Source organism: Elephantulus edwardii, unplaced genomic scaffold (assembly GCF_000299155.1).
Source record: "Elephantulus edwardii isolate Elephantulus edwardi_28Jun2011 unplaced genomic scaffold, EleEdw1.0 scaffold00081, whole genome shotgun sequence".
Taxonomy (NCBI): domain Eukaryota; kingdom Metazoa; phylum Chordata; class Mammalia; order Macroscelidea; family Macroscelididae; genus Elephantulus; species Elephantulus edwardii.
The window spans coordinates 14,789,209-14,851,577 of NW_006399831.1; the positions used below are offsets into that span (position 1 = coordinate 14,789,209).

Here is a 62,369-nt window from a genome sequence, read left to right on the forward strand (position 1 = left end):
GTGCAATTGGCACAGGACAGAGCGGAGTTTAGGGCTGTTGTACATAGGGTCGCTATGAGTCGCAGGCGACTCGACGGCACATAACAACAACAACAACATATGATATGAATTCTGTCTCCTGTAAGATAAGATTGCTGATAATAGATGGATCCTTACTGAAATAAAGAATACTAGAAGAATTCCTATTTGTGCTTAATTGGCTATGCATAGGCATTTGACTGTGTGGTGCGTAATAAATTATGGCTATTACTGAGAAGAATGGGAATCCTATACTACTTCTATGTGCTCTTGTGAAACCAATACCTAGACCAATAGGCTGTTGTGTGAACATAGTAACTTTGCATGGTTTAAAATTTAGAAAATGTGTGTCAGCCTGATTGTATCCTTTCTTCACACCTACTCAGTCTATTCGCTGAGAAAATCGTTCAAAAGCTGAATTTAATGTAGAATGTGTCATCAGGATTAGAAGACAACTCATCTATAACTTTCTCTATGCAAATGACACAAACCAGCTTGCTGAAAGTGAGGAAAACACAGACCACTTGCTATAGAAGGTTAAACATTGCAGCCTTTAATATGAATTTCATGTCAATACCAAGAAAACAAAAATTCTCTCCAATGGACCAACAAGCAACATCATGAGAGATGGAGAAAAGATTGAAATGGGATACTTCTTCCTTGGATACACAATCAAGACATTTGGTACCAAAAGTCAGAAAATCAGAAAATGTATTGCCCTGGGAAAGTCTGCAGTTGTGGACCTCTTTAAATTATTGAGGAGCAATAACGTCTGTCTGAAGACTATTGTGTGCCTAATTCAGGGTATATAGTCTTTTCAACAACTTGCTATGCATCTGAGAGCCGGACAATGAATAAGGATGAGAGAAGAAGAATTGATGTATTTGAACTGTGGTGCTAAGGAAGGGTGCTGAATATTCCATGGTCTGCCAAAAGAAAAAAAGGATGTGTATTGGAGATGGTGCTGCCAGATTGTTTCTTAGAGGCAAACATGATAAAGCTTCATCTCATGTACTTTGAAAATGGTGTTGGAAAAGGCTATACTTGGAGATGGACATCATGATTTGAAAGGTGGAGGGATGGTGAAGGAAAGAAAGACAATCACCAGGTGGATTGATACAGTGACTGCAACAATGGACTCTACTACTCTAGTGTGTCAGAGATAGTGAGGATGACACAGGATAGGAAAGGGTTCAGATCTGTTGTTCATAGGTTCATTGTAGTAGACTGGATGACACCTACCAACTAACAACAACAACAACATGATATAAAAGAAGAAGGACCTGAAACACTTGCCAAAGAGGGTCAAGGACTGCATCCTTCAATATGGATTACATCTCAATATCCAGAAAACAAAAATTTTCACCCCTGGACTAATATGAAACATCACAATAAATGGAGAAAATATTGAAATTAATAAAGATTTTGTCTTGCTTGGATCCATTGTCAACACCCTTGGTACCAACAGTCAGAAAATCAAGAAATGCATAGCATTGCAAAGGTTGCTGCCAGGTATTTCTCCAAAATCCTAAATAGCAATTATGTCAACCTAAAAAGGTGCACTTGATTTAGGCCACAGTCTTTCCAATCACTTGTTATGTATCTGAGACCTGAACAAAGAGTAAAGATGAGAGGAGAAGAACTGATGGATTTGTATTATGGTATTAGAGATGAGTGCTGAATGTCCCATGGATTGCCAAAAGAACAAACAAATGTATGTTGGAAAATTGCAACCACAGTGTTCCTTGGATGTAAACTTGAAGCTTTGCATTACATATCTTGTATATAGACAATGATGTCAGTCTGGAGACTAAGGTGCTCTTGATCCAGGCCATAGTCTTCACAATCACATGCCCTGCATCCGAAAACTGGACAATGTCTAGAGATGGTAGAAGGAGAACTGATGCCTTTGAGCTGTGGTACTAGAGAAGAGTATTGAATATATCATGGATTGCTAGGAGAACAAACAGCTTCATCCTGGAAAGGGTGAAACTAGGCTGCTACTTGGAGGCAAGAATTCTGAAGCTTCATCTGACATAATTTGGGCATATTGCAAGGAGGGGCCAATCCTTGGAGAGAGACATATTGCTTGGGAGGATGGAGGGACAGCACAAAAGAAGAAGACCCTGGATGAGATGGATTGACTCAGTGACTGGGGTAATGGAGGTAGGTGTATCAGAGATAATAAGGTTGGCACAGGATAGAGTAGGGGGTTCAGAGCTGTTGTACATAGTCACTATGAGTCACAAGTGACTTGATGGCACATAACAACAACATATTTGGTCAGCAGTTGTATTTACAAGATTTCTTATATGCATATGGAGTGTTCAACCAACCCTCCTATTTCCCACTATTTCTTCCCCCCAAGAGCCTGCTGTACCTCAGGTTATAGCTATATTATCCTATTTCTAGAGGAAGCTCTCAGAACATTCTTCCCAGAGTTTGTGGACTATGCCACTCTTGGCTTACAATCAGGCCCCAGATAAGAAGAAGCACCTCCTCTAATTTAGAAGTATTTATCATTTAGACTGTAAACGATAGCATCTTTAGCCATCTAGACTAGACTAAGCTATTCTGAAACTAGAAGAAACCTTACCTTAGGCTGGATGCCCTATCTTGTGACACACCCTCAATATACCTTTCCCATAGCATATAGGTTTGTTTTGTGATATTTTTATGCTTGTTTTTTAAATAGTTTGTTCAGATGTATATAACACTTCCCTGACAGTTTTCTACATTGGAGTTGGCGTGATTTGCATGATATTGCTTACTTTGTATTTTGTGTATTTATACATCTTCTTGTTTAGAGTTTGGTCTTGTTTCCTGTTTGCCATACCAATGCGGCTTGCAAGGTGCTAGAAGCTATGCCAACAGTCCTTAAAATACCAGCAGGGTCACTCATGGTGGACTAGTTTGAGTGCACCATCCAAAATAAGACAAGCTAAGAACCAGAATTTTCCATGTACTTCTGAAATAACAAGACTTTGAAAACCCTATGAAAAACAGAGGAGCAGTATTATCGTACTAGAAATAGAGTTTTTTAGCTTGGAAGCCACTAACAAATGAGAAGAAACAGCTACAAATATCCATTATTAATTTGGAACACGGAATGTAAGAACTATGACTATAGGAAATTTGGAAGTCGTCAAAAATGAAATGGAATTAATAAAGATCAGCGTCTCAGGCATTAATGACTTGAGATGGAATGGCCACGTTGACTCAAACAATCATATGATCTATTATGCAGAAGTAAGCTCTGGTGGCCAGAAGTTGCGCTGCAACCCTGAAGGCTCACTGTTATAGGTCACCAATTGCTCCATCGGAGGATTGGCAATCTCCTCCTGCGTAATTAACTGACTCTAAAAAAGAAAATGGCATCTTGAGCAAAAAGGTGCTGCATTCATAGTCTAAAGGAACATTTCAATATATAATTTGAAGTACAATGCTGTGGGTAATAAAGTCTATATGCATATACTATTCTTCTTAAGTCTTACTTTTTGTTGTCCAAACCTAATATACATACAAATCAGTTGAAAATATCACATATCCACTGACTGCTCCATGGGAGAAAAGATGGGTGATCTTCTCCTGTGGTGTGATTAACTCCTATGAACACCTGCTGTAGGGTCAGCTATGTATCAATTCTGACTCAACGGTACACAACAACCGTTGTTGTTGTTAGGTGCCATAGAGTTAAGTGCATCTCATAATAACCCTATGAAGAACAGATCAAAATTCTGTCCTATCCTGTGCCATCCTCACACTTCCTGACACACTGGAGCCCATTGCGGCAGTCACTGTATCAATCTGCTTAGTGAGAGTCTTCCTCTCCTTTGCTGACCCTCTACTTTTGTGAATATTATATTTCTTTCCAAGGAATAACTGCTCCTCACAACATGACTGAAGTGTGTGAGGTGAAGCCTCATCATTCTTGCCTCCAAAAAGTATTCTGCCTGCACCCTCTTCAAAACATATTTGTTCTCTTGGCAGTCCATAGGATGGTCAGTGCTCTTCTCCAACACCACAGCTCAAAGGCATCAATTTTTCTGTCATGGTCGATGAATAAGGAACAATGGTAGGTTCATGTTAATCTTCAAACTGATATCCTTACTCTTTAGCATTTTGGAGAGATCCTTGAGAGAAGATCTTCCCAATCAAAACCATCTTTTGATTTCTTGACTGCTGTTACCGTGGGTGCTAACTGTGGATCCAACTAAGATGAAATTGTTGACAACTTCAATCTTTCCCCCCCTTTCTATCAAGATGTTGCCTATTGGTCCAGTGGTAAAAATTTTTGTTTTTTGATGTTGAGATTTAATCTACATTGAAAACTGTAGTCTTTGATTTTCTTACTTCAAAATAATTCCATTTATGGAAGATAAGAATGTGGATTTAAAAATATAATCTGAGTTGTTAATTTGTCGAAGTTGGATAAAAGAGTACATGGGAGTTTATTATAATACAATTTGCTCTCCTTATCCATATATTAGAAATTCATATAGTAAAAGGTGTGGTATATGTGTTTGTGTTTAATAGACTTGCTCCTTGTAAAGGTGACATGACTAAAAGCCATAATAAGTAAATTGTGTACTAATAATTTTAGAAGTGGTTAAGAAAGAAGAGTAGAATAGGAGGATAATAATCATTGTAGAACTCATTGAACATATAAAATGTACTTATTAAATATATTCTCATATATTACTTGTTTTCTCTTTCTACTTAGAGGAAGCAGGAGTGGCATCCACTTCCAAAATAACTTGCCTCCACAAACTCAATGAGCTTGGAGAAACGATGAAAGCTATACACATGTTCAGGTCTTTCATTCATAGGGTCGCTATGAGTCGTCTATGACTCAATGACATTTCACAACAATATCTACTTAGATACATATTAATGACACTAATTTGCAAAATTCCTTTCAGGTTTCCATTTTTCAATAAAAGCAATATAAATTTAATCTATAAAGTGTAAAGATTAATTAAGTTACCACTTTGCCACTTGTCGATCAGTTCTGACACCACTCACTCGTGCTGCAATTCCACTCTCTGATCCTAACCACTTACAGTTATGTCAAAGCTCACTTTTAAAAGGACACCGACTGACAATCTACTCCTGTACCAATCAGATCTGATTTGATGGTACACATACAAAATAATAATAAAAATATTTTTTTAACTAGTACACCATCCTTCAGATTTTCTAATTGGTATATGCTAGATTGATGCCTTTGAGTTTTATTGTTAGAGATGAACATTAAACATATATATCCTGGACTGGCAAGAGAACAAACTAGTCTATTTTGGAGAGGGTGAAACCAACCTGCCCCCAGAGGCTCTATATCACATATTTTGGGAATGCTGCCAGGAGGAACCAGACCTTGGAGAAGAACATCATGCTTGTAAGGGTAGAGGGACAGCACAGGAGAAGGATATTCTGGATGAAATGGACTGACACAGTAACTAGGATAATAGAGGTAGGAATTTTGGAGACAGTGAAATTGGCTCAGGATAGTGCGGGGTTCAGAGCTGTTGTGCATAGGGTCACTGTGAGTCACAGCCCATTTGATGACAATAACAACAACAACAACCTGGGAATGTAATACCCTTATTTCTGACATGGTGTCTGAAATTTGATATTTTCCTGATTTTCCTTTGAGATACTTGGTACAAGTATAGAGACCTTCATGACCTACAAGTTTAGGGGCCTCTTTCATCTACTGACAACAACTACTAGTTTGAATTTGATAATTTGCTGCAACAACTCACTGAATTGATAGGAAGTACTGTAATTATAATTGTTGTTGTTGAGTACTGTCAGGTCGGAACTGAGCAATAGTTGACCTTCTGGTGGATTTTCGAAGGCAATTAATTCCACCAGAGGAGATTATCTATCTTTCTTCCAAGGAGCAGCTGGTGGATTTGAACTGCATGTTTTCCACAGGCCACCAGAACATGTTTACTATAGCAAAATAATACAAATCAGGATTGTCACTAAGAAGACAAGGTATGGGACATGGTCTGTGAGTGTTTGCAATGCTGCACTTTTATATCATAAAGAGATTGCATCACCCTCCCTTCAACCAGTCAGGAGGCGATCAGAGCTTGCATGCTCTGAGCCATAACTGACTTTATCACATAGTCACAATCAAGGCCTATTGTATATGCATGAAAGATTAAACAGTATCTCCAGAGATTAGTTACTATCAGACTACTTGGTAGCCTTTCTTGTCTGGCTGTCTCCTACTCATTAGTTCAAATACTCAGATATAGTCTGGAAGCTTTGGATGGCTAATAAGGGCAACTCCTAAGTAATCTTTCATGAACCAAGGACAGGGCACTGGTCAGATTGCTTTTTTTAGAAGTCAATTCATTCCTGCATATTATGATTGCACATCATTCTCACTAGAGCTTATGAATTTTCTTAAAGATTTATAGAATTGTCAAGTTCTTAGTCGCTAACTAAAAGGCTGATGATTTGAATCCAACAGCTTCTCCAAGGGAGAGAGATGTGACAATTTGCTTATGTGAAGATTTAGAACTTTATGAACCCAATAGAACAGTTCTACTTTGTACTTAATCGTCTCTCTGAGTAGGAATCAACTCATCAGCAATAAGGAGGCTTGATTTTGGCTCAAAGAACTCTGGCATCTTAAATTTTAGGTGCTATCTTTACTTATGCATTTTAGATGAAGTAGTTTATGTTGTTTGTTTTCTCTACAGGTAGCTAAATCTAGCTTGATGGAATTTATGGACCAAGAGATTTGAAACACATTTTAATGTGAAAATTTATTTTATTCATTTTAGGTTTCCTTCACTTAAAATTGTTGAATATTCTGCAATATTAATTTATCCAAACAATTTCCTTAATAAAACAAAAAAATAATTTCTTTTCATAGAAATCTATCATACAATATAGCATGTAAAATACTTTTAACCAAAATAATTAGTATCTTAAAGAAATTAATGTCCTTACAATCAAAACCAGAGCTTGACATAGGGACATTTGTTTTATAACTATTTGCTACTGCTTTTTGGGACTCTTTTAAGTGTATTACCCTGTCATCCCCACACTTAGTTGACATTTACCATGACAAGCTTTATTAATTTTTAGGAATTATTCTTTCTGGCAGTATTTTTATTCAGAATACATTATATTAGAAGAGGATGGGGCAAGATGGAGAATAATGGAACTGAAATGAATAATTTAATGTATTAAAAAGGAAAATGTGTTACAAGAGTAGCAGAAGAAATTCCATGTATTTGAATAATAATAGACTATGAAGGGTCTATAATGGGGCTTGAAACTTAGAAAGGACCCTAACAGGTCATCTAGCTTTTCCTTAACTTCAGCAGAGCCTCAATTAAAACAACTTAGACAGAAGTAGAAATCCATTAAATATCTTCTGTATAAGGCCATTTTTAAAACTCTTCCCAAGGGTCACTTATCATTGGGAAAATCATATTTGAGTAAGTTTCTGATAATGCAGAAATAGTGTGATGTTCCTGGAATGTGCCTGCTGGATGCCTGGCAATTGCAATGCAAAAATGCATATATTATTGGGCAATAAGTGTAATTCTAGTATTCTTTTTCTCTCTTGCTCTTTTTATGTCTCTGATCTTAACAGAGGCACAGCTATGACCAATATCTTTTGGAACAAAACATCTTTTGGAAAACCAATGACTTTCTAGTAGAAAATTTTCCCTGCAGTTGTTGTTATGTTGTTGTTATGTGTCATCGAGTCACTTGTGACTCATAGTGACCCTGTGTACAAGATCTCTAAATCCTGTGCCAGCCCAGCCATCTCAAACACCCTTATTCCCACACCTCCAGTCACAGAATTGATCCATCTCATTGAAGGTCTTCCTCTAAGGAAATGAAATAGAAAACAAATTGATACTCCAGTCTTAATTTGTATTTGTTTTTGCTTTGTCTTTCTTTCATGTGTTTTTAGTTTCAGTGGTTAGTAAGGAATCCAAGTTTCTCCTTGGAGGCAAGGATTTTGAGTCTCACGTATGTTGGGAGCGTGGCCAGGAGGGACCAGTTCTTGGAGAAGGGTATTATACTTGAAAGGGTTGAGGGACATCACAGGAGAGGAAGACTTAGGATAAGATGGACTGATAACTAGGGCGATAGGATTAGGTGTGTCAGAGTCAGTGACACTGGCTCCATATAGGGCAGGGTTCAGAGCTGTTGTACAAAGGGTGGCTGTGAGTCAAATTGAGGCACATAACAACAACAATGTGTTAATATTATACGTTACAATGGAGTGCAGCAATGAATTATAATAAGATGTATACTCTACACATTATTGTAGAAATATATTCTAACAATGAGAATATGATGGAGATTGTGAGGATGACTCAGGAAAAGGTTAAGTTTAGATATATTGCTTGTAGGGTTATTCAAGGCATCTGTACAACAACAGTGTGTTACTACTAATAACTGTCAGTATGTTAAAGATTAAATTAAATAATTGTTTTAAAATACCTAGAAGTACTATGTTTGGCAGTAAGAAATTCTTATTAGATATCATACTGATTATTTCTTTTATTAGTGCTAATTCTAAGACCATCCATATAGGAAGCTAGTAGAAGATCATTTTTCCTCCTACCTGCAATTTAGAGGCTTGAAAACACAATAGAAGATCAATTATGAGCCATTCATGTCCAACTCAATGATAATGAGTAGTAGTGATAGTAGCAACAGCTGTGGTATATTATTAGAAAAACTCCTGACCAGTAAATGAACATTTTAATAGCCTGAGATGTTTGAAAACTTTGAGTAGGGTACAGAGTTTGTGTGGTTGAAAAGAGTTTTGGAATATTAGTCTAAGAGCAGGGAGATGGCCAATCTGGCTTCTGGGGATTAAGAATTTATCCTTAAATAAAAAGTAAATAAATCATTCAGTGGAAGATTATTTAAGTGGTCATAATGGGTTGGCCATATTAAGAGGTGTTAATCAATATCTTTGAGAAAAAAAATCAATTTTTGAAATTAACTAAGTGAAGCACTATACAGACACACACACACACACACACACACACACACACACACACAATTGCACAGATGTATCAGTTTGGCAAATTGATTGATATATGTTAATCTGGCTTGATTCCCAAAGAAGAATACTGTTTGTTCCATTTGTTTACTCATGTTGAAGTATTTTATCTTGTTTTGGTATGGTGTAGAGATAAGGAGGTGTGGTGTCAAATCAAAGGCACAGGGTTTGAATCTACCAGCTGCTCGGCAGGAGAAAGATGGGCACTACTAGTCTCTTATGTGATTTTCTGCCTCTGATTTGAAAATCAGCTGGAGGTCAGTTATGGGTATGTTCTTCTTCAACGGTACATATCAACAACTCCTTTATAATAAAACTTACTTTGTTAACCTATCTTAAAATAAAGCAGCCTCTGATGATGTAACGGGTAAGAGGTGCACTGCCACACTCTGAAGCAGGTGGTTCAAATCTACCAGCTGCTCTTAAGGAGATAAATGGGCGTTCTCTTTCCATGTGATTTGTAGCCATGTGATTAAAACCCACAGAAGGCCGGTTGAATCAGCAGTGAGTTTACCTGAGTTGACCTTAAAATAAATATGGTTGATATTTTTCTTTCTCTCCTTTTTTTCATAGCTAGCATTTCCACAAATTAATTGAAACATTGAAATAGAAAGGCATTTCTATTCCTTTGAAACACTTTACAATTTGTGTGAATTTTATTTAATAAAATAACATTCAAATTAGAATGTTGAATGTGCAAACATATTGATTCCAGATAAACAGTTTGATATTCACACAGGAACAATTTACCTGCAGTTCTATTGTCTAAAGAAGTGACACTTGAACAACATGATCTTGGACTCTGTGGGCTCATGTATAAAATATTATTTTGTGTTTTTTTTCCTTTTTCTTGTTTTGCTGGTGAGCTAAAATGCTGCTAATCATCTCCTCATGGGCAGTTTGATTAGGATAATATGGCAGTCATCTTAAGCAAATATTACATGATCTCATATTAATTGTTATTGTTGTTGTGTACAATAGGGTTGTGAACAGACCCATAGCTGACCCTCCCTCAGGTTTTCAGAGGCAATTAATTGTACATGAGTAGATTGCCAATTCCTCTCCCCCAAGAGAAACTGGTGAATTGGAACTGTGTGCCTTTGATATTGCAGTGCAGCTTCTTGCCACTAGGCCACCAGATTAGTACACTATGCTATTAAGTTTATTATAATTCACAGTGATCTTATAGGACAGAATGCAACTGACCACAAGATTTTTAGACTGTAAATTGTTACAAAAAACAGAGTGTCTTATCTGTCTCCTGAGAAGTGTCTTGTTCTAACAGCTGACTTTTGGTTGTTGCTGTTACTGTTTTTGCTCCAACAGTTGACTTCTGATTGTTGTTATTTTTGTATAACATAAAATAGGAAGCGACCCAATGCTTCCCCTCCAGCAAGTTTTCATAGGTAGTTAGTTGCATGGGAGGAGATTGTCCATCTTTCTCCCATGGAGCAGCTGGTGGATTCAAACCATGTGTCTTGAGGCTTGTAGAACAGCTGTTTGCACTAGTCCACTAGCTGAATTACTTAACTGCTATGTGACCAGGGCCCCTTCACTACAGTTTAGTAAATAGGTACTGTTGAACCTTCTATGACACATAGCAAATCTAGGAACAACAGGTCAGAACCATGACCTGTCCTGCAACATCCTCATGGTATTCCACATCTTTGTGACCACTACATGGGATTTTTGAGGAGAATTCTCTCTTTCTCTGACCCTTTGCCTTTACTAGCATGATGTCTTTTTCCAAAGACTAGAATTTCCTGATAATGTGTCCAAAGTATACAAGTTTCACCATCCTTGAAGGTAAAGAATGCTTCCTCCAATAAAGATATGTTCAGGGTTTTTTTGCAATCAGCAAATATTTAGTATTCTTTTCCAACACCACAATTCAAAGGCATTGATTCTTCTTTAGTTTTCCTTACTCATTGTTCAACTTTCAGATACATAGGAAAAAATTTAAAAAGCCATGGCTTGAATTAGGTGTACCATACTCTTTAAACTGATATTCTGAGACTATCTTTTTATTTTTTTTTTTGTAGTTGAATGGCATTAATTTTTCTGTGAGGGAGGATTGGAAGAGAAATGTCTAGAACAACTCCTTCAAAAGGTAGTAAGGAGCAAAGTGTGAGGAACACCATAATACTCATTGTATATACCAAGTCAATTCTGATAGATACATAGTAACTGTCAGATTTTTGAATCTATGACTTTTTAAAAAATATTTTTATTTATTTGATTTATTTTTTGAAAACATTGTTTTCACAAAAGATCCTTCTCATTTTCTTCACCCCACTCATCCATCGAATTGTGACACTCTATGATTAACACCCTACCCCCCATCCTCACCCCTCTATTTCCACATTCCCCCCTGAGCCTCACACTCATTCTACAATAATGGTTTTATACAGAACTTATCCTTCTGGGACTGAGTTCACTCAACATAATGCTCTCCAGTCTCTCACAAGTTATGTAGTAATTTACAAAATCATTGTTTCTGTGTGCTGCCTAGTATTCCATTGTGTGGATGTACCACAACTCTCAATCCATTAATTTGCAGTTGGACATCTGGGCTGTTTCCATGTCCTTGCCATGGTGAATTATGCTACTATGCACATTGGTATACAATACTTGGAATATAGGCCCAGAATAAGAGAACTGATGCGCTTTTGATTTCTTAACTGCTTTTATAATGGGTGTTTGTGGATCACAGTGAAATGAAGTGACTGACAATTTTAATCTTTTCTCAATCTGTCATTATGTTGCTTTGGGTCCAGAACTGAGGAATTTTGTTTCTTGATATTAAGATGTAATACACAATGAAGATTCTATTATAATCTTGGGCCATCAGTAATTGGTTTAAGTCCTCTTCACTTTCTGTAAGCGATTTTGTCATCTCCATAAAGAAGCTTGTAAATGAATCTTCTCCCAATCCTGATGCCACACTCTTCATGTAGTCAAGCTTCTTGAATAGTTTCCTCAGCATACAGATTAAATAAATGTGGGAAAATCATATAACCCTGACATATACCTTCCCTGATTTTAAACCTTGAAGTGTTCCCTTGCTCTGTGTGGACAACAGTTTCTTGGTCTATGTATAGGTTTCACAAGAGTACAATTAATTGTGCTGGGATTCCCATTACTCAGTATGAACTATAATTTTTTTATGATTCACATAGTCAAATGAGTTTGCTTGGTTAAAAAAAAATACAAGTAAACATCTTCCTGGTATTCTATTTTCGGTCAAGTTCCAACATCAGCCTGATCAACCTGATTTTCTGCCAGTTCACTGTGGTTACAACTGTGGTGGGTAGGGGGAATCCCTGTGTGATTGAGGTCCTCAAAATTCATTTCCATTGTTCAAGAGTCAGCATAGCTGTTCAAACCTGAATTGTTCAAGGGGAAATTGAAACTATAATTGAATCTTCAATTGTTCTTGAGATTGGTATATCAAACCATTGCATTGTTTAAGGGTCAACTATAAACTTCTAGTATGTGATGTTGGATCTATCAAGCATCTATGTTTTTTAAAAAGTATTTTAATGTTTCATTAATAAGGATGAGCATCATAGCATTAATGGCCTTAAAACACAAACTATACCTCCTAACAGCTGCTTATTATTTTTTCTATAGATTACAGGAAGAACCACATAGCTGTTCTTTCCTTCTAATCTCCAACTTAATACCAGTACTAATTTATTCTCGTTGCTGTTGAGTTGGAATAGACCTGGGAGGAGACTGTCCATCTTTCTCTCGAGAAGCTGTTGGTGGATTTGTACTACAGAGAGGCTCTCCTACCAACCACAGCTTTGATCTTTATTTCGACCTACTCTCACTTCCTTTTCTCTTTTCATATATCTTTCCTCCTTTTGTCACCACTCCACAGAAATGATGTTTTAGATCCTTCACTCCTTTGGGATGGTCTAATTAACATTATGTTTATTTCCAAACAAGGTAATATTTACATCTACAGGGAGTAGGACTTCGGCATAATGTTTGAGAAACACATGTCAATCCATAGCCTATGGTATTAATAATTTGGAGGGTGTTTTTAAAAAATTGTAACCTCAGAATAATGAAATCTAACTCATAAAGACAAATAACCCTTAACTTTTCTATGTTTACAAGACATAAACAATACAAACACAATTGAGAAAAATATGCAAATGTTTTACATTCACTCTCTAGGTCCCTTTCTACAGGTTAGCACTCTCATCTATTTGCTGTTTTTTCTTTCTGATATCTTCTCTATGCCTGTGTATGCTCACAGAGCTATAGTTATAATTATATAATTGGATAATCTGTTCCTCTGTTAGAACGTTTTTTTCTCTTGTTGTTACTGCGTACCGTAGAGTCAGAACCAACCCTTAGCTGACCCTTCAGCAAGTTTTCAGAGGCAGTTAGTTGCACTTCTTCCATGGAGCAACTGAGGGCCTCGAACCACATGTCTTTGGGATTGCATTACAGCTTCTTGCCACTAGGCCACCAGAGGTCTTTGTTTTTTCATTAAGTAATAAAAATAACTTTTGAAACTGTACATATAAATTAGATATATGTGGATTAAAAACCTAAGCATTGATACTTATAAAAGAGTTCTAAGAAAATTTACATATATACACATGAGCATAATTTTCTGTTGATGTTTTGCATTTTCCATATCTTGTATCATTTTTAATTTATTCTAGATAGTATTTGCTTGAGGGAGCTCTAGTGGCTTAGTGATAAGGAATGTTATTGCCAATCCAAAAGATCACAGTTCGAATCCACCAGCTGCTTGGTGGAAAAAAGATGGACATTCTCCTTCTATGCTATTGACTGCTCTGAAAACCCACTGGAAGATCAGCTATGAGTCAGTTTTGACTCCCTGGCACAGAATAGTAACAGCGCTTACAAATACATCTGAAAGTGAAATTGTTTTATTTAGACAGAAAACAAATACCTTTGCTATCCAGGATAACAAAGATACTGTTTTTTCTATGGCAAATGTTGGGTAGGGTTGGTTGTGAAAAGATTTGGGATTTCCTAAGATAAGGCTTCCTCTGTTATGACATGAACTGTGGACATGGTACACCCCTAGATGAGACTTGAGTGGTGATGAGGGCAAGGAAACTCCGTATGAATATGAGGCTCTTGGTATCTGCTGTGTCATAATAAAAATCTTTTTTCTCTAACCTAGGAATCATATATCTTCAGCATTCATGAAACTGATATTATTATCTATATCTCCAAACATGCTTTGGTGATATGTTTAATCTTTTCTAACAAGGTCCTTCTCCCTTTCGCTGCAAAGTTTCACATGGCCGTGAACAAGCCTGCATAAGCAAAGAGAACATACACATTTTTCATATCTATTCATTTAAAATTATTTACTTTTTGGTTGTTTTTCTTTTCCTTTTTTTTTTTAACTGGTTTGCTTAAAAAATTTATACACATTGTGTTTCTCACTGAGATCCTTCCCATTTCCTTCCCATCCCTATTCACTTACCAAACTGTGGGTCTTTGTAATGCATATTTATGTTGTTTTCAGTGTGAGTCATTCAGCAGTTTTTCAACATATCCTTGAGAAAGCTATCATTCCTTCCTATGGGAGTGGTGTGCCTCTTTCCTGAAAGTATGTGTCCTTCTTTTCTCTCTAGCTGGCATTGGCAGTAGGAAACCAATCATGCTGAACTTGGGTGATCACTTCTACTACTGTCTGTTTGCCAACTTCTTGCTGCTATTAGGAAACAGTATAGCTCAACTTTGTAGGCTACCTCGTAAGATATGAAAGTGATATGGATAAAGCAAATACCCTATTCATATAGCTAAGCCTCTAAATATGTTATTAGTTCCTTGGGATACTGTGTCTTGTTTTTTTCTTCCAGATTAAACACAGCGCACTCTGATATAAATGATAAAGGCCTGTGACTGAGAAACAAGGATAGACACTGCACAAACATAGTGTCCCTGCACTAAGTATTCTGTATTACACAAACGAAAATCTTTTCAAATTGAGATTGGTTTCAGAGGTTCCTTAAATCTTGTCTTTTGTCTTAAGCTACTCTTTTAAATATATTATGCTGACATTCCAATTGTCCCTCAGAAGCACTTCACATTTTGCAGAAAAGCATGAAATTTCATCTCAAGCTTTGCCAATTTGGGTAATATTTCATGATTCAGCCAAATGCTAATAGGTCTTTTCCTGATCAAGCAATAAGTGGCTTGATTTAACTTCTGTCTGCTCTCAGAGAGAGTGATGGTGCTCCTTTATTGGATTATTGAGTGCCTGGTAAATATAAAAGTGAATGCATTTGACTGATACTGAAAGGGTGGAAGTTCGAAACAGTTGTCAATCTTTTTCTAAAAAATCAGCTGTTGAAAACTCCAAGGAGTACAGTTCTCCTCTCACACCATGTTGGTCGTCATGAGTCACTACTGACTCCATGGCTGCTGGTTTTGCTTAATACATAAACATCTCTAGCTAGGATGAAAGGTCATTTGAAAACAAAGAATTTTTTCCCATGTAACTATATTTCTTTTTGTTATTGCTGTGTTCCTTTGTTGAGTCTGAACCAACCCATAGCTGACTCACTGGCGGGTTTTCAGAGGCCAAAGAGATTACATAGAGATTACATATCCTTGTCCAACAGAGCACTTAGAGGATTCGAACCACTAACCTTCAGTATTGCAACACAACTTTTTCCCATGAAGCCACTAGTGCTGGAACAATAGAATTTACCTTATTGTAAATAAAAAAGAATTTTACTTTTTGTTAAACTGTGCTGCATTATAAAATAAGCCACATTTTTAAAAAAAAAAGAAAAAAAATTACAAAAAAAAGATAAGCCACATTCACTGTAAACAAATGGCTCATTTTTCTACTTAGGTGATAGTGCCAGTTCTAATTAGAGTCTTTGATCCTTATAGAAAAGTAACATTTCATTTTATCCCATTATACTCAGACTCTCTTTTAATCAGGTTTATGGTTTGCCCTTTGTTAATCCTGCTGATTTAATTTTCTCCTATTTCCTACATGCTCTTTCAGTTACAGGTATTTCAAACCCTTCGCAATTCCCTATTACAGGTTCTTGATCTTTTTCTCTTTTCTATTTAACTTTGCTCAAATAAAATCTTTGGTAAAATATAAATCACAGAACATGAAGAATTAGAGTTATTCTTAGGGAGGTCAGGGAAGGCTTCTCACTTTTCACTCACTCTTTTACTTCTGTAAGAAAAAGACCAAGAATCTCCTCCTGTGTGATTGACAGCTTCAGAAAACCTTCTTGAGGGTCAGCTATGAGTTGATTTTGACTCATCGGCAATGAGAGATAGAACACCTACTTTATTTAAAATTTATGGCCTTCCTATTGGAATCTGTATATTTGTCCCCATTCCTTCATCTAGCTAACTTTTCATCAAGGCTCATGTGATCCTGGAAGTATGTTTTAATACAATCCTTCTGTAATCCCACATGAATACTATGTATCTTTATTACATTTCATTATATGAGTCTGTGTTAGTTGTACCCCACTAACATGTGACAGCACAATGTTTTGCCTCCCTTGCCACAAATACTAAGCTATGATAGACATTCAAAGGATTTCAATGGATGAGTGGATAGATAAGAATTTCTAAAATATTTCTATCCTAATATATACCTTTTTTTCTTCAACGTCATGAACCAAAAAGAATTAAATGCACTAAATGCACACTCTATTATTTTTAGGTGCCATAAAGTAGACTACTGCTCATAGTGACCCTATGAACAGGATATCTGTACCTTGTTCTATCTCACATCATCTTCACAATCTCTAATATGCATGAGACCATTGTTACAGTGTGTCAATCTATCCTGTTGAGGGTCTTCCTCTCCTTTATCTTTCCCAGCACGATGTTTTTTTATAAAATTTATTGCTCCTGAAAATATACCTAAAGTACATGCGATGATATTTTATCATCCTGCCACTAAGGAGCGCTCTGGTTGCACATCCTCCCACACAGACTTGTTTGTTCTTTTGGCAGTCTCAACACCACAATTTAAAGGCATTGATCCTTCTGTCAACCCAATTCATTGTCCAAATGTCAGATATATAAAAGCAACTGAAAAGACCATATCTTTGATCAGGTTTCTTAGTCTGTAAACTGACATCATTGCTCTTTAAAAGAAGATTTTCTCAATATAATATCTTTTTTGATATCTTGACTGCAGTTACCGTAAGGGTTGGTTTATTGTTCATTGAGTTAAAATGAAGTCTTTCAAAATGTCAGTGTTTTCTCCATCTATTGTAATGTTTCCTATGGAACCAGGGCTAAGGTTTTTCTGGTTTCTGATATTAAGAGTAATCCATATGAAAGCTGTATTCTTTTGTCTTCTACATTAAGTGCTTCAAATCCACTTTCTTGACACTATTCATAAAGTACACACTGTTCAAATACTTGAATTTGGAAATATAGTTCACTTCTAAATGAACAGTTGTCTTTGATTTTTCTGGGTAGTCACAATGTTTTGCTGAAAATCATTGAACCCTATGGTGAAGTTCAAACTAAAAAAGAACTTGAAAAATGTCTAGTGTTACTGGATTCCATTCTTGTATCACTTCCATGCATTAGAGAGCCTTTGGATAGGGATCATTATCTCTTAAACGAATGTGAAACGAAGGGCAGGGAGCTCTAAGTGTCTCGAGGGTAAGGAATTACACTGTCTACCCAAAAGCATGTGATTTCAATCCAACATCCGCTCCTTATTACAATGTAAACTATATTCTCCTGCATGATTTACACCCTCTGAGTTCTGACTTGATAACACATAACGGTCGAAATGTAAATAAAGTCATATTTTGTAAGTATCGTAAATGGATTTTGAAACTGTATCCAAAAATAATTATTTATTTCAAATATAAGGTTTGTTTAGTGCATATATTTGTATATAAGTAGGTCTGGTAGTGATACATATATTGGTATCTTTATTAAAGCCCCTTAAGTTTATAGATTCCCTAATTAAAGCAGAGGTTCCCTGCTGGCACTGTAGGTTGAGCTCTAGGCTCCCAAATCCACTAGCCACCACCCAGGAGAAATATGAGGCAGTCTCCTCCTGTTAAAATTTACAGCCTCAGAAGGCATGAGGCATTCACTTCTGTTATAGTGAGTTGCTATGTGTCAAAACTGACTTAATTGAAATAAGTTTGAGTAGAGGCTCTGTCTAACATACCTTGGACATATTGGATGGAGAGACCAGTCCTTGGAGAAGTACATCATGCTTGGGAGGGTGGAGGGACAGCGCAGGAGGGGAAGGCCCTCTATGAGGTGGATTGATTCGGTGACTGGGGTAATCGGGATGGGAGTGTCAGAGACAGTGCGATTGGCACAGGACAGAACAGAGTTTAAGGCTGTTGTACATAGGGTCGCTATGAGTCGCAAGCGACTCGATGGCACATAACAACAACAACAAAGGAAACAAGTGCTTAAATCTTAGCCAACAATTTATTGGTTTGAACCCACCCAGAGATACCGAAGAAGACAGATCCTGTGGAATGGTCCTGTTCTATAACAGAGAGGGTCACTATGAGTCAGAACTGATTCGATGGAAATTAAGAAAAACATCATATTGTCCTTTATTCATATGAAAATTCCACTGTCTTGTGAGATACAGGGGGGAAAAGGTCTTCCCATTCCATCACATTAATTTATCAATGTAAATAATATAATTGTGAATTGTATTTGATAATTATTACTGGTACTAATTATGCATAAAAGTTGTTATACGCATCCTGAATCCAAATTTTCATGTCAAATTTACTTAAAATGGTTACAATAATGCCCATGTACAGTAAGAAACCAGCTCCCTCATAGACTTTGAAGGCTTAGGAAGAATTTATGCCATGTTGTTATTTGTATGTGCCATTGAGTGGCTTGTGACTCATAGTGACTCATACATACAACAGTTCTGAACTTTATCCTGAGTCAATTTCATTGTCTCTGGCACACCTACCCCATTACCACAGTCACTGAGTGAATCCATCTCATCCAAGGTCTTCCTTTCTTGCACTGTCCCTCCACCTTTCTAAGCATGATGTCCTTCTCCAAGGACTTGTCTCTCCTTGTCACATACCCAAAGTATGTGAGATAGAGCTTCAAAATCCTTGCCTCCAAGAAGAAGCCTGGTTTCACCCTCTCTAAGACCTGTTTGTCCTCTTATCCATCTGTGGTATATTCAATACTATTCTCCAGCACCACAGCTCATTGTCCAACTCTCTGATATAGCATAGCAAGTAATTGTGAAGGCCATGACTTAGTTCAAGCACACCTTAGTCTCCAGCTGACACTGTTGCTGCTCTTCTCTACTCTGGAGAGGTCTCTGACAGCATGTTTCTCAATGAAATTTGTCTTTTGATTTCCTGGCTGCTGGTACCAAGAATGTTGATTATGGAACCAAGCAAGCTGAAGCTGTTAACAACCATCTCCCATTTGATGTCGATGTGATTATTGGTTTTGTATCATTCATTTCTCTAATTGTTGTTGGTTAATATTATGTGTCATTGAGTCATCTGTGACTCATAGCAATCCTATGTACAACAGCTATAAACCCTGCTCTATCCCTTGCCAATCTTATTGTCTCCCACACACTTATTCCCATTGCCCCAGTCATTGAATAATTTAATCTCATTGAGAGCCTTCCTCTCCTGCTCTGCCCCTCCACCCTCTCAAGCATGATGCTCCTCTTCAAGAACTGATCTTGCCTTGCAACATGTCCATACTATGTCAGATGAAGCTTCAGAATCCTTGTCTCCAAGGAGCAGCCTGGCTTATCCTCTCCAGGATGAGCTTGTTTGTTCTCCTAACAGTCCATGGTATATTCAATACTCTTCTCCAGCACTATAGCTCAAAGGCATCAATTCTCCTTCTATCATCCCTAATCACTGTCAAGCTTTCTGCTGCTTAGCAAGTAATTGCAAGGACCATTGCTTGGATCAGGTGCACCTAAGTCTCTAGACTGACATCATTGCTCTTCAGTACTTTGGAGAGATCTCTGACAGCAGACTTTCCAATGTAATTCATGTTTTGATTTCCTGGCTGCTGGTGCCAAGAATGTTGACTGTGAAGCCAAGCAAACTGAAGCTGTCAAAAATCTCTATCTCTTTACCATCTATCATAGTGTTGTCAATTTTGTCCCAGTGGTGCGAATCTTTTTTTCTTGATATTGAGCTTCAATCCATATTGAAGACTGCAGTCCCTGAGCCTCTGCAACAAGTGCTTCAGTTCCTTCTCACTTTCAACAAGCAGGGTTATGTCATCTACATAGTTCATATTGTTGATGAGTCTTCGTCCAATCCTGATGCCACATTTCTCCTCATAGAGCCCAGCCCCCTAGATAATCTGTTCCACATATAGATTGAAAAGATATGGAGATTAGACACATCAATTATGTATTGAATTTTCTTTTTTTATGCTTCTCCTTCATTAACAAGTCAAAGTTAGCTATTATTATAAACATTTTCAACTGATAAATTCATTATGAGTGGATTTGCCAACTACCTTATCTGTAGTGTATTAAAATCTTACAGTTTCTCATGTTTCCTGGGTTACTTTTCTCTTTTTATTGTAACTAATTACCTAGATTTTATGGGCTGAAACATACAAATTTATTATTTTACCATTTTAGAGATCAGAAACCTATGTGCTAACTAAGTTGCATTTCTTCTAGAAGTTTTAGAGAGGATTGGTTTCCTTGATTGCTCTAATTTCTAGACATTTCACTCATTCCTTGACTAATGGCTCCACATAATTCCAATTTCTTCTTCCAGCATCACCTACTTTTCTTTTACTAGATTTTATCCATAATTTTTCCATTATAAAAATGATGGGATTACACTGGGCCAATTTGAACAATCAAGGATAAATTTCCCATTTCTAGGGCCTTTAGTTTCATCAAACCCAAAAGGTTCTTTTTTGCTGTGCAAGGGTACATAGTAACAAGTTCTAGGAATTAGGACATGAGTATATCTTGAGAGTTAAGTATAATAATACTTATTATACTTAATTTCCATGCTTAAAACATTTTCCATCAGTTATCATTATCTTTCTTCTACCACTCATCTGTCAGTGTGCCATACTGTGGTGGCTTGCAGGTTACTGTCTATTAAATTGTGTGCTGTTTTGCATGCTAACTCACTCATGCTGAAGTTGTAAATGAAAAGAAAAAGAGTTGTGTGAATGAAACAAGGAGCTTTTGCATGAAATAAAATCATGGAACATTTTATATCCTTTCTTCATATCTCTTCAGTATGTATGCTGAGTAAGTAATCCGACAAGCTGGACTATGTAAAGAAGAATGTGGCATCAGGATTGGAGCAAGACTCATAACGAGACTGAACAATAGTATCCCTCTATCCAATAAATTTAAACCATTTACAATTTTACCTAATATAAAGTGAAAAAGTAAAAATCAATGCCAATTTGCTGGAACTGACTGATTGCTGACTGCCTAGCATGCTTCCAAAATGGAAAATCCCTTGGAGGGGAGGAGATTGTCCAGCTTTCTCTCATGGAACCTCTCAAAGATTGTTACCACGAGAGAGATGAATCCTTTAAATTATCAGTGCAGATCCCTATGCTTTAAGCCAGTAGAGCTCCCTAACTTTAAAGTGATACTAAAAATATATCATTTTGTCTTAAAAAACACGCAGCACTTAAAAGACATGCTATCAGGTTTAATTTGCCTTTTCTATGAAACACTATTTTGTTACAGTACTGAATCATTAAATTATTTTCCCATCATCCCACAATATATGCATAATCATCTTTTTTTCTATTTAAATATTGTGGTTATGTACCTTTAAGTAGTATTCAACTCATGTTGTTGTCATCAAGTATCATTGAGTACAAACTGACCCATCGCTGACCCTCCAGCGGGTTTGCAGAGGTAGTTAATCACACTGGAGGAGATTGCCCATTCTTCTCAAGTAGAGTGGCTGGTGGATTCCAACTGCGTGCCTTTGGGATGGCAGCACAGCTTCTTGCCACTAGATCACCAGAACTCTCTAGCAATAGTAGCTCCATAATAGCCCCCAACTAAAAGCAATTAAAATAAATTCCTCTTATTCTATTTTTATGAAAATTACCTATTTATCCTAGAATTCCATATCTGCAGATGTTTAGAAATTGATAAAATTCTAACTAAAAAACAAAGAAGTATTTATATGCATTTTAACCTTATATAGTGAAATTAAAAATACTTAAGATAAACTTAATTAATATTGCATCCTAATGCATTATTTTTGTAGTAAATACATTCTACTCCTGAAGTAAAATTGAATCTCCATAATAGCATTAAACGGTTCACTCCCCTTTTTGGTTTAAATAACCATTAGTTAAAATATGACAACTTTTTTTTAATCATGTTCATAGTTATATTGATGGAGATCTGTTTTATTTACAGAATTATATTGATTTTTCAAGTTCCTAAAAGGCATTTGGAAAGAATGGTAATGGAGTAGATGGATGCGTTGCTTTGTAGATCAATCAGTGAGAATTTCATGGATTGTAAAGTGAGGACAAATTTACTGAAGTCAGCATTTTGTTCCTGCTCCTCTTTCTGGAACTGCAGCCAGCAACTTATTAGTACCAGTTACATACTTTCTGGAAAAGCAAGTGAATACGAGCACAGTGCAGCAGAGTTTCTTGGCAGAGAGTTTCATTCTCTTAGCTGCTTTAATTCTGGTGATTGCATTAGCTGCAGTTCATCTCTGATGAAGGGCTCTTAGCCAAGGCCTAAGAATACATCAAATAGGAGCTGATGTCTCATCTTTGAACAAGTCTCCCAACTGCAGACATTGACATGAGAGGATTTAAGTACAGCTGCAGTAGAATTGGGAAAGATAGCATGTATTTTCCGTAATATTGAATTTATTCACTACCGTATTGTTTCAATGGAATACAATAATTTTACTACTAGATGTGTGTGTGTATAAGCCTAGGAGTAGATATATGCATGTATATATGTGTGTGTGTGTGTGTGTGTGTGTTTATATAAAACAAAATCTGTATCATTAGGGACAATGGGATTAGGTGTGCCAGAGTCAGTGAGACTGGCTCAGGACAAGACAGGGTTCAGAGCAGACTCAATGACACTTAAAAAAACAACCACAACCACCAGTCATATGCCATTTATCTGTGTTTATAAACAGTTGCATTAGTTATTCAATTGTATAAAAATAATTTTCTACATTCTCTAGAAATTGCATGCAACTAAGACTGCAATGTAAGTGCTGGGGACAGAACCATGCTGTACTCTTATAGTCACTTCACTGTCTTCCTAGTCTCTAGAGGAAAGTATGTGCTTTAGGAGGAAAGGAATTCCCTCTGAAGAAACCCCAAACCAAGTGAGCTATCTTAATGGGACAATGTAGGAAGGATTGATTCTGATGCCAGTAAAATATAGTAAAGCTATAAGGAACACAATATTTATGAATTTTATTTGCTAACCATATAAAATTTAAAAAATTTTTTAAAGAGCTCTGTAAAGCAGATCACTCACTCTAAAACAGGGAAAAAAATAATGTCCATTGCTTACAAGGGGATTTTCATTTTTGCTACTACTTCTTATTTACTCTTTCCTACCTATCTGTTCTCTGTTTATGATATCTGGCACATAGACAAGGCACTACTTAATACTGGGAGACAGAGACTTGGGTGTTTTACTCTCAAGACATGATATGTGTGCTTGGCTGAGCTCTAGCACATGTTGAGAAGGGAGCCTAAATTTTGGGAAACTTGACTGATGGTGATGCATGCCGCACTACTCTACTTGGTCTTTTTTTTTACTCTGGGTGTAATAAACTCCTGTTGACCACAGCAAGTAGAAAAGTTTCTGGTCTATGTTCTGGTGCAAATGGTCTTCACTAAAAGTTTATGAATATGATGTATAGCAGTAGGGATATGATAGAAAAAAAAATCAGAAACAAAGAACTGAATAAAATGAAAGGTCCGTGGAGCTCCCGCTGGAAAGAAAGGGGGCTGTATGATTAAAAGAGAAAAAAAAAATGATAGAGAAAACAAATGGTAACTATCAGTAAAGAAATACAATTTTCCTCCCACTTTCACCTTCTTAGGTGTTATTATGGATACAAGTGATATTGAAATTGTCATTTTAATCTAATATGTAAATCTCACAGCCCAAGAAACCTGGGAACAGAGCCAGTGCCAAAGAAAATGTAATAGAACAGTTTATGGCTCAGTCCAGGCAGAGAAACTATGATTTCTGGCCACAGCCTAAATTCACTATATACAAAGGAGGCTTGGGAAAATTGGCAAGCTGCATATACCCTTATATTCTAAAATTTTGTAGGCCAAATAAGAAAACTAAATAAAACATGAAGAATTTCAGGTAATGATAATTGATTATATTGATGAAATCACCTAAGATTTTTTTAGTGTGTATGCCAAGTTATTTTGTTTATTGTTAACAGTACATACTATGTTGTATTTTCTGTTAATTATATTTAACTTTTTCTTTAAAAATATTTTTATATCCTTTTATATCTAGAATTTATAGGAAAAGAAGTGAGGATGAAGCTATAAAACTGTACTGACATTTAATAACTCCAAATACCTAGAGAAGTTACAACTAGAGTTTAGTTTTAGAAGTATCTTTATTGCTGTAGTTAAAATACTTGGATGATAACTAAAAGGTTGGTAGTCCAAACTCAGCAGCTACTTTATTGGAGAAAAGACCTGCTGATCTGCTTTGGTAAATATTACAAGTAGGAAATTCTATGGGAACTTTTGTTCTGTCCTATACTGGCATTATTAATCAGGATTGACTAAACAGCACATAACAATGACAAATACCTGGAGTAACAGAGGAGATACTATATGAGTTATGGTTCTAGTAAGAGTTCTGCTTCTGAACACAATCCAAGCATTTATTCCACTCTACACTTCATTGCATTGACCCATTTATTGACACCTAAATTCATAGAAACAAGCCATTAGCAAATGTCTCTTTCCCCCTGACTTCCCAGACTAATTTAATAGAAAATGGTAAGATTTCTAGGAAGAGAACATGGTTTTGGAGCCCTCTCTCTTCAAAACACTCTTCTGTGATCTAAGGATGATTACAAAGATTAAAAAGGGATTGAAGAATTTAAAGATGTGGCTATTTAGATCCTTAGCAGCAGGGCAATTGACTTAACCTCTTTGAACCTCAACCACTTTCTTCATTTACAAAATAGAAGGGTAAACTCTACAATCCCTATAGCAATTTTCATTGTTGTTGTTAAAGTACATAATAATTCCACAAAGGGGTCAAGGAAACAATAGGACTGTTGCCTCTTCTATTCCTTATAATTTTATTTATGCAAAGCTTATTATGTTTCTAACTAAAGCCAGTGGCTTTACCAATACTTTCTTATTTCCATAGTTTACAAAGTATGTGAAGATTGTTTTGTGGATTCCTTTCAGTGAAAAGAGGAGCTTAAAAGATGAATAGTACTGTAGCAAAAAAATATAATTACAAATAATACATTCCACTGATTTGTAGGTTCTTGCTCTGTACAGCCGCTGCATGTTTTACTTCTTCACATTTCTACCCAAATTCCATTTAATTTTTAAAAACATTTCTAGTGATAGCTGACTATAAAAGTCTGCCTCCAGTACTTTCAATCTCTTCTAATTTGCTTTATTTTTCTTTGTTGAATTGATTGTTGTTGTTATGTGCCGTGGAGTTTTCTGTGACTCATAGTGACCCCTATGTTCCACAGCCCTAAGCCCTGCTCTATCCTGTGCCAATCTCACTGTCTCTGACACAACCAGCTACCCCAATTACTCTAGTCACTGGATCGATCTGTCTCATCGAGGGTCTTCCTCTCCTGTGCTGTCCCTTCACCCTCCCAAGCATGACATCTCTCCAGAGTCAGGTTCCTCCTTGCAGCATGTTCAAAGTGTGTCAGATGAAGCTAAGGAATATTTGCCTCCAAGGAGCAACCTGATCTCACCCTCTCTAGAATGAACCTGTTTGCTCTCCTAGCAGTCCATGGTATATGCAATACTCTTCTCTGGCACCATAGCTGAAAGGCCTCAATTCTCCTTCTATCCTCCCTAGTCATTGTCCAGCTTTCTGATGCATAGCAAATACTTGTGAAGTTCATGGCTTGGATCAGGTGCACCTTACTCTCCAGACTGATATTGCTCTTCAGTGCTTTGGAGAGGTCTCTGACATCTGATTTTCCCAATGCAATTAGTGTTTTTATTCCCTGGCTGCTGGTGCCAAGAGTGTTTGATTGTGGATCCAAGCAAACCAAACTTTTTAACAATCTCAATCTCTTCACCATCTATCATGATGCTGCCAATTGGCCCAGTGGTGAGAATATTTGTTTTCTCGATGTTGAACTTCAATCCACATTGAAGGCTGCAGTCCTTTACCTTCTCTAGAGAATGGTTCAAGTCCTCCTCAGTTTCAGCAAGCAGGGTTGTGTCTTTAGCATAACACAGATTGTTGATGAGTCTTAACAACACATTTCTCCTCATAGAGCCCAGCCCCCTGGACAATCTGTTCCACCTATAGATATAAAAAGTATGGATATAAGACACATTCTTGTCATATACCCTTCCCAATTTTGAACCTTCAAGTATTTCCTTGCTCTGTTTTGATGACTGCCTCTTGGTCCAAGTATAGGTTCTGTTTAAGCACAATCAAGTGTTCTGGGATTCCCAGTCTTCTAAGTCAATACCACATGAAATATTACATAGTTATTTATTTGGTATTTCTTTTTTCTCATGCAGTACAATGTGCTGTCAATAGCAGCAGGACTTAATCATGCTCTTGCTTTCTTCTTTATTCTTAGTGCTCAGGACAGAGTTAAACATAAACGAGATACTTCACATACCTGCTGAAGAAAATAACGGAAAAAAGAGCATTAGTAATAGAGGTAAAGGAGCTAGACATACATGCAAAGATATATTTAGGCAAGCAATATATTCAGAAATAATATAAATATTTACTATTGTGTTAGCGATAGTAGAGAACAAGGCCTCCCTGGGCAAGAAATCACAAATCATTAATTCTAGCAGTAAAAAAAAGACCCAGTATAGGCTGTAATAGGGAGTTCTGGAGGCCTAGAAGCAAAAATTTGTGCTGCAATCCCAGAGACATATGGTTTGAATTCACCAGCTGCTCCATAGGAGAAGGATGTATAATCTCTCGTGAGATAAAGTGCTTCTGAAAATCCACTGGAGGTCGATTCTGACTTGATGGTACTCAACAACAACAACGGCTCTAATTAGGTTTCAAACCCTAAACTCATTACTGAGACACTGTACGAATTTTGAAAACTCACTTTGATCATCCTAATATTTAATTTCTCCATACACTGCTACAGAAAACAAACATAAAACAAAACAAAAAAAAGTTCTATTCCACAAGTAAATAAATAAAAGTAAAGGAATATTTATAAAATATTGATCAATAATGTCTTTAACATCACTAAAGTCCTTTCCAGGAAAATTAAGCACATGACAAAACCTTTCATGCTAACATACCATCAGTGGTGACAATAATCTGACTCAACATGTCTGAGATACCTGTGTTCCCATCCTATCAGATGTGACCTCTGTAGAATTTGACAATGTTTAGCATAAGCTGATGCAGATACTGGAGGAACAATATATAGGGTACTGAAAGGAAGTATTAGCTAGAGAGACAATCTTAAGAGAGCAATTCCAATCAGGTCTTCCAACATAGGCTACTAAAAAAAAATTAAATAAATAAATCATTCATTCATTCATTCATTCATTCATTCATTATCCCTGGTCTCTGAGGCTATGATATCCAAGATAACAGAAAATTACAATGATGATTTTTCAAACCAATACATACTTGATATCTTTTCTTATGCTTGAACTGAATCAATTCTCAAGAGAAAAAGTCGTGGTTGGCACACAGGCAGCTTGAGAGATTTCCATCTGTCCTACTAAGATATGGCTATGAAACAGAGAAGACAAACCATGAACACTACTATTTTTTGTGCAAAATGGTTTCTTAGTTATTTTCTGCTTTATAAATAATGATGCTTAAGTTTATAAAGTAAGATAATAGATATTGGAAAATAGGAAGTATAATTAAGGAGATATTTTGATAGCCCCTTAAAACATATGGGAAAATTACACAAATAAATAAAATAGCAGTTGAGAAGAGACATTGTGAGAGTACGTATCTAAGGATCTGAGAAGTTACTGTAGTTGATGTGTGCCCTTAAGTCAGACCTGACCCATAGCTGACCCTCCGGCAGGTTTTTAGAGGCAGCAAATCATACAGGAGAAGATTGTCCATTTGTCTCCCATGGAAGAGTCGGTGGATCTGAACCATTTATTACTGTTCTGACAGCATAATTCCTTATCATTAAGCCACCAGAGCTTTCTGAGAAGTAGCACTCTTAGTACAAAGAGGAAATAGCGTATGATTGGATTTGGTTGAATTCTTAAAGGAAGATAATTATTTGTTGTGTTAGAAATATATCATTAGAAATGCTTTTGAATTTTATCAAGTACCTTAGAATTTAGTATATAGATTTCATTTGGGTATTTTGAAATCTTGAGATTAACTTGAGGTTGAAATACTGTTTTGTGGACAACTTTCAGATTGTGATGAATAAGCAATACTATTGCAAGAGAATGAAGAAAAAAAGGAAATAAAATGGTGAGATACTATTGATAGGAAAAAAGCAAGTCAAAGGAGGAAAAGGAAAAAGAAGTGTGAAAATCAAGAAGCTTCATTGGCTCTGACTGGTTCTCAAGGCATCTTGAAGATTATCTATCATATATTATTGTTCTGCTATGGAGTTAAAACTCTAGTTTTCTAAAATTCTATGTTGTGTGGAACATACTATGGGGAAAGTATAATTAGAATTATGAAAAAGGAACCTCTAAAAAACATAAAGCTAATAGAAACATGTTTGCTCTTTTGAGAATAAACCAAGCTTTTTATCTTTCCTCCCTTACAAAAAGAAGAAAGAATGACCAAATTAAAACCATTAAGAATAAAAATGTTTTCTAGATCTACTCCAGTGGTGAATGGATTGATTTGTAAATTTTTTTAGAGAAGTAAATTTTGGCATTTTGGTGATAACATTATCCCAGGAGAGACGGGACATTTTAAAGATTCGACTCATGAGCAGATTGCTCTCTGCTTGGAGCAGACAATTTTCCTTAAACCACTTCACGACCGGAATAAAATAGTTAACATGTCAATTCTTTTTAAAAAATGTATGTACATTTTATTTTTATTGTGATTTTAACAAAAGTTTATAGAAAAGTTGGATCCACTCATTGCTGTCCATTTCCCCCTCCCTACTCTCCCCTTTCTCAGTTCACTGTTTTATATATATATTCATTCTTTGTTGTACATTTTCCTTCCTCCTCCTCCCTTCCCCCACCCCATCCCATTTTGTATTTTACCTCTTATTCTGCATTTTTGTCATACATATAATGCCCAATCATGTATTCTTTTTAAACAGTTCTTTCTCTCATCTCTTCTAATGCATTGCTCATTATCTATTTACTCTTTTCCTCCCAACCTCCCCGTGCATGTCAGTCCTGTTTTCTAACTGTGATGTTATGCAGTATTTGTCCTTTTGTGACTGAGATATTTCACTAAGCATAATGTCAGTTGTTGAGATTTGTTATAATGTTATGCCATTGGTCAACCTGTTGATTGATTTATTGTCTTAAAAATTAATAGGAAATAAGGACATTGAAAGTGGTCTACTCCATTATGAGTTACAAACTTGGTGTTCTAATCATCTATTTTGTGAAAATTTAATCACATTCATTTTACTACAATTCTGAATGCAGTGTTCTGCTCTGCAAAGATTAAATATCTTGAAATTGAGTATCTTGAAATTGGCAAATCCATTTTGATCATATCACCCAGAGATCCACTTTTTCTCCCACTTTCAGTGTTTTATTGTTTCAAACTTTTATTGTTTTAAGAAAATCTAATTTTGTTACTGACTTTTCAATTCTAAGGATTTTCAAATCTAGAAATCTTTTATGCTTACATAGCCTTTTAAAATTAAATATATGCACAGATTTGCTATGGGAATTACCAGGTGTTCTATGATTTTCTAACAAATATATGCAGAGAATATGTACTGGCTAAATGCCCAGACCTGTGTACATAACAGGGCTGATTGATTGACCAGGAACTATTTTGCATTTGATAGATGCTTAAGTGCTTTGTGTTTCTACAATAGTGTTGATCAGATAGAGAAATCCAAAAGTTTTACTTATCAGGTAGTTTAATAAATGTATAAATACATTTTACAATACAAGAATCATTACTGGTATATAGCTAAAATTTCAGTCAAGCCAGAGAATTCATCATTTTTGACAAGCCAAAGAATTTACAATATTCTCATTCTACATTTATGTTCCATTTCAGTGGTCACAACTGACTTACTTTTAGTAATACACTTTAAGGAAAAATAATTTATAACTAAACTGATAGTTAAATAAATACAAAATACATAAGTAAAATATTTGCCAAGGATTAAATGTCTTAATGACATTTTCTAGGTTGAGCATCATCTCAAAATACTTCACACATATTGACCAAATAAAGGGAAGGAATGTCTTTTTTCTTATCTATCTTTTGATTAAAAAAATAGAGAGATAGACAGATTATCTGCAGTATTCATTCCCCCTCCTAAGCCTTGAAACCTCAACTTACCTTTTAGTTTTCCATACAGTGATAGCTTGTTTATAACTGCAATGTTTCAAGCAATGTTTTTGGAGTTTCAAGTACCACCAAGGTCACCTACAATGTACCTGCTTTCAGCAGAGTTTTTAGATTGAGACAGACTAACAAGTAAGTCTAGAATCCAATTCTTAAGCAACAGGCCTTTGAAAACATTACAAATAACAGTAAAACATTGCTTGACAAAGTGCCAGAAAATAAACCCCTAAGGAAGATCTGCTTCCTCAAAGCAGAATATACCTTAATGTCATGAATAGAGAAAAATTTTCACCCTATAAAGGATTTTCATTTGCTAACAACATAGGGAGAGGTCAGTTGTCCTAGTGGAAAGAAAGTGACGCTACCAAGCCAAAGGTGGGTGACTTTAAACCACGGCCCTCAGGCCTGGTTTTAATTGTTTTTGGTCAAATACTCTTCTAGGTCATATAGCATTGGTCTGTCTTTTTGCTGTACAGAGGTAACTTGTGGTTGCTGTGATGCTGAACACTGTGACACTGATTTGTCAAATGCAATAATGGTTACCCATGGCGAAGATGTTTGTTGGAGCTACTCAATTAAAACAAGCTTGGAAGCAGGAGTGGCATCCACTTCTGAAATAGCTTGCCTCCAGAAACCCTATGACCTGGAGAAATTATGAAAGTTTTTTTTTTTTAAGTCATACACTTTTTTTATTGAGATATAATCTTGCACACCGTAAAATTCACCCTGTGTATAAGTACACAGTCCCGTAGACTCTAGCATGTTATCAAGATACAGACCCCCCCACAGTTCTCTAATTACAGAACATTTTTTTAACATAGTTATACAAGTGTTCAGGTCTTTCATTCAGAGGGTTGCTAAGAGTCGTCTATGGCTTGATAGCACTTAACAACCATAATGTGACAAGACTCAAAATTAGGAGAAAATCCATTATTGCAGTTTGGATTGTATAAAATACGAATCACGGAAAGGTAGAAGTAGTAAAAAATAAAACAAAATGCATAAAGATTGAACATTATTATATTCTAATTAATATTTTATGAAATTCAGACAGTTTCCAGAGATTTTTATAATTAAGGATATTAAATCACCTATACTTTTGCAAAATTATATAGTCAATGCAATTTATTATTTTTCTTCCATGATAAACTTCTCATGATAGAGAAGAAATTGAAGGTGTCAATGTCCATGGAAGCAGCAAACAATCAAATGATGCATTAGCTTGACAGAATCTGCTGCAAAATCTCTTTAATTTCTAATACACATTAGACTCACATCATAATCTTTTCAATTGCCCTGTGTTAGTGTGAAAGTCTGTTAGTGAAAAAAAAGACAGAAGAGGAAAGCCTCAATGACATTGATTGTCATAGTAGTTGTAAAAACTCATTCAACCATACCAACAATCATGGAGACAGTCCAAGGTAGCAACTTCTCAATTTCATCTTCTGGCAAAACCTAAATCATTATCTTCAGATAAAAGCATAACCAAGATTGACAGAATTTGCAATTTGTCTAGTTGTTAAATAGTCATCCAGACTAATCAGGTGTATTTATTTGCATGCAATGACATGGGATGTAGGAGTTTGGTCACTAATAGTTTTTTTATTAAATGAAAGTACCTGTGGGCTAGATATATATATTTCCGCATAAAGCTTGTGATTTTTTTTAAAATTGTTAAGATGATTCACAGTCGAGCAAATCACAATATTATTTTTTAACATCTTACCAAATAGTTCCAGGTAATATTGCATTATGCTGCTTACAAAATCTTTTCTACTAACCACTTAGCTTAAAGCACTAAGATATTATGTACCATAATAAAGCAAAACACCAGTGGAATTTGATCTACCCATTAAGGAGAATTAGCATAATTTGTTCTATTTATCACTCTTACATAATTTTATACACGCACCTAACCTTAAGGCCACTCATCCATGGAGGTAGAGTCACGTTCTACCTGTGTCAATGTCACTTGAAATGATTTCTAGTCTATGTCACACAAAGTAATTTCCGTAAGTGCTGAGTTTAAAGAGATTTACATTCATACATAGACCACAGAGATTCTGAATACATATTCTAAAAGCTTTCTGTATTTCTCAGAAAGAGCATTTCAGATATTTGTATCAGGTTATGTTTTTAGAGTGTTGAATCAGTTTCTCACTTCTGCCTTTCCCGGAGTTAAAATGAAACATAATGCATTTCTCTGGTTCATGAAGATGCTTTATTTTCTTTCTTTATATTTGTATTAAATTAAGAGGGAGGGAGCAGGAAGAGGTAAACTTTAATGAGTTCTAATATAGAAAGGGGAAAATTCTTAAAGAAGAGGATTGTATTTGGATCACGTAAATAAAGGTTCAAAACATTATTTTTAAATTAAAATTACAAAGTTGAAGCATTGAAAAAAATATTTATGTGCCAATTGCATGTAAAAGAGCACTTGTTGTGTAGTTGTTAAAATGCTTGGCTATTAGCTGAAAGATTGGCAGCTGGAATCCACAGTCACTGCATGAAAGAAAAGACCAGGGATCTGCCCCTGTAAAACTTACAGACTTGGAAATCCTATGGGGCAATTCTGTTCTGTCCTGTGGTGTCACTATAAGTCAGCATCAACTTGACAGCCTTCAACACCAACAAAAGAGCAACTTTATATAAATTATTTCTGCACTAATAAAAAGAAAAAAATGATCTTTAGATAGTTAAAACGAACTTTTAAAAAACATATTTTGGGGACTTTTTCTGATTTGAATGTAAGTTTACAAGAAAAAAGTGGTTTTAGTTCAATCATGCATACACATTTTGCTTTGTGCCATTAGCCAAATTACTTACATTGTAACCACAATATGCATCTTCCTTGTGAATCTAGTATCCCTTAACCATTTTGTCCTACCCCTTCTTTCCTTCTAAGCTTTATCATTGGGATAATACTGCCTTTATTATCTCACATGGTTGATTATTCTGAGGAGTGAGTGCCTCTCCAATGTCATTGCTTACCTTTAGGCTGTCTAGTGTGTGGCTGTAGCCTAGTGGATAAAGAGTTGTGCTGCCAACTCAAAGGCATGCAGTTTGAATCCACCACCTGCTCTGTGGGAGATCGATGTGCAGTCTCTTCCTGTGAGATGTACAGACTTTTAAAAATCTCAGTTAAGAGTTGATTCTGATTTGAAGACATGCAACAACAACATTGTTTGCTGAAAGTTGTGCCACAGGTAAAAAATATAGAAAAAATGTTCAACACTAAATGCTTTCTTTGCTAGATTGATAGAAACTGGTGGACCCCAGAAACTAGAGCTTTCAGTTAATATTTGATTATAAGAAACAAAATTAAAACTGACTTTTATTCACTATGAATATAACTCAAGAACTAAGAGAAATGTTCAAATCAACGCATTAGAACATGCATTGAACTTATGTTGTGCTAATTTTGAACTTATATAAGAAGATTGTGTGATAGACAGTATAAATTATATCATTGTATATGTTGGGTTTTTTTCTTGAGTTTTGGCTCCACAGTTTGGATAGAGAAAGGAACTGTAATATGAAGGTAATACATTATTTCATCTAGAGTCAGTGTGTTTCAACTTAGAGGCCTGAGCTTCTACCAGTTGTTTGTTGTTAGGTGCCAACGAGTGGTAGAAGACTCATAGTGACCCTATGAACAAAAGGCTTGTGCACTTTTCATAGAGTTTTCAGAGGCAAGCCATTTAGGAAGTGGATGTCACTCCTGCTTCCAGGCTTGTTTTAATCGGGAAGCTCCAGCAAACACTGTCCACCATGGATAACCAATATCACATTTGGCCCATCAGTGTCACAGTGTTCAGCATTACAGCAACCACGAGTTACCTCTGTACAGCAATGCACAGACCAGTGCTATACCACCTGGAAGAAGGTTTGAAAGAAAAACAATTTGAACCAGGCAAGAGGACAGCAGATTAAAATCACCCACCTTAGGCTTGGTAGCATGACTTTCTGCCCACTAGGCCAACGTAACTCTCTCTATGTTGTTGTTATTGTTGTTAGGTACGGTCAAGTTGTAGATGACTCATAGTGACCCTATCAACGAAAGGCCTGATCACTGTTCATAGAGTTTTCGGAGGCAAGCCATTTCAGAAGTGGATGCCACTCCTGCTTTCAGGCTTGTTTTAATAGGGAAGCTCCACCAAACATTGTCCACCATGGGTAACTATTACCACATTTGGCACACGAGTATCACAGTGTTCAGCATCACAGCAACCATTTACCAAATATATTATTGTGCTCCTCATACTTCAAGACAAATTTCAGAAGGTTACAGTTTGAAGCTTGAGAGACTATTTTGAATGTGCTTATTGACCAAATGAAACAGATTTTGGATATTTTCTCTTTGATGTTTTCATGATTCATTTCATGATTGAGAAATATTTAATTATTTTACCCTTACACACATTGCCACTTTGACATAGGCATTAGAACTTTCTAGTGTTAGGTTTCTATGATTCAAAGCAAGTATGCAAATCAAGAAATAATCTTGAGCAAACTTAGAACAGTGTGAAATATGGGAGTAAACTTCATAAGTAGCTGCACGTTATCCACACATTGACTGCTTACATCTCTTTTCTCGTATTTTAGAAGAATCAGCAACACTGAGGGTTTTTTTTCTCATTAGCCTCTTGCATTAAATACTGTAAAACCATTTTAGAATGTGCTTTTTAAAACTAGCTCCATCAAAATTATTTCCAGCTTGTTGGCTTTTCTAGTGTTTCTGACGAATGTTATATTGATCAAAACTGAAATGTCTGCCTTCTTCCTAGTGTCTCGGGATTTTGGAACAGGGAAAATGATGACTCATCTCTTTTTCCAGTCCTTTTCCTGATCTCTTTAGTTTCACTCTACTTGCTTTATGTATTTCATTTGGCTAAAGAAAAGGAGCTTCGTGTTCTTACCACTGCAAAACAATATTAATGTATTTTAAATATGTTAACTATCCTCTGGGGATATCTTGCTAGACAAGGGTTTGGGTTTTTTGTTGTGTTTTTTTTTTCCTTAAATTGTTCCTTTCACCTCTGTTTTTTAGCTTAAGGAACATTAGGAAAGATGCACTTGGTTAGGATAATGTTTTGGTTTAGTTATGAGCATGGAGAGAAGAGTCATGATCATCTATTTTGAAGATGTAACAATCTCCTTGCTGGGAGGATATTGGTCATTTGGGTTGTAGAAAAAAAAACAACCAACACACAAAAAACAAAAAAAAATGAAACCTTCTGCTTCCTTTAAACAACCTTCTTTTATCTTCAGAAGTTTCTTATCTTCTATTCTCTTGTAATTCCATATTTCATTCTCGACATAAGAAGTTACATCTCATGACTTATGTCTGTTAAAAAAACTTCAAAATGTCTAAACTTGAAACTAAATATCAGTTTTTCCAAGACCATTTTTTGAAAAGGTTATCATTTTCCCATTTGATAGCTATGATTTTCTTGTCAAATATCAGTTGACCATAGATAGCTGGGTGTATTTCTAGGTTCTCAATTCTGTTCCATTGGTCTATGTGCCTGTCATTGTACCACTACTATGCTGTTTTGGTTACTACTGCTGTCTAGTAGGTTTTGAGGTCAGGGAGTGCTATGCCTCCAACCTCATCTTTGTTTCTCTGAAGTGTTTTGCTTATTCAGGGTCTCTTGCCTCTTCAATCAAAGCTATCAAATGGGGAAATGATACCCTCTTGAACAAATGGAGCTGGCAAAACTAGACTTCCACCTGCAGAAAGATAAAACAGGATCCACATCTCACACCACACACACAGACACAATAACAACCAACTCAAGGTGCAGGTGTATTAGAGACCTGGGAGTAAAGCCCTAAACCATAAAGTTTATCAGAAACAAACTGGGGTCAAGCTTACAAGTGTTAGTCTATGGTATTAAGAAACTGCTAAATACAACCAGAAATGTACTCTCTGAAGAGAATAAAATTTATGCATGGGACCTTCTAAAGATTAAATCCATGTGTGCATCAAAAACTTTTTCTAACAGGGTGAAAAGAACACCTACAGACTGGGAACAAAAATTTGGTAATACCATCTCAGACAAGAGTCTTATAACAAAAGTTTACAGAATACTCCCATGCCTCCACAAGAAAAAGACTGATAATCCAATTACAAAATGGGCAAAAGACATGGAAAGAATTTTCACAGAGGAAGACATTTGAGTGGCAAATAGACACATGAAGAAATGTTCCAAATCATTAACAATAAGAGAGATGCAAATCAAAACTACGATGAGGTACCATCTCACTCCAGTAACAGTGGCAATATTTAACAGGGCAGCAAGTAATAAATATTGGAGAGGATGTGGCAAGAAAGGAACTCTTAAACATTGTTGGTGGGAATGTAAAATGGTACAACGATTCTGGAAAGCAGTTTGGCGCTTCCTCAAAAAGGTGAACATAGAAATTCCATAAGACCAAGCTATTCCACTACTTGGAATATATCCTGAGGAAATGAGAACTGAGGCACGAACTGAGATTTGTACACCAATGTTCATAGCAACATTATTCACTGTCACAAGACCATGGAAACAGCCCAAATGTCTGACCAGAAATAAATGGATTGAGAGATTATAGCACAGTCACACAATGAAATACTATGCAGCATGCAGGAGAAATTATTTTGAAAATTATTGACTAACTTGGGAGGGACTGGAGAGAATTATGCTGAGTGAACTAACTCATTCCCACAATGATAAATACTGTATAAAACCATTATTGTAGACTGAATATAAGGATCCAAGAAGGTTAGGAGAGGCTGGAAGCAGAGGGAGGAGGATGTGAAGGGAGGGAGATTAATCAGGTAGTTGTAAAAATTGATGGGTAGGAGGGTGAGGGAAATTGAAATAAACTTGAATGAAATAAAAAAAATTGAAAAGAAAAAAAACCAAAAATCTAAATACAAAATCTTTTGCTGTAGAGAAATACTGACTTATTAGAGTAAATTATTGCACAGAATAATCTTTTCAGAAGGAAATGATCTGGATAATTTTATTCAGTATATCTGAGTATATTCTAACACCAAGTCTTAAGGTTTGTAGCCAAGCATAAAAACTAATTCATATAAAAACCTAATGACTAGATAAATCTGATAAATGAAAGACATATGAGAGGGTCTAAAATAGTTCTTTTCTACTTAATATATAGTACATGCAAGACTAGATATTAAAGGAGCACTGGAAATATGATGTTTAAAAAGCCAACTTACTCACCTAAAGTTCAATGGCTTAAACCCACTAGTTAATCTGCCAGAGTTGACTCAACAGCTGTAGATTTGGTTTGATATTGTTCATATTAATCAGTAGATTCAAATTACAAGACAGTCTTTTGTCTAGTAGCTCAACACACATGAATTATGTCACTACAACACTCTCTCTCTCTCTCTCTCTCTCTCTATACATATATATATATATATATATATATATGTATTTGTCATATATATGTATGTAGTAAATAAGAAAAATGGGAATTACAAACATGTAACTGTCCATGTTGAATATGCCCATCGATCAAAAATTTGGTATTCACACAGAACATGGAGAAATAGTCTAGCGTGAAATCAAGAAAGGTGTGTGTCAGTCTTATGTCTTTTCATCTTACTTACTCAATCTGTATAGTGGGCAAATAATATGAGAAGCCAAACCATATGTGGGAAGCTCTGATGGCATATTAGGTATTCAGGTATACTAATGAGTAGAATATGACCCTATGAACAACAGATCTAAACCTTATCCTACTCTTTGTTAACCTCACAATGTCGACACACTTGAACCTATTGTTGCAGTCACTATGTCAATCAACGTCTTGAGAGTCTTCCTCTCCTTCACTGTCCCTCCACCTTTTTAAGAATGATGTCCTCCTTCAAGGAATAGCTTTTCCTAGAAACATGCTTCAAGTATGCAGGACAAAGCTTCATCATCCTTGCTTTGAAGGAGCACTCTGGCTGCACCTTCTCCAGGACATACTTGTTCTTTTGACAGATCATGGAATATTCAGTATTCTTCTCCAACACCACCATTCAAAGGCATCAATTTTCTTCTGTCATCCTTAGTCATTGTCCAGCTCTCTGATATATAGCAATCAACTGAGAAAAGAATGACCTGGATCAGGCACATTCTAGTCTCTAGATTAACATCACTGCTCTTTAGCACTCTGGAGAGTTCCCTGACAGCAGATTTTCGTAAAGCAATGGGTCTTTCGATTTCCTGACTACTGGTGCCAAGAGTGTTAATTGTGGGCTGAAGCCTTTAAGTTATGGCACTGGATAAGTGCAGTGAACATATCATGGACTTCCAAAAGAAAAAAAGATATTATCAATAATTGGTTATGATTTGCACAGTCTATTGCCTTTATATAGTAAAAAAAAAAACAACCACACTTTTCTGGTATTCTTTATATTCAGCCAAGGTGTATCTGACATCAGCAGTGATATCTCTTGACTCTGTCCTCCTCTTCTGAACCACACATGAATTTCTGACAGCTTCCTGTTATTTAATTGTTGTAACAATTTTAAAATTATTTTTAGTATAATTTTACTTGTGTGGGTTATACATTGAGCTACAAACCAAAAGCTCAGTAGTTAGAGCTCACCAGCCACTCTGTGGGAGAAATACGAGGCTGTCTATTCCTGTAAAGATTTATATAGCCTCAGAAGTCCAATGGGGCAGTTCTACTATGTTCTATAGGACATTTGCATAAGAACCAACTCCATGACAGTGTGCTCTTGTATTAATGATATTGGATAATAACTTCTGCATTCTTTAGGTTATTTTGGTTTTGAATAAGTCAAAGTCACTGTCTTGCAAATTTCTTGGCACATAAACTACCATTGACATATAAAATTCACTGACATATCTCAATTTGTATTCCATAAATTCCTGGAGTTTTGTTTTTACGTGCAATGGATGTCTTCTTCATTGCAACTTGAATGATTGTTTTAATATTTCTTTATCATATACCGTGTACAGAAATGAACATGAAACAATATTTGTGATTCAATATATTCTTTCCATTTTTAATATTTTCTGTGTTGTTCTCTTTGCTTAAATTTTTCTAGATTCAAGAGCAAATTTAAAATTGGTTTTTGACATCCACATTGGTATTTTCCATCTTTCGGAGCTTTTTGGAGGTAAAAAGCAGGCAGATTTATTAATAAATATACAACCCAAAGGAAGGCACTGAAATTCCTTCTAAGGAAAGGAACTAATGGAGGAAACCTCTGTCTTTTTAAAATTAACTTGTACTTTCCTCATATATAATGATCTTTATGTCATCCCACAGTGCTCTGATGGCTTAGTCCTAGGGAGTTGTGATGCTAAGTAAAAAAGTCATTTCTCTTGTGGTTCAAATCCATCAGTGGTCCCAAGGAAGAAAGATGGACAATCCTGTTCTATTGAAAGTCTCCTAAAAATCCTCTGCAGAATTAGCTGTAAGTCAGTTCTGACTTGAGAATAAAGAAAAGTGTCATTTCATAGCTCATTTGATCTTCAGTTCAATGTGTCATACTTACACTTTTTTTAATGTTCATATAAATTTTATTGGGCCAAGTAGTTTGTTTAAAAGGTAATCTGAAATGAAAATAGCAGCTTTCAAGGAATCATTGCTCTGCTAAAAAGAACATTTTAACATCAAGTATAACTAGAACTTTCATCCTTTTGCAGTTTTCAAGTTTTTTTATTGCAAAATCTACATTTCCTTGAAATTCTTTATATGTATTGGTTATAAGAAGAACCAAACAATTATTAGACTCATTTTCAATAGGAAAATCCACATGCTAGCACTCAGTTTAAGGGGTGGGTTTAAATCCAGCAAGTGAAATAGAACTACAGCCAGTTGCAAACACAGAAGGGCATCCATCGTTGTTAAAAATTTAACCACATTTCAAATGGAGCTTGGACTCTCTCTTTTTTTAATTTTTATTGTATTATTTTTACGTGTACCGTCAAATCAGGTCTGACTGGTACAGGAGGAGATTGCCCCCTCCTCCACCATAGCATCTGGTGAATTTGAACCGCATACCTCTGGGATTGCAGTGCAGTGTCTTGCCACTAGGCCACCAGAGCTCCCTTGAACTCTCTTAATGATAGGGTAGAAAATCAAGGAATTTGCCAAATTATATTTATAATTTAATGTCATTATAGGTTTTAGATAACCAATAAGCTCTAGGTAGCTATAGAATTCATTTATCACTGAGTTTAAATCAGTCATATTACTGGCAGTTTTTATTCTGATTGTAATTTGTGCCACATCAAAGTCAGAAACATCTAAAATTGGTTGGGTATTCTCTGGACCATATGCAAGACAGTTAAATAAGGTTTTAGAAAAGAAACCAGGAGAAGGACCACCATGAACTAAGGAAATGGCAAGAATTTTGATAGCTTCATAGTAGAGTCTCTTTCAGAGCACAGGAGCTCTTCCCCTTCCTCACCCTGGAGACAGATTATTTCAAAAGTTTGGGTGATGATGACTCTTAGAATAAACAGTCATTTACGTTCATGCTATTTGAATTGGGTATAGCATGTTTTGGGGGTTTTTGTTTGTTTGGTTTTTTTTTTTGTTTTGTTTTTGTCTTTCTGGAACGCTCCTGAATTAGATAATACTTCTGTATTCCAAACATTCCCAATATTGTTCCCCTGATGGTAGTGAAGAACAGGCTAAATGGGTTCCAGTAGAACCACGACACTGACAGTGCTTAATTTCCCATTTGCTATAAGTGCGCTATATTCTCGTCTTTTGCAACAATGTCGTCGGATGTCACAACCCTCATAATGCTGCAAAAGCATTTGATAAGCATTCTTCTTTAATTCCCAAGATGCATCTTTTTCAGGAATATGAATTCCAATTCTCAGCATCTCCTCCTGAAATATATCACTGCTGTTGCATACTGTGCACTGAAAGGAAAACATTCTTGCATATTACTTGGGCCTGTAACAGTCTCTGTGAAACCAAGTATTCTTACAACAAGGACTTCGTAATATATTATAAATTGGAATAGGCTCAATGAATTCTAAGCAAATAGTACATGACAAGGAGTCTTCAAAACTGCCAGTAAATTGGAAAATACATTCTCTCTGAAGTCCACTGGATAAATGGTAATTTCGCTTACATCAAGTTGCAACACATCCAATTCAAGTTCCATTTTTCTTGCAAACACAACATTTCAGTTTAGAAGCTCTATACACCTCCTTCCTGGTAACTTCTATCAGGAAACCATAAACTCCTTCTTTACCTCTTTGCCAGATTCCACTGGACATCAACAAACAATAGTAATGTACAGTGAGATTCCACTTCTCATTAGTTTTGTTTTCTCCATATTTATTAGGACAATCACAATTTTTTCCGACAGAAAACACTAAAGCCAACAGACTTACTTTCATTCATTTTACAAAGGCATTGATTCCAGAAGTGTGGGTGTCACCATTCCCTCTAACATTGCGTGCACAGCCAACTGCAGTCAGCCTGATCAACTGATCAACTGGCCCCAGGATTTAAATTCATCCACTTCCACGGCAACCTGAAAGGGGAGCACAGCCTTGCCCCCCAGAGGGATGTGGCCTCATGCTTACTCTTGAAATGGTCTCTAAATTCTGGGGGAATATATTCACAGTTGTACTATGTTTCCTATTAATGCATATTTTTTAAATTTTAAATTGAACTTCAATTTGAATTTGGATAAGATCAATTGATCCAGTTAGCCCTAGATGGTATTCTGACTGATTATATTGAGAGTCTCCACAGTCCTTTTCAGTAGATGCAGTCAGAGGCACTCATGTGTGGATTCTATTGGGTGAGGTCCATGCGTATAGTTTTCATTTATTTAATTTTTGTTGTTGAAACAAAAATATTCAAAATGAATATGTAGTTGATCTTAAAGAAATTTCATTGTATCTTCCCAAGAAACTTTTCTAGCATCAAGGTCACATTTTAAACCTGTTGCTGCTTCTACATTTTTTCCCATCTTTTACATTCCAATCTCTAGTAATTATCAATGCATATTGATTTCATATTTGATCAAACATGCTCAAAGAAATAGTCTCCTCCCTCTAAAGCTCCAGAGTTTGAACTGTGGTAGTTGTTTTAACTATATCATGTCAAGATTTTCCCTTTGCTGGTCATAGCTAGAGGAGGCATATGTTCCATATCTGGCCACTGACATATAAAGAGATTCTTCTGGGACTTTCTGGTACTGTTTTCTGGGAAATTCCATAAAAGGAAATCACATCAGGGTTGAGGGAAGACAGAAAACGATGGGAGGAATGATGTATATTGCATTGAAAGAGATGAGGGAGAGAAATGTTTAAAAGGGATATATGAATGGGTATTCCTGTCATTATAGAAGTCCAGAGTGAAGGGGGAGGGATTGCATAACAATGATAGAGTTTTTATTTTCAAGGAGAAGGGTGATTTGAGGAGAGAAGGGGTGGGCAGGGAGAAAAGTGCAAAAATCAATGACTGGAAACCCTAAGTCTGTAAACTTTCATTTAAATTAACAAAAAAAAATGTAAAAAAAAGGAAATCACATTCTTTTTGAAGCTACATTATGAAGATGAGATTATATCACATACATTGTTTCTTTTCTTTTTATTTATTTATTTATTTTTTATTATTATTTTGTGTGTGTGTACCGTCAAATCAGATCTGACTGGTACAGGAGGATATTGCGCCTCCTTCTCCGGCAGAGCATCTGGTGGATTCGAACTGTGTTCCTCTGGGATTGCAGTGCAGCTTCATGCCACTAGGCCACAGATATATTGTTGTTGTTGTTGTTATGTGCCGTCGGGTCGTTTCCGACTCATAGCGACCCTATGCACAACAGCCCTAAACCCTGCTCTATCCTGCACCAACCGCACCGCCTCTGACACACCCATCCCGATTACCCCAGTCACCGAATCAATCCATCTCATAGAGGGTCTTCCCCTCCTGTGCCGTCCCTCCACCCTCCCAAGCATGATGTCCCTCTCCAAGGACCCGTCCCTCCTGGCAACATGTCCAAAGTATGTCAGACGAAGCCCCAGAATCCTTGCCTCCAAGGAGTAGCTTGGTTTAATCCTCTCCAAGATAAATCTGTTTGTTTTCCTGGCAGCCCAGGGTACATGCAGTACACTTCTCCAGCACCACAGCTCAAAAGCATCCACTCTCCTTCTGTCCTCCCTAGTCATTGTCCAACTCTCTGATGCATAACAAGCGATGGCAAATACCATGGCCTGTATCAGGCACACCTTAGTCTCCAGAGAGACACTGTTGCTCCTTAGTACTTTAGAGAGGTCCCTAACTGCAGACTTTCCCATCGCGATACGCTTTTTGATTTCCTGACTGCTGGTGCCATGTGAAAATGTTGATAGGGATGATTTGTGCTAATTTCAAGTTACATATTGTTATATTTTTCAATTTGCAATTCCAATTCCTATCAATTTTATGGAGATTTGTTTATTGAAGAATAGATATTTCATTTTCATAACAACTAAACTTTACAGAAGAGGTAAACCATATAACTCTGAAATATAATTAAAAATTCTATAAAAGAAGATTCTGAAAAGATACTATTGCAAAATAATTTCTTACACAATTTTATCAAGATTTCTTTGGAAATGTAGCACTACCATGTAATATAACTTTTATACCTGAAGAAACATATTCTGACATTTAAGAGAATTGATGGTAATAGAATTGAATTTAAAATTAGAGATATTTATACATTTTAGGGAGATTTACTATATTTTTGCACATATGTCCAATATGCTTTAATTGTAAAATTCTTGTTGTTGTTAGGTGCCTTTGAGTTGAATATGATCCATAGCAACCCAGTAACCCTAGGAACAATATATCTGAACCCCGCCCTAACATGACACATCCTCACATTTCCTGACACATTGAGACAGTAACTGTGTCAATCCACCTAGTTAAGGGTCTTCCTCTCCTTTGGTGACCCTCTGCCTTTCTAAGCATGATGTCACTCTCCACAAATAGCTTCTCCTAAGAGCATGCCTGCAGTATATGAAGTGATACTTTATCATCTTTGTCTTCAAGGAGCACTCTGACTGTACTTTCTCCAAGATACATTTGTTTGTTCTTTTGGCAGTCCATGAATGCTCAGTACTCTTCTCCAACATCCCAGCTCAAATGTATCAATTCTTCCTTATTCATCCTTATTCTATCATACAGCTCTCAGATGCATAGCAAGTGATCAGAAAGACCATGACGTGAATCAGATGCACCCTAGTCCACAAACTGACATCTTAGCTGCTCAATAATTTGGAGAGGTTCCTGACTACAGACTTTTTCAGTGCCATCCATATTCATACTTCCTGACTGCTGGTACCAAGTATGTTGATTATGGATCTAAGTAACAAGAAATCTTTGACAACTTCAAATTTTATCCATCTATCATAATGTTGCCTATAGGCTTCCATCGTAAGAATCTTTGTTTTCTTGATATTGAAGGCTATATTCTTCCTTCTTCTACAAGTAGAAGTGCTTCAAGTCCTCCTAATTTTAACCAAGAAATATTGTTTCATATGCATAATATGGGTTCTTGATGAGTCATTCTCTGATCTTAATACCAAATTCTTCTTCACAGAGTCCAACTTCTTGAATAATTTTCTCAGCATATAGACTGAATAGGTATGGAGAAAGTGCATCCCCGACCCACTCCCTTAATTTTAAACCAAACTTTATGCACAAGAGAGCACACTTAGATTAGACTAGCCGATATGGCATGTGAGTCTGAGCCCTCCAGTTGGCAAACACAGAAGAGGAGGGATTTTTGCAAGCAGACACGAGTGATTAGAAAGAGGAGTGTGAGATGCATAAATGCAGAAAAATTGGATATTGTTTATAAAGAAATGGAACACATAAAAATTGCCATACATACTAGGTATCGGCGAAATGACATAGGGCATTTTGAATCAAACAATCATATGATCTACTATGACAGAAATGAAAAGATGAGAGGAAATTTGGCTTGTGTTCATAGTTTAAAAGAGCGTTTCTAGATCCATTTGGTTGTGAGTGACAGGATACAAGGAACACTTAATGATACCACCATCATTTAAATATCTGTACCAATAATTAGAGCCAAAGAAGAGGAAATTGATGATTTCTACCAATTTTTGCAGTCAGAAATCAATTGAAACTGCAAAGAGGATACACTTATAATAGTAAGTGACTAGAATGCAAAAGTTGGAAACAGAAGAAGAATCAATAATCAGAAAACATGAGTTTGGTAACAGAAATGAGGCTGGCAATCAAATGACAAAATTTTGTATAATTATTTATCATTGCAAATATCTTTCTGTAATTTTTTTCCTTTTTCTACTAGTTTATTTACAAAATTCTGATAGATTGTTTTCAAGAACATATTCTTTCAATTTTCCCCTCCCATATTTTATATGAAACAAAAATGGTGGCTATACACATGGACAGCACTTGATGGTCCACACAAGAATCAGATTGATTACATCTGTTTGAGACGCTCCATATAAGCTGTGAAAACTAGGTCAGGTGCTGACTGTGGATCAGACCATGAATTATTCATATGCAAGTTCAAACTGAAGTGAAAGAAAATTAAATCACATTCTCAAGAACAAAAATTTGACCTTGAGACTTTCCTACTTGGATTTAAAAAGCATTTCGGAAACAGGTTTGAGACCTTGAACACTAGTGAGCAAAGGCCAGAAGAGCTGTGGGAAGATATCAAGAATATCATCCAATGAAAAACGCAAAAGGCCATTACAAAGACAAAAGAGGAAGTAAATACCAAGATAGATGTTGAAAGGGACTCTAAATACTGCACTAGAGCACTGAGAAGCCAAAGCAAAAGAACGAAGTTCTTCTAACGAAGTTAAGGAGCTGAACAGAAATGGCAAAGAACAGCTCAGGAAGATAAAGCAAAGTATTACAATAAAATTTGCAAAGAGCTAGAGTGTAAAAATCAAAAGGGATGGACATGCTTGGAATTTTTTAAGTTGAAAGAACTGAAGGACAAATTTAAACCTTGAGTTGCAATACTTAAGGATGCTATGAGCAGAATATTGACTGATCCAGGAAGCATCAAAACACAATGGATGGATTACAAAGTCATTGTACCAAAAAAATTGGCTGACAGAGAAGAAGTTCATGAAATATCTTATGCTCAAGAGGTAATAGTAATGAAAGAAGTTCAAGCTACTGTGAACAAATTTGTGGGGGGAAAAAACTTCCAAGAATTGATGGAATATAAATTGACATATTTCAGCAAACAGACGCTGCACTGAACATGCTCACCAGGTTGTGCCAAGAAATTTGGAGGACAATCACTTGGGTAACTGACTGGAAGAGATCCATATCTATCCCATTAAAAAAAAAAGTGATCACACAAAGTGTAGAAATTATCAAACAAACTTATGATCTCTGACACATCTACCCCCCACTACTCCAGTCACTGAATCGATCCATCTCATTGAGGGTCTTTATCTCTTGTGCTCCTCCACACTCCCAAGCATGACAACCCTCTTCAAGGACTGGTCCCTTCTTGCAACATGCTCAAAGTATATTAGACAAAGCTTCAGAATCCTTGCCTCCAAGGAGCAGCCTTGTTTCACCCTCTTAAGGATGAACCTGTTAATTTCTTAGCAGTTCATGGTATATTCAGTACTCTTCTTCAACACCACAGCTCAAAGGCATCAATTTTCCTTCTATTATCACTAGTCACTGTTCAAGTCTCTGATGCTCAGCAAGTAATAGCAAAGACCATGGCCTGTATACCTTAGTACAGATTGACATCATTGCTCTTCAGGACTTTGGTAAGGTCTCTAACAGCAGACTTTCCCAACGCAAGATGTCTTTTAATTTCCTGGCAGCTGGTGCCAAGAGTGTAGATTGTAGAGCCAAGCAAACAAAAGCTGTTTACAATCTCTATCTCTTCATCATCCATCATGATGCTGCCAATCAGTGCAGTGGTGAGAATCTTTGTTTTCTTGACATTTAACTTCAATCTATAGTGAATGCTGCAGTCCTTGATGTTCTGCAGTAAGTGTTTCAGTTCCTCCACAGTTTCATCAAACAGGGTTGTGTTATCTGCACAACGCAGATTATTGGAGTCTTCCTCTAAGTGTGATGAATACACTGAGAATTTTTCTTATGCTGAATCACCTTGTATAATACCTGTTATAAATTCTACCTGGTCATGGTGACTTTTTTGTTTTATGTACTGTCAGATTCTATTGGCTGGGATTATATTGAGGATTTTTGCATCTGTGTTCATGAGAAATATTGGTCTCTACTTTTCTGTTTTGGTGGTATCTTTACCTGACTTTGGTATCAAGGGTATGTTTGCATTCTGTTTTGGTGGTATCTTTACCTGACTTTGGTATCAAGGATATGTTTGCATCATAGAATGCATCTGGGAGAATTCCATTTTTTTCTGTTTATTGAAATACTCCATGTAGAATTGGTTACAATTCTCTGAATGTTTATTAAAATGCACTATTAAAATAATCTGGTCCAGGGATTTTTGTTGTTGTTGGAATTTTTTTATTACCTTTCAATTTATTCTTTTGTAATGGGTCTGTTCAGGTGTTCTACGTCAGTCTGTGTCAGTTTGGGTAAGTTGTGAATTTCTAAGTATTTGTCTATTACCTCTAGGTTGTCATATTGTTCTGAGGAGAGTTTTTCATAATATTCCATTGTTATCCTTTTTATTTTAGTTGGTTCTGTTGTGACATTGTCCCTTTAATCTCTTATTCATATTATTTATGTCTTTCTTTTCCTTTGTTAATTTTGCTAATGATTTATACATAATTTATTCAATCTTTCTCAGTCTTATCCCAACCCTGATGTCAGTCCCTTCCTACAACAGTGGCACTATACAGTATTTGTCACTTTGTAACTGAGATATTTCACTCAGCATAATGTCTTCCAGGATCACCCATTTTGAATAATATTTCATGAGTTCCTCATTTTTCAATGCAACGTGTGAACATATCACAGAGGTTGCAGGTAAACTGGAACACTTATTCACTGTTGGTGGGAGTGTAATATGGTGCAACCACTATGGAAGGCTGTATGGAGCTCTCTCAAAAAGTTGCAAATAGAAATATCATATAACACAGCAATTCCACTACTGGGAATAAACCCTAAAGAAACCATAACTGCCACCCAGGCAGATATATGCACACCCACGTTTATTTGGTCTTTGTTCACAATAGCAAAGAGGTGAAAACAACCTAAGTGCCCATCAACAAATGAATGGATAGAGAAATTGTGGTATCTTCTTAGTCTTTATAATGATATTTTGCTTTCTTCACTGATGATGTCTTTGATACCATTCTATAACCCATCTGCACATGGTCTTATTTCTTGTTCCTCCAATTTGTGTCTATTGTTTTCCTTTTTTCTGTTTAGGGAGCTCTTGTGGACCCGTGGCACAAAACTGTTTCAATCCCAAAAATCTCACGGTTAAAATCTATCTGCTCTTCTGTGACAGAGAATGTGATTTACTGCCTCTGAAAACTCACTGGAAGGTCAGCTGTGCATTGGTTCTATCTTGACAACACAGAACAACAGCAACCTGTTTTCCAACTTGGAAATGGATATAAAAAGGTTTAGCTATTTTGATCCTCTAGATTGCAGGTAGCAAGTTCTATCTACTGAGTGTTAACCCATTTTATTCATTCCCATTAATGTTGCGTAATGTTACAAAGGTGCAAAACTACCACTAAGCAACAGCCAATCATAGTATTTCAAGGAAAGAAGGAACAGGTCATTCAATCAAGCCCTTTGGATTTACTTCTTGCCTACATGTTTAAATGTTTTGTTATTATCTCTTGCTTCAGGCTACTTCTGTTTTTAGTACCTGTATCTGCATTCCTGATCCTTGAACTCCAGTATCCACCAAAAGAAAAATCTTTTCAGGTGGCGTGAAAAAGAATCTCATAGTGACAAAGCATAATTTACTACCACCTCTTCTCCAAATTCCCCTCCAGAAAAAAGTAGGAATCCGTCCATTGGTCACAAAGTCCCTCACCCATTTCCTTATTTCATGTTGAGCATGAGTAGACACTCATGAAGATGTGTGAGCTAGCCCTTCTTGTCTTTATCACCTTTGCTTTTAGGTAACAAATGTTTAATTCCCAATTCCATATCTTTATTAAACTATTACTCTGAGGGTGAATAATATGAAATAGCACATTGTCAGAAGAAAAAAAGACGTTCAGATGGAGCCATTTCTTCCATTTGTTAATCATAAAGATAGCAACTTGTCTTAAGAGCAGACTATTTTTCTGGCGTAAGTAATTTTATCCTTACTCGTTGCCTTTCTGCTTCCTAATTGGGATTTTTTTTTCCGCCTTGCTGACATTTTGTTTGAATTTGTTTCTCTGTCCTGTTTAATTTCTTTCCAATTTGTAAAAGTAAAACATAACCATGACAGTCAGGCCTTTGGATTCAGCTTTAATGTCATTTAAAAAAGAAAACAAGAAAAAAGAAAGTTGTGCTTTTTAGTCAATTCCCCCTCCCCTTTTTTATTGCTATTCCATCTGGCAGTAATTGGCACAACAGCTCAATCTCAGGAAAAGGGGTCTCAACTGAATTTACTATCCTCATATAGATATCTCTGATGCAACAGGTGAAAAAAGAGTATTTCTGAGATGTACAGACAGTTGTTTTGGTGGCACTGATTTCCAAGCTGGCAGATATAGATTATTCAAAACTCTAGATTCTTCTGGTGACCAAATGGGCAAGGAATCGCAACTTTAAAGCAGGCAGTTAAACTCTACCAGCTGCTCTGAGGGAGAAGATGGGCAACAGTCTCTGAAAACCTGCTACAGGGTCAACTGTGAGTCAAGTCTCACTCACGAGCAATGAGTCAGTCATATCCTTAAAGCATTTATAGAGAACTTATCTTTTATCGTCTCATGGGTCAGTCTGCATAAAGATCCCTACTTTTCTTAGGAAAAGAGGTTAGACATAGTTTCCTATCTTGAGCTATTTTATCCTAACCTATCTAAATATGATAAAGAGGTTTCAACTTCTATGTGGCATTTTACACCTTAATGAAAATATATAATTTGTTACATTACATACATACATACACATTTCTTAATTTCTTTTCAATTTCTTGAGAATTGTATGTGTATTTGTAGAAGTTACTGCCACCAAGTAGTCCAATATTTGTGAAATAAGTCATTCTGCCCTTCAATATCATGCTAAGTAACTGGGATAATACAATATGTATATAATTGTGTGTGAAGTCTATTAGTTCAATAGTAAAACAAAGATTTTTATCAAGTTTACTAAGACTGCTTGTAAAATGATCTGGGACACATGAATAATCAGTTTTACAGGTAGCACTTGTGTAATACACAGTCTCTGTGGCCTCATCTAAATGATAGAGGTATTTACTGGCCTTCCTTTTATGTGTATGGATATTATCCTGTCACTCACAATATTGTACTTTAAGATGGATCTAACAATGACTTTCTTAACTATGAAAGCAACTCCATTTTTTCTCACCTTTTCATCTCCATGATAATATATCATATGGTCATCCGACTCAAAATGCCCCATGCCAGTCCATCTCATCTTGCCAATGCCTAGTATGTCATTATTTTTGTGTTCCATTTCTTTCTTAACAACATCTAATTTTCCTACAGTCATGGTTCTCACATTCCATGTCCCAATCACTTGTGTCTGATTACAACTGCTCCTCTTCCTTTGTATTTCCATACTTGAAAGCTCAACGTCAGTTGCCCTTTCTGTTATCTACATGTTTCTGTTGTACATAGGGTTTTCAGAGGTCTGCTATTTCAGAGGTGGATGACCAATCCTTCTTCCTAGATTGTCTTAATCTGAATGTTCAGATTTAGAGAAGTATCAGACAGATCAGCATTTTATATAAAAAGTGAAATATATATCCCTTAGTGTTAAGTTAACCATTAGTATCAGTGTTGTCCCTGCCTTTGGCACACGTGTATTTACCCACTTATTTCCCTGCCTTGCCATCCACCAGGATACCCATCCACTTCTACCCCTCCCTTCACATCTATTTCCCATTGACCAGCCCTTGATCTGATTGCTTATATCTGAAGCTTCCTTTGCTTCTGTGATTCCAAGCATGTCAGCTGCTGGTAGTTTCTTTGAAGTTTAGTGGTAGTGTTTCCTGAGTGAAGGTAATGTGTCCTGTAGAACTGGTATGTAGATAGGTTTTCGTTGGCCCGAGGGCTGCAGGACCGAGGTCTCATCTGTAAAATAAGCCAAGACTAAAGCAGGAGTGGAATCCATTTCCTAAACAACATTCCTTTGAAAACTCTGTGAACTTTGAGAAATGGTAGTTATCGAAAGACTTCAGGTCTTTTGTTCATAAGGTTGCTATGAGTCATGCTCGACTTGGCCACAATTGACAACAACAACTAATGAGCAAATAAGTATTAGATTTACACTGCTGCATAATAAACTCTTGCCAAAACCATCATGTTTTAAAACAATTTCCACTTGTTCTCCCACTGATTTGAGTTCAGAATTCTAAACGTTTTTCTGCTGAGTCTTCTTATAAGGATTTCACTGCATTTTCATCTGGAACTCCATGTCCTATTCCAAGCTCACTGAGATTGTTGAAAACCTTGCTTCTTCATTTTGTAGCATTGAAGTTTATTTCTTTTTCTTATTTTGATATCATTCAAGTGTTGTTCTAAGCCTCGATGCCTCACTGTAGTGTTAATCATGTACCTTTCTCACAAGGGAGCTTATTTCTTCCAAATTAACAAGAGAATCTCATTTCAGTCTGCTATGATTACTGTTACATAATGCAACATAATCACGAGAATGACTATTCAAGCACAAATGCAGATACTACCCACATCCAAGAACCAGTTGGTATTGACTCATGACAAATCTACATGTTTCATAGTAGAACTGTCTTCTAGAAACTTTTCAGTAGGAAGTAGATCTCTAGGTCTTGTTCCTACATGTCTCTTGGCAAACTAGAATCTTAACTCTTCAGGCATTAGGCAAGTGCTGACCCCTTAGTAACTCTTCAAATTTCAGTTTGACTCAGAGAAGAGTATCATATTGGGGATGTACACCAAAGGTTGGGAATCCTGGGACTGACAATGTTTAAGTTCTGTCTATCACACAAATGTATTCACATTGAAATTGCTATTTAAAGATGAGATTCTTAAAATATATTCTAAGAGGAAATTAAGAAAAGTATCTTCTGCAAAGCCCAAATTTGTAGTTATTATCATGGTCTTGATATCTGCTTGTTGTTGCTGTCATTGTGTATCTCCTACTCAGAACTAACCCATAGCCGACCTTCCAGTGTGTTCCAGGGTTTCAGGAGGCCATTAACACATGGGAGAAGGTTGTCTTTCTTTCTTCTGCAGAGCAGCCGGTGGATTTAAACTGTGTACCTCTTGGTTGCTAGCACACTCCTTACCAATAGGCTACCAGATCTCCCTTGATATCTGCTTAGAGCATCCTATACTTACCATTTTTAGGATCGTCCTGAGTGCAGGAGAGAGGTCTGGTGGCTGACTAGTAAGAAGTTGTGCTGCTATGCCAAATACATGCAGTTCAAATATGCCAGCTTCTCTGCAGGAGAAGGATAGGCATTCTCCTCCATGCCATTTACTGCCTCTGAAAAACTGCTGTGGGGTCAGCTATAAGTTTGTTCTGACTTGATCTAATACAACAACAACCTGAATGCAAGCTACACATAACTGATTAATTATCATCCTAGTCAAGAACATCTTAATTCATTTCATCTTACTGCCATAACATTACTACAAATTTAGCAGATTTTAAAAAACAACAACAACAAAAAAAGAACCCACAAAACCACTCATACCTATTTATTACCTCACAGTTCATTAAGCCAGAGTCTGGGCATAGTGAGACTCAGCTGGTTTCTGGCTCTGGGTTTTATGAGACTGAAAGCAAGGTTTTGGCAGGGTTTGTTTCCACTCTGGAGGTCCTGGGCATAAATCCACTTGCAAACTCATTTGGATAGTTGGTAGAAATCAGTTCCACATGATTATAAGATGGGAGCCCCATTTAATTGTTGGCTGCAGAATGAGGGTCATTCTCAGTTTCTGGGGGCCATCTGCATTCCCTGGCTTTTGAGTCCCTTTCTGATCTTTAAGAGCAGCAGTGCATCTCAAGTCATTCTCTCATTTCAAATGTCTCTGGCTCTATCTCTGTTGCTGAATTTTCCTTTATTTCTCTATTACCTTCTGATTATATTGGGTTCATCTGGAAGATAATGTCCTTCTTTAATATTAGGAGATTAATAATCTTAATTTCATCTACAAAATCCTTTCACAACATCTTAATGTTTGCTCCAAATTTAGATTAGTTAGAAAGGTGTTTTATCCAAAGGTTGTTGGACAAAAATAAAGATGTTAGTTGGGATTATAATCTCATCTTAAATTTGGTGGGATTAAATAATCAGGGATTTGGAATCTTGGATGGGAGAGGTTACTTAAAATTCTATCTACCACACCACTTATATCCAAAATTATTGAACAAATGTTTATTTTTATTTTTTTGTGAACAAAATTTTATAAAACACCTTCTATCTTTAAACTGTATTAGATATAGGGAATAAAAAATAACAATTGTGGATTGCTGTTCTCTAAGAAGAAAAATTAAAGTCTGTTTTAGAAATAATATAAAAATATGTGGAGATGATGTTAGTAATGGCATGAGAAGTTGATTGGTATGGTAATGATAATGCAATGAAGTCACCAGATAGGGCATAATCTGATTATATTATGAAGGGCATAGCTGGATTGATTCTGGAGAATGAAGGAATTGAAAAGGGTGTCTAGCAAATTCTTTACTATGAATTACCTCATATTATTAGAATCAGGTTCAGGAGTCCAGGTGGTGTAGGAAGTAAAGTATTATGCTGCTATCTGAAAGCTTGGTAGTTTGAATCTACTATCCACTCTGTAGGGAAAGATGAGGCAGTCTCTTCCCCTTAAGACTTCTAGCTTCAGAAACCCAATGGAGGGTCAGGTGAGTTTAGGTTTCTTATTTAGAGAATAAGTTCCAAGAATAAAGTAGGGAACAAATCAGATTTACTTAGTCATCCTTTCCAAAATTTTTAAGCTTTTATTGCTTTGCAGGGAGAACCTGTCTCTTTAAACCAAACGGTATGAAAGATCCTAGAAGAATTTGCTGTTGAAAGGTGTTGATTCTAAATAGAGTCCATAGCTTACTTACCACCAGGTCTTCAGAGGCTGTAATGACACAGGAGGAGATTACCCACCTTTCTTCAACAACAACTTCCAACCAAAAAAAGCCCTGGACCAGATGGTTTTACAAGTGAATTTTATAAAACATTTAGAGAAGAACTGTTACCAATTCTACATAAATTATTTCAGAAAATAGAAGAAGATGGAACCCTCCCAGATTCATTCTATGAAGCAAACATATCTTTGATACCAAAGCCAGGAAAAGACACCACCAAAATAGAAAACTATAGGCCAATATCTCTCATGAATATTGATGCAAAAATCCTAAATAAAATACTGGCAAATAGAATCCAACGATACATTAAAAAAAAATAATTCATCATGACCAAGTGGGATTCATAACAGGTATGCAAGGATGGTTCAACATAAGGAAAACAATCAATGTAATTCATCACATCAACAAGGCAAAGAACAAGAACCATATGGTCCTATCAATTGATGCAGAAAAAGCCTTTGAGAAAATCCAACACCCTTTCCTGATTAAAGCACTCAACAAAATAGGATTAGAGGGTAATTTCTTCAACATAGTAAAAAGTATTTATGAAAACCCAAGAGCCAACATTGTTCTTAATGGAGAGAGGTTAAAGGCATTCCCTTTAAGAAAGTTAGTTTTCAAGCACTCAGTCTGTCAACTTATCAGCATCAGAAAGATAATTACAGAAACTCAGCTTTTGACTGGAAGTTTTCTTTCAAATTGATCTTTAAGATTTAGTACTACAGTCTTCAAAGTAGACTGCAGGCTATGGTCTTTTCAATCACTTGTTAGGCATCTCAGAAGTGGACAATGAATAAAGATAACAGAAGGAGAATCAATATCTTTGATCTGTGGAGTTGGAGAAGAACACTGAATATCTCATGCATCACAACCTCCCCCCAACTTATATGTCTTAGAAAAAGTGCAGTCACATGCTCCACAGAGGTAAGATTTGGTGAACTTTGTCTCATGTATTTTGTGCATGTTGTTAGGAGAGGTTATTCCTTGGAAAGGTACATCATGCTTGGAAAGGTAGAGGTCAGTGAAAGAAAAGGAAACACTCAACGAGTTAACAATTAATGCAGCAATGGTTTTAAGTATGTTAGAGATGGTAGGGGTGATAGAGGACAAAACAGAGCTCAGATCTGTTGTTCACAGGGCTGCTGTGAGTTGTTCTTGATGGCACCTAACAACAACCACAACCACAACCACAACTGCAGTCTTGGTAAAAGTGTTACTAATTTAATTCTAGTCTTGTTAAGGTTAATTTAAATTGCTCGCACCATGAGACTAAGAAAATTTATGATAACATATTATAAAGTTTCAGGCTCATCTACCAACTAAAAGGAAATCCTGCTCAATTGTTTGTATCATCCAAAGATAGGACTTTATTAATCTCAATCTAATTTTGTGTCTTGGTTTCTACCACTAGCCCACAAATGAAGACTTTACTTTTGAGAACTATCTCACGTATAGATCTCATTTGTTATCTCCCTAACCTTGAAGCAGAGATAATAACAAGTATGGCCATGTTCCTATTATCCTTGATTAACCAGCCCACTGTTACTCAAAGAAAGAAAGGAAAATCTCAGAAGTTTCCTGTTCAACCCCATTTCCTTGCCTGAAACTGTCATGCCAGAGGAATTGAAGCTTGTTTTTTTCCTAGTGGTCCTTAGTCCCGGGCCTTTATCCTCAAAATACTAATACAAGAAACTTTGTACTTCTAGCAAGGATCAACAAGAGCTTTTCTAGAAAAGATATCTTTAGTTAAAATGTCATCCCCAGAATTTCCTTGACTATCAGCTCTGGGGAGGATAACACAAAAACTCACAGCACATAGAAGATCTGATGCAAACTTTGTGCCAGTGAAAAGGTTCTCTGAAAGACAATTTATTTTCAATTGTTTTTATGTACTGTCGAATTGTTTATGACTCATAGTGACCCTATGTACAACAGCCCTAAAACTTGATATATCCTGTGTGAACCTTATTGTCTCTGACACACCTATCCTTACTACCCCAGTCACTGAATTAAGCCATCTCATAGAGGGTCTTTCTCTTTTTCACAGTCCTTCTACCCTTTCAAGAATGATGCCCCTCTCCAAGGACTGATCCCTTCTTGCAACATCCCCCAAGTATGTCAGGTGAAGCCTCAGAATTGTTGTCTCCAAGGAGCAGCCTGCTTTAGCCCTCTCTAGGATGAACCTGTTTGTTCTCTTGACAGTCCATGGTATATTCAATACTCTTCTCCAGCACCACAGCTCAAATGCAAAAATTCTCCCTCTTGTCTCTACTCATTGTCAGGCTTTCTGATGTACAGCAAGTAATTTGAAGACTATGGCCTAGATCAGGCACACCTTAGTCTCTAGACATCATTGTTCTTCATCATTCTTTCCAATTAGTTTAACTTTATATATAGAAAATAATAGTTGCTATTAGAAGTAAACATTGGCTTATTGGTTAAGAATACTAAATGGACCCTGGACCACCAGAAAAATAAACAAATCAGTCTTAGAAGAAATACACCAGAATTTTTCTTTAAGACAAGACGGTGAAATGTAGACTCATTTACTTTGTTATGTCAAAAGGAAAAACCAATAGACAGGAAAAGACAGACTTGGCAAAGCAAAATGTCAGTGAAAATTAAGAATATAGATGTAAAGAGATGCTTTGACAATAGCCATACCGTTGGACTAAAATATTGGTGATCATGAAGTTGTCACAGGATTAGGCAATATACGCATAATGTACAGATAATAACATATGTAATGTAGTCATCTTTACAGTAGTTAACAACTGCAGCATCAGCATAAATTAATGGCTTAAATTTTTAATTTTTTAACAATAGTTTAAATAAGAATTATCATTCATATTAAATTTAAAAATTATTGTTTGGATCAATTTAACGTCACTCACTCACTCATTCATTGCCATCAAATTGGAGCCATCTTATAGCTGACCTAGCAGAATTTCAGAGGCTTTATATCACTTGGAAGGAGATTGTGCATCATTCTTCCTCAGAGCCCCTGGTGAATTAGAATAACCGGAGAGGCACCATTTTTAATTTAGCAGCACAACTCCCTATGGACCATGCCAAGGTATGTGCATATTTTCTTATTGTAATCCTTGTTAAAAATTAATTTGAACATCTTATTAAAATGCTTATTTATTGTTAGTCTGTTGTTATACTTATTATAAGTATAAAACAAATTTGTTGTATAAAATAGCCTTTTACTCATGCTCATTAATTGATAAGGAATTTCTAAAGGGACAGCTGGGACAGCTTGTTCTTGCTCTACTGCTAGATCCTCATTTAGGACCTCAGCTAAAGAACCTTACAACTTGGAATGAGGATGCCACTGGATAAATAGAGGTTAGTATATCTGATGATTTTATCACTCACTTGTTGGCAAATGGCCTAACATTACTCATGTACAAACTCAAACTCCCAGCTTTAGAGTCAATTCTGATGCCTGATGACCCTACCTACCATTTAGTTTCTGAGTCTGTCTGTCTTATGGGAGGTGATTTCTCATCTTTCTCCTATGATGTGAAAGGTGGATTCTAAATACTTATCTTCTATTTAGTAGCCTAAAACTTAGCTACCATGCTGCCAGTGCTTCTCAGACTGTGTCAGGGGTGCTTCGTCTTGATTTCTGTGAGCAAGTTGGCTTTTTTTACAACATGGTAGCTCATATACTAGCTCAAAATCCTAAGGACAAGTATTGTGATTTACCAGATAAAAACTGACTTAGAAACCATACAATGCTATTCACATCATTCTTTCCACTTCTTTTGTCTACTAGCACATCATAGAGTTCATCTCTTGTTCAAAATGAAGGAACAGAGGCTCCACCTCTCAATGGAAAGAGTATTAAGATCATTTTGTGAAGGAAGAATGTGTGAGATGGAATATATATTGTTGCTGTCTTTGAAATGCAATCTGTCGCAATGTTTATGGTGTGTGGATTTACTATCCAGTTGAGACAATCTTCCTAGCTGCAGCCTGTCTTGCTTACCTGCCATTATGCATTTGGGAGCTATTCAGGAATAGTCTTTATGTGTTGTCAAAATTAAATGAAATTACATATTTTAATAATAGCAGTAAGAAGAAAAAATGTTAAATTGAAAAAATGCAATGTAACTTTTATTATTCATCTATCTGGTAATGCTATATTCCATTAAAGTGTTCCATTTGTACATATTGCCATGAAAACTTTATTTCTTTTCATTTGGGCAGGTTGTGTTGGCCAAATAACAGATGGCCTGCCCATAATGCATTTGGGCAGATGTTCTCATTTGGGTCATAACACGTGAATAAAAAAATGCAATATCACAAACTATCTCATCATCTGTAGTAATTACTGGATAAAGTCCAACGTGTACATAGGGTTTGGGGCTTTTTTTATAACTCTGTTATATTGGCTAAGTCTGTACTGAAAGTATGGTTTATGTTAAGTTTCCGAAGGGTTTATTTTACTCTATTCAAACTGGTGATTACTGAATAATTATATAATACATTGCACATGCCATATAGAAATATTTTGATAAGATTATCTTCTTTTTTTAAAATTTAAAATTTAAGATTATTTTCTTAATCCCACACTGATTTTGCTATTTTTAGCATTTATATTGCAAAAATAAATGACATAATATGCTGCATAATTTAATAGATGTGAAAGTTGCAAATATATTAATTTCACAATAGAAGTAAAAAAAAAAAAAGAAAAGCAAAACTGAAACCAAATTGAGAAATAAGTAAAAAATAGATGATTTTATAGGGTTCTGCATTTATCAATTCATTTCTATAAACAAAAGAATTCAAGAAATTTTCATTTTCTTCTTTAATAATTCAGGCATTTGTTGAAAAGGGAATTTCTTGCTGTATTAGCACCAAGCTGTTTTGAGTTGTGGAGGTGAAGAAGGAAATGAAAATGGAAGACAATTGCTCAATTTCATGAACCCTATTGCTGTATAATAGATTTTATGCAGATACTTTTCTTTCTTTTAATCATGAACACTATTTAATCATGTACTTTCTTTATTCGACTCCCACAATTTCAGGGAGTCAGCCTTTTTTAGCATCTGCCTTAAAACTAAAAGTGGCAACAGAAGGTGTTTCGTACAAAGAGTCCTTCTTCATGTTGCTGTGCAGAATATATGACAGAAGTATCCAATATACAAGAGACTTAATTGAAAGACAGAATCTTGCATTATTTTGCACCTGCATCTTCTCATTTGCATATCTATTCACTTCACCTACATACTGAGGTAATAAGAAAAATAACATTTTAAGAAAAGTGTACATTTATTCATTTACTCTTCAATTTTATTAGTGCATTCATTATACATTAAGAAAGATGGAATGTAATGTGTTTTATGTTGTTGTTAGGTGCCATCAAGTTGAGCACAACTAATAGGAACCCTATGAATAATATATATGAACTCTGTTTCATTCTCAACATCTCTGACACACTCAAGTCTATTACTGCAGTCACTGTGTCAATCAACCTGGCTGAGGGACTTCCTTACTTAGCCATTCCTCTTCCTTTCTAACTTGATATCCGTTTCCAAGAAACAACCTCTCCTAGCAACGTGGCCAAAGAATGTGCGTTTATTGTTGGTGTTAGGTACTTTTTAATCAAGTAGAACTCACAGTTACCCCATAAACAATAGATCTGAATCCTGTCTGATGCTGTGCCATCCTCACAATCTCTAGAACACTGAGCCTATTGCTGTGGTTGCTGCATCGATCCACCTCGTTGAGGTTCATATTCTCCTTTGCCATTCCTTCACCTTCCCAAGAATGATGTCCCTATCCAACGAATAACCTCTCCTAGAAAAATGCCCAAAGTTCCTGAGACAGTTTTATCATCTTTGCCTCCAAGGAGCTCTCTAATGGTGCTTTATCCAAGACATATATGTTTGTTCTTTTGGCAGTCCATGTAATATTCTTTTCTCTTCTCCAACACTACGGCTCAAAGGCATTAATTCTTCTTCTTCTGCCATCCTTATTCATTGTTCAGTTCTCAGAGGTTATAGCAAGTGACTGAAAAGATTATGGCTTGACTCAGGTGTACCTTAGTCATCAAACTGACATAATTGCTCCTCAATAATTTAGAGAGGTTCTTGGCCACAAACTTTCCCAACACAATACATGCCCTTTATTTCCTGACTACTGTCACCAAGAGTGTTAAATGTAGATCCAAGCAAATTGAGTCTTTGATAGTTTCAAACTTTTCTCTATCATATTACCTATTGGACCAGGCACAAGGATTTTTTTTTGTCTCTTAATGTTGACATGAAATCCATATTGAAGTCCATATTCTTTGATTTTCTGCAGTAGGTGCTTCAATTGCTTCTCATGTTCAGCAAGCAAGGTTGTGCCATAAGTATAATAAAGGTTATTGATGAATCTTCCTCTAATTGTGACACAACATTCTTTTTAGCAGAATCCAGCTTCTCAAATAACTTGCACATCATACAAATTAAATAGTTTTGGAGACATGGTACAACCCTGACACATGCCTTTCCCAATTTTAAACCATGCAATTTTGTTCTGTTTGCAAAATAGCTTCTTGATGTAGGTGTAAGTTTTGCATGAGCACAATTAAGTATTCTGGGATTCTCATTCTACTCAATATTAGCCATAATTTATTATGATCCACACAGTCAAATGACTTCATTGTCAACAAAACACAAATAGACATTCTCTGGTATTCTTTGCTTTCAGCCAGGATCCATGTAACATCAACTATGTTATGCCTGTTGCCACGGCTTCTTCTTAATTCAACTTGAACATCTGGCGGTTCTCTGTCTCTGTACTGTTCTAGCAATTTTTGAATGATCTTCAGAAGTAGTTTTCTTGCATGTGACATTATGTTGTTCAATAATTTCCACATTTTTGAGAATGGGGAAAAAATAGAAATCCTTTCCCAATCAGTTGGACAGGCAGCTGTTCTCCAAATTTCCTGATGTGGACTAGCGAGCACATCCAGGACTGCATCTGCCATTTAAAACAAACCAGTTGGTAACCTGTTGATTCCTGGGGCTTTATATTTTGCCAGTGCCTTCAGTGCTGCTTGAGCTTTTTCCTTCATGACTACTAGTTGTTGATCACTGTAATATTTCAGGGTCAGTCAATTATTTTCGGTACATGTCTCTTTACACCCTCTACCATCTCTTGATGTTTTCCTGGATTGTGCAAGATTTTTTCCCATTCTGTATCAAGACTAAAGACTTGAATTTGATTTTCTTTCTCAAATTATGTTGTTGTTGTTGTTGTTATGTGCCGTCGAGTCGTTTCCGACTCATAGCGACCCTATGCACAACAGCCCTAAACCCTGCTCTATCCTGCGCCAAC

At 36.2% G+C, this 62,369-nt stretch overlaps 1 pseudogene; it reads right to left on the reverse strand.

Moving 5' to 3' along the window:
* Positions 1-41,241: 41,241 nt before the first annotated feature.
* On the reverse strand, positions 41,242-47,966 carry LOC102877271 (annotated as a pseudogene).
* Between the last annotated feature and the right edge of the window lie 14,403 nt (positions 47,967-62,369).